The sequence below is a fragment of the Carassius gibelio genome, chromosome B20 (assembly GCF_023724105.1).
Source record: "Carassius gibelio isolate Cgi1373 ecotype wild population from Czech Republic chromosome B20, carGib1.2-hapl.c, whole genome shotgun sequence".
Lineage (NCBI taxonomy): Eukaryota > Metazoa > Chordata > Actinopteri > Cypriniformes > Cyprinidae > Carassius > Carassius gibelio.
This window is the reverse complement of record NC_068415.1, coordinates 21,496,070-21,564,778: the sequence shown is the minus strand read 5'-3', so window position 1 is coordinate 21,564,778 and position 68,709 is coordinate 21,496,070. Positions and strand designations below refer to the sequence as shown.

At 37.4% G+C, this 68,709-nt stretch overlaps 2 protein-coding genes across 2 annotated transcripts in view; both read right to left on the bottom strand.

Annotated features, from left to right (window-relative positions):
• The window catches only part of LOC127983541 (disks large-associated protein 2), an 18,938-nt gene extending 5,481 nt beyond the window's left edge, over window positions 1-13,457 (bottom strand). The window contains 4 exon segments of the mRNA XM_052585732.1: window positions 4,226-4,584; window positions 4,793-4,857; window positions 7,571-7,630; window positions 13,447-13,457. Coding sequence (XP_052441692.1) covers window positions 4,226-4,584; window positions 4,793-4,857; window positions 7,571-7,630; window positions 13,447-13,457 — 495 coding nt within the window.
• A 14,510-nt stretch (window positions 13,458-27,967) lies between these two features.
• On the bottom strand, window positions 27,968-54,954 carry LOC127983716 (disks large-associated protein 2-like). Its single transcript, XM_052585970.1, has 5 exons — window positions 53,811-54,954; window positions 42,411-42,625; window positions 37,957-38,113; window positions 35,603-35,822; window positions 27,968-29,880 (listed from the first exon to the last, which is right to left on the bottom strand). Exons 1-5 carry the CDS (start codon window positions 54,891-54,893, stop codon window positions 29,051-29,053), a joined length of 2,505 nt encoding a protein of 834 aa, XP_052441930.1. The 5' UTR covers window positions 54,894-54,954; the 3' UTR covers window positions 27,968-29,050.
• Between the last annotated feature and the right edge of the window lie 13,755 nt (window positions 54,955-68,709).

Genomic DNA, 68,709 nt, shown 5'->3' with positions numbered 1-68,709 from the left:
TTTTTGTTGAAAGCCGAGAGCTTTCTGACCCTGCATAGACAGCAATGCAACTGAAATGTTCCATGTAAAATAGTCCACGTGACATCAGTGGTTCAACGCTAATTTCTGAAGCTATAAAAATACTTTTTTGTGCGCAAAGAAAACCAAAATAATGAGTTTATTTAGGAATTCTTCTCCAAATCACATCATCTGCCATTATGGAGAGTACCATGATGCAGCAACACATGCATGCATTCTTTACATGCAGAGGTACTCTTATTACCTCTGTACATCTGTATGCGTGTGTGTGTGTATATATAAAGAAAAAAAATACATGTACTGCTTTAGGCTAACTGAGACCTGTCATTTGCACTTACATATTGTTGCTCTCTGTAAGTTTTGATTGCTTCAGTTGTCCTCATTTGTAAGTCGCTTTGGATAAATCTATCTGCTAAATGACTAGGTGTAAATGTAATACAATGTCCTGTGGGTGGCATGAACACATTAGCACAGACCCAGAAGAGAACACAACAGCTTAGAGGCACAAATATGAGACTTCCCTTAAAGAGCTGTCATCTCACAAACACTTATCTGAGGCAATTTATAGCACACTTGCTATAAGGACAGCCCCTAAAGCAGCCTGCTCAAGAGCCCAACGGAGACACAAGATCCTAGTAACCAGTGTTGGGGGTAACAGATTACAAGTAATGCAATCAGATCACTTTTTTATGTAACTAGTAAAATAATCCTTTTTAATTTACAATAAAAGATTTTTTTCAATAAAGTAACACCAGTTTATTATTGCCTGCAATAATAAAATATGTGAAATAACACAAATAATCCCATTTGATCAACCAGTGCCTTAAGTTACTTTTTTTTTTAGGGAGAAATATTGTATTAATATTGTAACACGTTACTTTCTCAAATGCTGTTAGTAACCAGTTATTAATGTTCACAATACTAAACTACTTTAAACTGCAAACATTGGATAAATGGTTTATTGATTAGTATAAGCCTTTTATACATTAAATTGACCTTCCTCTGATTCCTGATTTCCTGATTACATATTATTAGTTTTGGTGGTGACAGCTAGCTTCTTTAGCATCCAGAGTGATGAATCCCTGTGAATTGCAATGTTAACATACAGTAATGCATTTTAAACTAGTTTAAAGTCTTCTGGAGGTTTTTGACTTATTGGTGCTTTTTCTATATTCCACATCTCTCTCAGCTAGTGCTGTAAACATATATTTATTATCTTGGCTAAAATCACTCACTAAAACTCACTAAAATGCATCTATCATTTTCAACTCATTCTCACTCCCATGGGGCCCAATACTTATAGTGTTTATATTCAGATATGGTTAGGTTTAGTGTTAGGGGGTTTTGTTAGATGCTCTTAAATATTCAAATATAAAGGAGAGTCTTCCCAAAAATTAAAAATTACCCTGATGTCATTCTAAGCCCATACAAACCCTAAAACTAAACTGCGTTCTTGTCTTAGGACAACTTTGATGAATGATTTTGATCCACTTCATATGTTGACTACTATAGTTTGATGTGCTCTATACATGTGTGTTCATTTTTATTTTTTATGTGAATAAAAGGCTAAATATTTTTTATATAAGGCAATTTTTTAGAGTCTTGGATTGAACTACTCGATTTTTTACTTTTACAATCTTTTCAAGTGTCAACGTTTTGGTGGAATGGACTTCCAATGGATGGACAGAAATCTCTCTGGAAAATATCTTTCATTTATGCTTTTAAATAAAAGTCTTATATGTTTGGAACAACAGAAGGTTTAGTAAATGATGACAGAATTTTCATCTTTGGGTGAACTATCCTTTTAGGTGTACAGGTGCTCATATAATTAGAAAATCATCAAAAAGATGATTTATTTCACTAATTCCATTCAAAAAGTGAAACTTGTATATTATATATTTTTTTTACACACAGACTGATATATTTCAAATGTTTATTTCTTTTAATTTTGATGTTTATAACTGACAACTAAGGAAAATCTCAAATTCAATATCTCAGATAATTAGAATATTGTGAAAAGGTTTATTGAATACACCTGGTGCCACACTCTAATCAACTAATTAACTCAAAACACCTGCAAAAGCCCTTAAATGGTCTCTCAGTCTAGTTCTGTAGGCTACACAATCATGCGGAAGACTGTTGACTTGACAGTTGTCCAAAAGATGACCATTGACACCTTGCACAAGGAGGGCAAGACAGAAAAGGTCATTGCAAAAGAGGTTGGCTGTTCACAGAGCTCTGTGTCCAAGCACATTAATAGAGAGGTGAAGGGAAGGAAAACATGTGGCAGAAAAAAAAGTGTAGAAGCAATAGTGATAACTGGAGAGGATTGTGAAACAAAACCCATTCAAAAATGTGGGGGAGATTCACAAAGTGGACTGCAGCTGGAGTCAGTGCTTCAAGAACCACTACACACAGACGTATGCAAGACATGGGTTTCAGCTGTCGCATTCCTTGTGTCAAGCCTCTCTTGAACAACAGACAGCGTCAGAAACTCACTTCAAAAAGGACTGGACTGCTGCTGAGTGGACCAAAGTTATGTTCTCTGATGAAAGTAAATTTAGCATTTCCTTTGGATATCAGGGTCCCAGAGTCTGGAGGAAGAGAGGAGAGGAACACAATCCATGTTGCTTGCGGTCCAGTGTAAAGTTTCCACAGTCAGTGATGGTTTGGGGAGCCACGTCATCTGCTGGTGTTGGTCCACTGTGTTTTCTGAGGTCCAAGGTCAACACAGCCGTACACCAGGAAGTTTAAGAGCACTTCATGCTTCCTGCTGTTGACCAACTTTATGGAGATGCAGATTTTTTGCAGATTTTCCAACAGGCACCTGGACACGGCGCCAAAGCTACCAGTACGTGGTTTAAGGACCATGGTATCCCTGTTCTTAATTGGCCAGCAAACTCGCCTGACCTTCAGCCCATAAAAAATCTATGGGGTATTGAAAAGAGGAAGATGCGATATGCCAGACCCAACAATGCAGAAGAGCTGAAGGCCACTATCAGAGCAACCTGGGCTCTCATAACACCTGAGCAGTGCCACAGACTGATCGACTCCATGCCACACCGCATTGCTGCAGTATTTCAGGCAAAAGGAGCCCCAACTAAGTATTGAGTGCTGTACATGCTCATACTTTAAATTTTTATACTTTTTAGTTGGCCAAGATTTCTAAAAATCCTTTCTTTGTATTGATCTTAAGTAATCTTCTAATTTTCTGAGATACTGAATTTGGGATTTTCCTTAGTTGTCAGTTATAAACATCAAAATTAAAAGAAATAAACATTTGGAATATATCAATATGTGTGTAATGATTGAATATAATATACAAGTTTCACTTTTTGAATGGAATTAGTGAAATAAATTAACTTTTTGATAATATTCTAATTATATGACCAGCACCTGTATATAAAGTGGTTACTCTAGCTGCAACCCAACATACCACGATGACAAAAGTATTCCCAACAATAGATTTATGATGATAAAAGTCCTAGAAACTTTGTATCAGGTTATTGACACCAAATGTTTCTCACTGAAAGCAATACAGTACCCTTACCCTTACTAGCCACATCACAATAAAGTGTTGCTCAAACAGTAGAACAAGATGCTGGCAACTTGAAGGTCTTGGATTTGATAGCCAAAATTCGATTGGAATTCAAATTGCTTTGCATAAAAGCGTCTAAATGTGTACGGTGTTTGTGGACAGCATTGTTTGCCTTGGGAGTGAAAACAGGCTGAAATTCCTAGTGGTTCATCAGAACAACAATCACATTTAGAGCCTTGTTTGTATTTGTTAGGCGCAGCAGTGGCAGGTTTAATGGTCGGGTGGTTTGAGCTCCGGATTTAGCAGAATAAGTCATTCCTGCCTTTGTGGATTTGGTTGTTAATGATCCATAGCTTTATAGGTGTAATGTTTTCTACATCACAACAGCTGCGTGCTGTGGTTGACTGTTGGTCCTGTGTAGGAACAAGCCCACAGAGAGAAGCAGCATCATTAATCTTTGTTGTTCAGGGTCAATCTGCAATCTCATCTTCTCCGCCACAGAATCTGGCTATATGAGGAGTCTTTGTGTGCACTTTCTGGGTGGGTGACTCACTGTCTGAATGCTGCCAGCTATTTTTGGATTTGAGGCGAGACACAAAGCCATTGGGTTTACAGGGTTTACAGAGTCGCTTATAATGACACAAACCTAAAGCCTTGAGGGAGGTTTACCTGTATCCCGATGGAAGAGCGCGGAGTCTTGAGGTATTCCTCTGCTTTGGACACCAGGATGGCCTTATCGCAGGTCTGAACGGAGCTGTAGCTCCCCGCAGAAGTGAGACGCTTGGGTGCGGTTTCCATTGCTAGGGTCACTGCTTTTGCGCTATCCAGGCTGTCGGTGGAGGTGTAGATGACCCGGCCGAGGCTATCTGTGGCCCAAAGCCCTCCCCGTGAGGGCCGACCCTCGTGGTAAGCATCCTGCGTCGACTCGGTGCTGCTCTGGGCTGTTACAGAAATCACTGGCTTAGTGGTGGAACGAGGAGGAACAGGTGGAGGGGTCTTCTTGTAGCCAGGCGTATATGTCACTACCGCTATAACGAAACAGATGAACAATACGTTAGATTAAAGAGAGAAAGAAAGAGCAATGGATCAGAGAGAAACTAAACCTTCATCACAGTCATTTAGCAGATGTCTGATCATTGATTTTTTTAGGAACCATTTCCTTTTGCCCAACACTATCGGTTGAAGCATAAACGGTAAGCTATTCACGGAGAGACACTGTTCTGCTAATTACTTTACCTTCCCGGGGAGCACTGCTTTGCTCATTGTTACAGACAATGGGAATCTCACTAACAACACCAGAACTTTCCCAACATCAAAAGACGGATATATGAAGAGAAAACCATTTCTCATGAGTAGGTGATATGGTGCTGTTGTTTTGACCTATTAATTTTTGCAAAAGTTTGCCAATCCTGACATTAAACATAAAAAAGGTTATCCAAACCAGATAATGGCGGAAACGTTAACATAGGTTGGCTATTTATAGATAAACAGAGCAAAGTAGTAACTGGTCTGGCATTGTCACCAACATAAAGACCTGAACCTAATCAAAGCACAGCAAATGTTATGCAAACTATGTCAATCCGTGTTTTACTCTATCACTTTTTACTTTTTGTTTGCAAATGCTTTTCGGTCCGAGGTTTAGTTGTTGTGGCCTCAAGCAACTTCCACTTTATATAGAGTACTAGCCTGACCTTCTTTCCTTTATTTATGGATATAATGTAAACATAAATCAGAAAAGTGTGCAGTTTCCCATTAAATCCATCTTGAGAACTCTAAAATAAGTGAAGTGAAGTGAGTGAAGTGAATGGACATTCAGCCAAGTATGGTGACCCATACTCAGAAATTGTGCTCTGCATTTAACCCATCCGAAATGCACACACACAGAGCAGTGAACACACACACACACACACACTGTGAGCACACACCCGGAGAAGTGGGCAGCCATTTATGCTGCGGCGCCCGGGGAGCAGTTGGGGGTTCAATGCCTTGCTCAAGGGCACCTAAGTCGTGGTATTGAAGGTGGAGACAGAGCTGTTCATGCACTCCCCCCACCCACAATTCCGTCCGGCCCGAGACTAGAACCCACAACCCTTCGATTGGGAGTCCAACCCTCTAACCATTAGGCCACGACTTCCCCTAAAATATACTATAGGATTACTTATAAGTTAAATTATTATTTCAATTTTGTTAATTCTCCCCCCCCAAAAAGTGTGTACACAGTGCAGCTTTAATAACAAGAGAACACCATAACCTACAAGAATTAATCTTTTGAAAATGGAATAATACGTAAAGTGAGCAAATTGGACATTCGAGTGCTTGAAGTGAGCTGGTTCTCTGCACTTCTGTGCTCTTGTGTTCACAGTATCTGTATTATTCATGCGTCCCAGCAGCTCTTATATTCTCTTTTGTTCCTGTTTGACAATGCAGTCTCACTAGACAAAGACGGTTTGTCTTGCAAGCCAATGTTTTGACGATCCACATTAAATCTGATGCATACTGTTTCTTAATCCAGCCAAGAGTAGTTCATTCTGATTGAATTTTAAGGGACGTTCAGAGTGGGGCAAAACACTGTGCATTAAAGTTATTAGGTTGGCAAAGGTTTCTTTTTAACTTGCAACTACCGTATCGTCCATGAATGAAATTCCTGAATATGTTTAAAATATTCAATGTCATAAAAAGACAACTGTTTCCCCTCAGCAAGCAAATGGTTTACACCTAATTTTGATAGGCCATTTTAGTTAGTACTCATAGTTATATCTAATATAGTAGAATATCTAAGGTGGACTTAAAATATTATTACCAGTGTTTTTTTTTTGTTTTGTTTTTTTTAATCATGCAAGGATGCAATGTTACCAACAAGTTTTAAATAATTTGTAATAAATGATGTTATTTAAAACAAATTAAAGTAAAAAACAGGGTTTTAAAAGGGAATATTTTGCAATTACAGTATTTACTTTTTTAGATCTTGAACATATTCCTAAATATTTCAAATTGACTTTGATCTCATGGCTTGATCTCTAAAGCCCCTTTCACACTGCACGTCTGACCCGGCATATTGCCGGAACATTGCCGGGTCGCCTTCTGTGTGAAAGCAACCATGTCCCGGAATTGATTACTGAATTGAACCCGGGTCGGGGACCTAGTAACATTGCGGGGTTCGACCCGGGATGAGTGCTGTGTGAACAAAAGCCAGATCTAATTCCGTGTCGAAGTGATGACACGCGTTATCGTGCGACTCTTTTACCAGCTGTTTTGAAGGAAGATCAACGTTCGCGACGAAAACATATGTGCAATCTGTAATGAAGCAGAGATCAGTTAGTTCCTCACTTTCCCCGCTGACGCCGAGATAGTTCGCTTGCTTCAGTGAAAGTATAACGTGCCTAGCGTTGTCGACTCGTACATTACACGTCACGCGCTGATGTCACGTGTCGTTACGGGATCTTCAAGGGCTGTGTGTGAAAGCACGCACATATCCCGGGTAATCACTGGCAGTGTGAAAGTGAAAAATCTAGCGACCAGGGAACAATTTCAGGAACATTTTACCCCTGTATTTGCCGGAATGGCAGTGTGAAAGGGGCTTAAGAAACATAATCACATTTCTTTGAGACAGACATCCCTTAGCCAATCAGAAGCTTTTGAGGTGCTTTTAACACATTCACTGAGCAGCCCATATATGGAAAGCAGGAAGCAGAGAGTGTGAATCATTCAAGTTTAATGCCATGTACAATTTGATAACAGTTGTCAGTTTGTCTGTTTTGCTTCAGCTGACAGCAGTGCCTCAGCTCTCCTGCTCTGGTCAGTTCTGGCTTGTGCAGAGTGGTGCTAATCCAGCTTGATTCTTTGAAAGCGGTGAAGCTTTGGAAAAATCAAGCAGCCCTGACCTCAAACAGGATAAAAAAAAAGTCAAAAGATGGAAATACAGACCTACTTTGCAGCACCTGCAGGGTGTTTGTATTTGCCAACATGACAAAACACCTCAGTGTGGTTAAATGTAACAGTCTACATATGATGTACCAATCAAAACCACGGGCTGCAAATAGCACACTATTACAAAACTGCTGAATGAGTCACAGACTGAAGGGAAAAATGTGGGAGAGAGACGTGTGATTCATACAGAGGAGTAAAACACTTCCAAAAATAGAAAGTAGGGTTGTATAAGAGAGGAACACAATAATCCATTCATGACCTGTTGTGTTGATGCTAGGCGTCATAATTCATTCTGTCATCAGCATGTCGAACACTTCATCAGCTGTGATTAAATATAAAAACTCCCTGAGCAACAGAATATGACTCATCTCTGCAACTACGCTCAGGAAGCGTGGAAGATTTAAAACTGAATTAGGGGGTTACAATATTTTCTCCTGTCGTGGTTATATGCAGAGACAATCATACGGACACACAAAGCAACACTGAAGCTGATTGATTTTATATCTTGATATGTTTTATATATATTTGTATTCTTTCGAATCTGAATAAGACAGCTGTTGCAGAACTCATACTGTATGTCTGATCTATTCTTCAATGGCAGATGGTTGAGGAATGTTCAGAGAAAAAATAATGCTGAATAATACTCAATGATGACACATTTTGCCATTTAATTAACACGTTATCAGCATAAATCATGCCATGTGTATTTATTAACTGTTAAAAAAAATAAGGAAAAAAAGGAATTCCATCTGTTCTATTTAGATTTTATTTAAAATAAAGGAGAGTGAGAATGATTTTATTTTTCTCATTTCTCTAAGAAGGCAGTGTCTTGTTAGCTTGTAAAAACACATCTTGAATGGCCCAGTTTATTTTTTCTCCGAAAGCCCAGTGTGCCAATGAAGGGCTGCTGAATGATTTGGTGTCTTGGCAACAGTTATCAGGGGGGTATCAAATGCCACACAGGTGCTAAACACAGAAACAAAGATAGTAGGCATGATCAACAGCGTGAATCACTAGTGAAGATTACTAGAATATGTGTTTTCCAAAGAACACAGATATATCTTAATACATTTAATACATAGAGTATAAGTACAATATACAATATTCCTTCTAAAACAGTTATTTAGTGCATGTGGTGCATGATAAAAGACAGTAAAACAGCAGCCCAGCGATATAAGAGCAGATATTCTAATAATGTGTTTATAGAGCCTTATCAGCATTAGTGACACAATTTCCCTAGAAAACGAGCTGAATATCAAGTGTTGTTTTTTGCTTCGTTTTGATGTTTTACCTTGGCTTGCTTTGCTTTACTGTGTTTTGTTATGTTGCTTTGTTTTTTTGTTGTTGCTGTTTTGTTTTTGCTGTTTTGCCTCATCTTTACTGTTTTGTTGTTTCACCTTGCTTTGTTTTGTTAGTTGTTTTGTCTTGTCTTACTTTTGCTTATTTTTTTTTTTTTTGTCTTGACTTACCTTGCTTTGCTTTACTGTGTTTTGCTTTGTTGCTTAGATTTTTTGCCTTTTTTTGCTTTGTTTTCTTCCATTGTTTAGCATTGCTTTGCATTGTTTTTACTTGCTGTCTTGTTGCTTTGCTTTGTTTTTTAGTTTTGTCTTGCCTTGCTCTGCTAATTTTGTTGCACGTTTTCTTGGCGTGCCTTAATTTACTTTGTTTCATTGTTTTGCATTTCATTGTTTTGTTTAGCCTTTTTTGTCTTGCTTTTATTAATGTTTCCTTGGCTTACTTTGTTTTACTGTTCTGTTGCTTTCTTTTCTTGTTTTGCCTTACCTTGCTCTATTTTGTTTCCTTGTTTTGCCTTTCCTTTCCTTGCTTTGTTTCATTGTTTTTCCTGGCCTTTGCTTGTTTTGCTATGCTTTGCTTGATTTTTTGTCTTTTTTGTTTTTGTTTTGGCAGTCCAGACTTCAGATCAACATGCATCTTCACTGTGTTGGAAAGACTATCTTTGACATTTTGTTTTGTATATCATGAGAAAAGGTCATATGAATTTGGAGTGACATGAAAATCTGAGAATGTCTGAATGGGCATGATGCTTCTGAACATGAACAAACTATGTGGTATGGCTTTACCTGGAGTTGGGGTTTCTGTTCGATCCACACTACAGGCAGTAGGGAGACGGAACTGGATCCCTGAAAAAAAGAAAAAAAATTAGTAGAGCTTTGAAAAAAATCTAATTGTTAGACACAGTCACAGTCCCAGTTACATCTCCCAACATTTCATATTCATTAAAATCAATAAGACATTTTAAACAGTGAACAATATTATTCAATCTGACACCAGCTGTTTGGGTCTCCAGATATCTTCACTTGTTCATTGTCTTATTAAGTAATTAAGTAAATGTTTGAAAAAGTCAATTAAGCTTTAATCAGTGGTGTCAGATTGTTAAAAATTAACAAAGATACATACATTTAAAAAGTCACATGTATTTAAAACCACAAACAGGCCAGAACATTTAGTTACAAATAAAGAATTGGTGGTTGGTAGAATATTTAGTCAAAAGAGGTTCTGGCATGTAAGAAAGAACTTATTCCTTATGATTTTCTCACCATAATCTTTAGCTCATGATGCAAGTATTAGTTTAATTCTACCCTTGTGAAAATGAAGTATACTTTATGGAAATAATCTATTTAAATATAAATATTCATATATAAAATCAAGTGCAAACTAAACATACTGTATGTATATAAATATATATATATATATATATATATATATATATATATATATATATATATATATATATTTAATTTCAGACACTTACATAATTATATAATTACTATTTTCTCTGAAACTATAATTAATTATAGTTAATTTGCTCTGCCAAATGTACTGACAAGCATTTATTTTTAAATCAACATTTTCTTAAATTTAGCTAAAATTAGGTAAACACATTAACATACTGTATATGTACTTCTTTAACGCATGATTTTTTATTTTATTTTATATATTTAAAATGTACTTTGAAGTATTACAATGTACACTTTTTGTTAACATTTTATTTTGATGGTTCCTTTTGAACATTTTTTTTACAATAAGTAACAATGCACCTATATGTCAGCTAAATCCTATTATATTATTTTTAAGTGATAGTTCTGTCACAAATTATTCACCCTCATGTCGTTCCAAACCCACAAGACCACAAGTGATACTCTCTAAAATGGCATTATTGTGAGAGTGAGTAATTAATGACAAAATTTTCATTTTTGGGTGAACTATCCCTTTAATATCTGCTTTCTGCTTTAATATCCCTTTAATAACTCTTTATTGTGATGCTCCCCAATAGATATTCCACTGACTATAAGTAAAAGTAACTTTGCAAGTACGTCAGCTTAATCTAACCCTAACCCTACCAGTCTACTAATACTCTACTAACACTCTTGTGAGACTTAGTAGATATGTAGGTGCAACGTTATAGTCAAAATAATGTGTTAAGGGGACCATCAAAATAAAGTGAAACCCACTTTTTAAATGCAAAACCGTCATGAAAATGAACTCTCAAAGTAAATGGCATTTTATTTATTTGATATTATGTTATCTGCACTTAAATATATATATATATATATATATAGATAGATAGATAGATAGATAGATAGATAGATAGATAGATAGATAGATAGATAGATAGATAGATTTAAATAAACATTTTTAAGATAGGAAGTACACTACTAGTACAATTAAGCATGCTTCTTTCCCACAAGGGTGTTGCCTCCCTCAGTATGCCAACTAAAATTATGCTTAAAATCAGTTATAAACTTCATCATATATATTCCACCAATTGTAGTTGTGTTTAAAAGTAAAAAGCTACAGTGTATGGCACTTGGTCATTTGCCACGTTGGTAAGAAAACTATTGAAAACCAAACCATTATAATATACACTTTTATAAACAATTTCATTTTATCACACATTTTAGATTTTCAGTGATATTTTAAAACTAACACAGATTCTGAAAGTAAATAAAATGAACAATTAAGACACTGAAGGCAAAAGAAAAGCATTAATAAATAAACAAAGGCAAAAACTATTTTAAACATTAAAAATTAAAGATGCAACTTAATGCATGGATGAATTTGCAAAGCTCTAAATAAGTTAAATGAAAAATAAGTTTCAAGTGAATCACTAACAAACTTAATGACATTCTTACAATATAAATTTCTGTATGATTTTTGTCTAAAGTCTATAAATTAAAATGTTGCAATCAAAAAAATTCTCAAGTATATCATTTAAATATGACTACATTTACACAAAAACAACAGTCTAAATGAATTACACAATCATTCAAAGGTATTAGATCAGTATCAGATTTCAGTTCCAGTTCTTCCATAACTGGAAAAAGGGTTAAAATTCACCATTGTGCCAGGTCATTGACTGTAGATTCCAGTAAGAGCGTTGCTTGATCCTGAGTGTTTCGTCTGGGTCGTCCTTATCATGTGTGCATGGACTCTGACAGTGTGGAAGGTGATATGCTTAATGACTGTGATGACATGGATGAAGGATGATATGAGACACAGGAACAAAAGTAGGCCTACATCAAGACATTCACACCAAAATATAACGGCCTGACTGAAAATTACTTCATGAAATTTCATTGAATATTCCTTGTCACGGGTTTAAAGTGCACTTGCTTCATGCCCTACTAAGCTAAACGTATCCAACCGTATGCAAAATGTAAACATTCCAAAAATATATTTGCTGGAGTATCACATGACCAAGATATAAATATTGTTATTTTATTTTTAGAATCTGATTTTATGTACAGATATTTTTAGTTAGTCCAGTCAAGTAATGAGTCACACGATGGTTGATAAACTTCCCAATCAATGCGCATTGCATTTGGGGATACAGTACCTAACATGATGTGCTCTGTTAAAAGCTACAGTACATACAGTATTTCAGTGAATGGACAGTATTCAGTCATCTGGATATTTAAGGCATATATAAATTCTGCATACTGTGCAGAGTACATATGCTGTAGTACAAGTAGCAGGCTAATACTCTATATCAGTGGATTTCTATTCCAGCAGCCCCCGCCAGTATATTTTTCATGCAACTCTTATCTATACAGACATTTGTTCTTTTCGACCATAAGTGCCCTGCGAAGTGTACATCACAGGTGATTCAGCCATGATTCCAGTTAGAAGGGCTAAAGGACTGGAAATGAAAAATACTGCCCTACATTGAACAAATTAGATTGCTAAAGGATAGTTCTTGTTCTTAAATTGATTGGATGAGCGATCTTAGTATACATTTTACAGTAATTTTTTTTTTTTCCATCCCACTGTGTCTACCATCTTGGATCATTTATTTCACTGTAGCAATGCAATTTTTTATGCCAAAAAAAATTACATTGACTAATTTTGACTAATTTCTCTCTGTTTCCGATAGACTTGTTCACGTGTTTCAGAGATACTTGTGTGGTGAATCAGACATATGGTGAATGAATTAATGATTGAACAGATGGCTTGAAACACAGGTAGGTAAATGGAGAGAGGGATTCTCCATCTGAACCGTGGAGGTGTAGGGCGACCTCACCTCTTGATGGAGATTTGAGGTTAGAGCCTGATGACCTTTATTCTCAACATACATACATACATACAGTGGCAATGCCCCCATGAATGCAGAGTGGATGTCATCATAGTATAATGCTCCAGTTACTAATGTTACCTTGGTTACCTGAGATAACGGGAACAAGCATTGTGTTTGTGATGCTTGGGTGACACTGTTATCCTCTGAATATTGAAGCCTGATTTGTTCAAGTTTGTGCAGCTGCACAAACATATGCCATTTCAGCTCACCCAAACAGGGTAGAGTTAACTATGTAAATCGACACTGAATGCATTTTCATCAGAATCATTTCCACTGAGGATAGGTAGCATCGACTCGCATGAAGTTGTATAGCATGGAAAGGCATGCATCACTTATTCCATTTATAATGCTTGGGGGAACGATATACCACAATGCCATGCTATAAGTGCAGAACAGAAGCCGTCCTGCGAGCCCAGCTCTAGTGCACTGCCATGAAAGCCCTAAGAAACATAGGCTAACTAGTGAGGTTCAGGCCACCAGTCGGAGCACTAACTTACTTGGGGTGCAAGACAATTAAGCTGACAAGACCCATGCCTGGAAAGCAGGGATGTCCATGTTATAAAACCTGACAAAGCTAGATAGCGACAATCAGCTGGCTGCCTTGAAAATATCCCCAAGTCTGGTGGACCAAGCCCATGAGGAATATATCCTCCTAGTGGAGTGGGCCCTCACTCTAATGGGGCAATCCGAGCCAAATTAGGTGTAAACTGGTCTTAAAGGGTTAGTTCAGCCAAAATTAAAATTGAACCACAAATTACTCACCCTGAAATCATCCTAGGTGTTTTTTTTAGCCTTTTTTTTAGGTTTTTTTCTAGGCTTTTTTTTTTAGGTGTATATTACTTTCTTCTTTCAGATGAATTCAGTTGGAGTTCGTCTGAATAACACTTCTGAATAACACTTTTTTTATGGATGCGCTTTTTTATTAAACTTCTCATGGACAGAGGCAGTGCAACACCCGCTGAGTGGCATCAAACAGCTTGAAAGATCAAAGAGATTTTTTTTTAATAACTCTGACTGGATTTGTATGAAAGAAGAAAGTCATATACATTTAGGATGACTAGTTCAAGGGGGTTAAGTCTCCTGGCTCCTCACTTGACGACCAAGTAATTTCTTCCTACCGACTGGCCAGCCGCAAGGACTTTTGTTGGCTTGCAAGTTTGTTGTGATAGCTGGCACATATTCCTTGAGCATAGAAGGAGTGCAACCCTTATCCAACAGCTCTTGTAAAAGGACAGAATTGTTGCTACCTCATGAGAGGATGAATCTTCGTTCAAAACTGCACACCAGTTGGAGAAGACAGATTGGCCTTTATAGGATAAAGGCACCTTGTAGATGGTGCTCCGACCTCCGCTATAGTGTTGGCTACCTTCACAGATAGCTGCAAAGGTTCCCGTTGAGGGGCCACAAATAAAGAATCTACATCTTGGGTTAGGGATGCCACAAGTAACCCCTCACTTGCAAGAGGAGGTCTTACCTCAGCAGAATTAACAGGGAGCTGTCAATGACAGCTGAATCAGATAGGAGAACCACGACTGTTTTCACCAGAGTGGAGCCCACCAGTATATCTGAGCATCTGGACCATCTGATGACTTGAGAAAGCAGAGAAAATGAGGGAAAGCCATACAGGGAGGCCTTAGGCCATTCCTAAGCCAGCGTGTTCTGTTACTTGGAGAAAAATGTTGGCCAATAAGAGTTTTAAAACAAGTCTTCTGAAGAACCTCCTTTATCCCATACACATACTGCCCTCTGACAGCATGTCCAATCCCTGGTTCAGTCTGCCTGGAATGTGCACCACCCTCAATGAGCACTGGTTGCACTGAGCCCATAGAAGGTGGTGTCTCACCATCTTATAAAGAGACCACAACCTGAATCCAACGACATAGTGCCCTTTTAGAGCTGGCAGGATGGTTTAAGGGTCTAGAAAACTGTCATCATTTCGAGACAGTTGAAGTGTAGCTTTTGCTCTAGGATGGACCAGGAGCTGAAAGCTGGCCTGCACTCGCACAGAGCTCCCCAACCTGAGTTGGAGGCATCTGTCATAACAACATTCCTTCTGGAAGTCAGTCCCAATTGGAAACCTGTCTGATATAGGTGAGGGGCCTTTTAAGGGTCCCCAGCTGAGACACATTGATGGTCCACCTTAAGGCAAAAGTGTCCCAGACACCAGGCATGGGACAGAACACAGGCTTTTAGCCAGTACTGTAAGGAGCCACATATGGAGCAGGCCCAGCGGTATTACAGGGGAAGCCATCAGGCCCAGGGTCCTCTGTGAGCATTCCAGTGAGAGCCATGCCCACATCTGGGTTGAGTCAATAACAGCCCCCAGAAAAGCCACTTGCCTCCTAGGAGACAGACAACTCTTGATTCTGAGCCTAAAAAGCTCCTGGTGGGTAAGAATCATTGACCTGTGAGCACAGAGCTTGTGTTCTGACCAGGCTAAAACCACCAAGGTAATTCATAACGTAGATTCCAGTTTGCCTCTGATTGGAGAGAGTTGTGCCAAGTGCATGGAGCCAGGGACATTCTCTTCAAGAGGAGGGAGCTTCTCATATCCCTTTTGCTCAGCACCATCAATGGAGATCAATGCAGAAGGACTGACTTGAGCAAAGCAGGGGAGACGCTACAACTTGGTTAACTCATCATGAACTTTGGGAAAGAATGGTCCTGGTCTCTGATGGGAGCCTCGCTGCCGGCACCCTGGCAGATATTTCTGGGGCTGACCAATCCAATCCAAGCTGAGCTCTTCAAAGGCCTTTGTCAGGATGAACTTGCTATTCAACCTAGGTCGTACAGGGTACCACATTCGTATAATGGCATTTTGAAACAAACACCACAGAAATTTGTTTGTTTAGAAGAGGAAATTTGCTCTGAGATGTTGCTGGATGGACACAGAGGAGAAGCTCTGAGTGCAACAGTGTCTTTTCTCTGCTAGGGATCTTCTACAGCAATTAGCGGGCTTCTTCATTCTTTGTCTTCAGAGCTGAGTGAGGACATGACCTTCACGCTTGAAGGAGAAAGATTCTGATGAAATGGGAATTAGCACAAATTTATATAAGCAGTTGGCTCCACCCATTTTGGTGGGGTGAACTGCCATATCTTTGTGCAGCTACACAAATGTTAACAAATCAGGCTTCAGTATACTGAGGAAAACTGAGTTTCCAACAAAAGTCATAAAGACAACGTAAGAGACCATTTTAATAGGGAACTTCAATAAGCTAAACTAAAACCACACAACATTCTAGTGAAAACTCAGTAAATCTCACTCATAATTTAGATTACAAATTTATATCAGTACGTTTCAAAATACAGTTACCCGGTCAAAGCTGCTTTCATTTGGTATTGAGGAAACATAAGATTTTAAATGATTACAATCTCACTTTACAACATTTTTATTTAAACATTGTATTGTTTCAATTAAATATTAAATTGTTTAAAAAACGATATTATCCCTTTTTATGTAACATGTTCTTATTGGCTGAACATGTTAAGACTTTATACAAATGTTTAGACTTTCACTTCAGTTATATTAAAACCTTATTAAAAAGTTATTTGGGTTAATTTACGCTATTGATGCTATCATGCACAATCCCCTGTGAATTCAAATTACAAATCAAACACTTTAACACAACAAATCAAGAGTAATAATAATAATAATAATAATAATAATAATAATAAAAATGTGTTTAAAAACAGACAAAGAAATCCTTCTAGGATAAAAAAAAAAAAAAAGAAATTAAGCAAAGTTGAAATTAAGCATTTTAACTTTACATATTTTTTTAAAAAGAAAATGTTTTGCTAGATAATATGAAAGTAGACAAAACAATGATGTGAAATGAAGTGCAACAGGTATATTACAAAGGAGCCCTGTCAGACCTACCGTACATTCTACGCCCCCCAGCTAAGCTACGGGCCCCTAAAAAGAAAAAAGGATAGCTTAGTAAGAAGTAAATTTAAAATAAATAAACAGAAAAAAATAACAAAACAAACAAACAAAAAAATAACAACAACAAATAATTCAACAATATATAACAGAAACACCTAAACACTATCCCTGACTTATGCATTGTGTCACGCGCTCTCTGCAGTGATTATATGTACCTGTCTTTATTTGTAATAAACAAAGAAACAACAAACAAACAAAACAAACACAATTAGGCGAATTCACAAAGAATTTACTACAGGTGCTTTTAGTGTACTAAACTACAGCAAGAAGCTAGAATATAGTATTTAAAAAAAAAAGATACATAAAAACCTTTATTAATTTCTTAAAATGTAATACTTTATATATTATGACATAAATGACTAAATAAAATAACAAAAAAAGATACAAATTTGTATAAATAGAGTAAATAAAATTGGATGTTTAATTTATTGGTCATTACTGTAAGTGATATGCATATGCTATTTATTTATTTATTTATTTATTTATATATATATATAATTGCATACTAACTGATTAAGATATTATAATTTCTTTTTTTTTTTTTTACAAATTTTTATAATTTTTGCAAATCAAGTGTTGGATGTGTCATCATGCATCTAGCAAGCCATTTTTATTCTGTGAAATTCTGCCTAAACATGTAAAATGCACAAATTTAACATTTTTTTTTTTTTTTTTTTTTACAGAAAAAGTAAACACTGAAATTGATAAATTCTCGATTTTGGGTGAACTTGGCAAATAGTTTTTTTTTTTTTTTTTTTTCAGTTTTACTGCAAAAATGCAAAGTTTTAAAGGAATAGCATTTAATTGATGTACTGGAGTTGTGTGGATTATTGTGATGATTTTATCAACTGTTTGGCAGCATTCTGATGGCACCCATTCATTGCAAAGGATCCATTGGTGAGCAAGTGATGTAATGTTAAATTTCTTGAGATCTGTTCAGATTTAAAATAAAATAAAATAATAAATCTACATCTTGGATGACTTCCACATTTTTTTAGGAAGTCTGTAACTAATGCTTTGTCTAGAAATGTTATTATAATTTATATTCTTACATTGATGGGAAACATCTCAGGTTACGCATGTAACCATGGTTCCCCGAAGGGAATGAGACGCATTCAAAAACGCTATGGGAACACCCCCAACATGACCACGCTCTGAATCACATGTGTTATCAGTCCAATGGAAGGGCGAGACGTCATGGGCGGGATGTCATTAACCAGGAAGTTTAAAAGCACGTGTGGTGGAGCTGGTGTCAGCTTCAAGGAATGAAGCAAGCACTGGCAGGGATGCCGGAAGAGAGGCTTCGAGACGCAACATCTCGTTCCGTTCGGGGAACCATGCGTAATCTTTACATGCACAACCTGGTACGTTCCCTTTCAGGAACTCAAGCTGCGTCCGAAAAACGAAATGATAATGAGCTGCCCACGCCGTCAGACTAACAAATCCCTGCCTAGTGTGTACTAGGATGAGAGAAAAGAACAGCCCGGAGTGGCTCGCATGTCAAGGCCATAGAACCTCACGAACATTAGTGGCATGGACCATCCCGCAGCGTTGCAGATGTCCTGCATTGACACACCTGCCAGAAAGGCCTTCGAGGAATGAGATTTGACTCCCATCGGAGAGGGGAGAACAAATGAATCGTAGGCAATGGTAATACATCAACTATCCACCGACTGAGGGTCTACTTTGTAGCAGGAAGACCCCTCTTGGGGGGACCATAGCACAAGAGCAGTTGGTCCACCCTTCACCAAAGGGCAGCTCTGTGGATATACGTGTCCAGTGCTTAAACTGGACGCATACAGTTAAGATTCTGCTGGCTAGGCTCCCTGAAGGGTGGAGAACAGAACAGAAAGCCTACAGTACTATACACTGTGGCATGAAAAAGGAAACATTGGGGACGTACCCTACTCTAGGGTTAAGAAATGTTTTGGCCATCCCGGTATGAGAAGGGGCCACTGAGAGGGCCTGGATATTCCCAACTCTCTTCAGAGAGGAAATAGCTTAATTGTGAAATGTCGATGAGATATCTCTTCAATGGGCTCAAAAGGAGCTTTACAGAGAGCTTCTAACACCACAGCCATATCCCACGGGGGAACCCAGGACCGTACGGGCGTCCTCAGTGCACCGTGGAGGAAACGTGTCACTAGGGGGTGTCTACCCACTGACTGGCCACCAATAGGGGCATGGTAGACCGCAATGGCCACTAACATAATTTTTTAAGGTGGAGTGGATTTACCCTGCAGAGAATTGGACCTGCAGAAACTCCAGAACTGTAACAAACGGGCAGTAAGCTGGATCGAGTTGGCAGTCTCTGTACCATAAAGTGAAACGTTTCCACTCAAGGGCATACAGTTTCCTCATAGAGGTAACTCTGAATTGGAGGATGGTCTCAACAACCTCAGTTGAGAAACTGAAAGCTATGAGCTGTGCCCCCCTCAGAGGCCACACCCAGAGTTTCCACAACTCCGGGCAGGGATAAATTATCATACCCCTTGCCTGTGAGAGGAAATCCCATTGAGAGCAGTCCAGGAGTAAGATCAGGTTTGATAACCATACTCTGCCGAGCCAGAATGGGGCTACTAGCAGTAGACAGACCCGTCACAGCATACTCTCTCCAGAACTCCCAGGAGCAGAGTGATTGGGGGAAAAGTGTACAGATGAAGCCTCGACAAAGTTTGCACCATAGCATCCAGTCCCAGAGAAGTTAGATGAGTCAGAGAGAACCAGAGGGGCCATTGCGATGTCGACTGAGTTGCAAAGAGGTTCACTTGAGCCTGGTCAAAAACTCTCCATATGTGCTTCACCACTTTGGGATGTCTGCTCCTGTGTGACCTTGATCGTGTGTAGCAGGTTTCCCCTTGGGGAGAACACCTTGGTCCTGAGACCACTATTGGGGTCTCATGTACAGCAGGCCAAAAGGTACATTGGACGTGGGTGCCATCAGACCCAGCAGCCTCTGAAACTGCTTGACAGTGAGTAAATGGCCTTCTTTCACTCTCGGTTGAGCAGGGGACAAACGTGCCTGCATCGTGGTCGTATCCCACACAACAGCCAGATAAGTGGTTCTCTGTAATGGAGAAAGCAAACTTTTTTTGGAGTATGTGTCTTTTAGTTCTATTGTGACAAACCAGTCCTCGGACCTGATCAGAAACACATCTTGAACCTCAGTTGCATGAAAATCGCTAAACCCCCATCTTTTTTGGAACTATGAAGTACCAGCTGTAGAAACCAGATTCTCTCTCGTGAAGAGGGACCACCTAGATGATGTCCTTTCTCAACAGAGTGTTCACTTCCTGTTCTATTACCAATGTCTGCTCGGAGCCGACGAAAGTCGGAACGACCCTGCTGAAATGAGAAGGGTCAAACTGAATACAATAGCCTTTTTCTATCATGTGCAGGACTCACTGAGACACATTTGCCAGTAATTTCCACGCTGCTAAATAGTCTACTAAGGGAATCAGTCTCTCGAGACTTACCTCTGGTGTAATAGGGGGAGCTCAATCGGTGCCCTGGAGCGGTGTCTCATATCTGACTGGGTCAGCCACAAATGCCTCTCTGCTGCCATTATTGCTGCCATTGACCACCCGATGGCACGAGCTATCTCTCTGGTGGTGCGGAGGGAGAGATCAGTGGTCCTTCTCAGCTCAGAGATATTCTCAGACAGATGATCTCCTGTCCCTCGTCTAAATCCTTGAGCAGGTCAGCCTGGTATGCCTATAATACCACCATTGTGTGCAGACACGAACCAGCCTGACCAGCCTGACCCAGTGCCGCACATCCCTTAACCACCAGCACTGATGTTGTATATAGCGGCTTGGTGGGCAGCACCGGAGCCTTCATAGACGATGCCACACCAGAGGACAGGTAGCTCCCAAGAATCCATTCCCCCTAGGGCATTGCTCTGTAACCACACTCATTCAATCCCCCCACATTGCCATTGTAATCTGAGACAAGGATGAAGAAGTGGGCTGAGAATGGTCAAACCCACATTCTCCAAACCTCAGCATGGAGATCAGAGGGAAAAGGCAGGCCCGGCGTGGAGGTGGTGGCCTGGTATGCAGAAAACACTCATCTAATTTGCTCTCCTGCAGCTCCGTCTGCATCTCAGTGGGCCACTTGATGTTTAATCTTGCTACTGCATGAGTCACCACCTCCAAAAGCTCCTCATACTGGGGCGAATGAGGAGCATCCTTGAGGCTCTCCACATCGCCCTCCTCAAGGAAGAGAGGAAGAGAGGTGCAGCATCAAGCCCTTTGTTCAGGGGGAAGAAACCACGGAGTGGGCTTCCGATCTCAGGTAGGGGGTGTCGGATCTAGCGTGTAAGGAAGAAGATAGGGAGACTCGCCTGTCTCCATTCCCTCCGCCAGATCTGCTTGTGAACCCTCACATGGCTAGCACCATGGGGAATGCTGGTGAAGGCTCCCTCCTCAAAGAGAGCCTTCTGGGAGTGAAGCTTACACAGAGGAAGCACCTCACAATGCTCTCCCTGGAGAGCCGACTCCACATGCTTCACTCGCAAGCAGACCACTCACAGACTCTGTGTATCCCCGCTTGTAACGTAGCACAGGCAGGGAGGAACACACAATCTGAATCTGCTATCACCCTTATGTTTTGTCTTAGTACTTGCTTAAGACATAGTGGAGTTTATTGTGGTCAAACAACACCAAATAAGACTCACAAGACAGACTGGTAATTTATACACACACAGAGCGCTTGCTGGATGACAGAAAGCTGATGCCGACTCCAGCATACATGCTTTTAAGCTTCCAGGTCGATGACCTCACCCACCCTGTGACGTCTCGACCTTTCATTGGACTAATTATACATGTGATTCAGAGGGTGGTCATGCAAGCGCCATTCCCATAGCGTTTTTGGATGCAGCTCAAGTTCTTAAAGTGGAACATTGTTTTATAGAAAAATCCTGTCCCCTCATAAACTTAAGTTGCATTTTCTAGCAAGCTATAGAACTAAACTTCATCAACAGAACTTAAAATATACAGCAACTAAACTATACAGACAGAATTCACAATTTAAACTTAATTATGATCATAAAAAATTTGCTTCTGCCACAAATTTATTCATACATTAGTTTTCGAGAAGGATTTTACAGATGTATGATTAAAAATGGTAGCATATCATTCAGGCTGGGGTATTGTAAGGGCTTTTCCTTTTATTAATTCTAGAATTCCAAGCTAGAGTTGATGTCCATGTTGATGTCCATGACATATTTGCAAGCGACTTTATGTATGTGGTTTAACAATTGCAAATTAAAGGGTCCGAGAGGTGTATGAATTTCTAATATTCTTTTTATTTGTGTTTGTGAACCCTGCCTATTATGTTAATATGTCTGCTTATAGAAGAAACATACTTTCAAAATGGTTCACTTTTTTTTCTTTTAAATACTTCTTTGAGCACAGCAGTGTAGCTATGATCCCACATGAAATTATGATGTCCAATGATTGATAAACACCTGCACAATCCATGTCATATCTGATAATAATTTCATTTATATATATCTCTGAAAAGAAAGATAGTACATAAGGCATGTTTACACAGAGAAAAAAACTAAATCACAGTTAATTTGGAAAGAGAAGCACATATAACAAGTTTTGAAACATTAAAGGACTTTAAAAAAAAAAAGTCATGATTAACTCAGTCTCAGTTCATTCCAAAAACTCGGTTAAAGGGGAACATGAAAGTAATACAGGTTTGGGATAAGACAAGGGTGAGCAGATGAGGACAGCATTTTCATTTCATTTTTCATTTCAATTGGTCTTAAAATTAAGAGCATTTAATCCTCCTAATCTTGATAGCCGTATTGTTAGAACTCCACTCATTTAAATAATATAGTTTGGACCAAATGTAACATCTGTTAATAGAGGGGAAAAGTGATTTCATGGTAGTTTTGGTATTAAATTATAAGCAAGCTACATTTTTAAGTTCCTTTTTTGATTTTTGGTGATCCCATTAAATCCCATTATCCCAATAAATGATCATCATGGCATCTAAATTTCACAGATACAGAGGACACATTGGCTTATTCGTTTATAACTATACTTTACATAATTGTCTTGACCCACTGTATTGATGATTGTAAAAAAAAAAAAAAACTTTGAAGCTGCTACTTTGAAACAGTATAATTTGCATAACAAACAAATGCAATTGCTTATAACCACAGTATAGCAACAGGAAAAGCCAAAAGGGGGTGTTGGGGGGGTCGAAGGGTTACAATAAATGCCTGAGATTCATGCAAGGTTTGTCAAAAATGATCCAAGGGCTTCATTTAAAATGAAATCGACACATGCCAGTGACAAGTACAGATAAACAAAGGACTTGCATAGAATGAATGAAGATCGTGAGAACATCTGAGATATCTTCAGCACCTTTAAAAAACATCTTTCCATTCCCTGAACATGTCTCTTAGCAAATCAAAAACAAATTCATCAGCTGATTCTGACTCTGAGGGAATAAAAGATTGACTTTGATTGTATGTATCAATGGGTAACATGAGTAATAAGCCTAAACCAATAAATTGTATGTTGAACAACAGTTCCTAGGTCGTTCTTGCACCACAAAAATATAATCCATCATATAATTTCTTTAACATTACATGGTTGCCTTTTATCAGTTTTCTTATGGCTAAAACCCCTTCCTTGGATAAAGCTCATCATGAAATAGCATATCATAGATTTCCACATTATGGACATTTAGAATATAATAACAGAAGATCAATTAATACATTTAAAATCCATACATTTTCCCCAGACTTTCTGCCACTGTTTTTCAATGTGAATCTCATATAGCTGACAGAATAAAAAGATGAGGCAAAATTCTCTATAAACACAAAGCAAGTTAAGAGGCCCAAACAATATATTGTCACTAATTTAAAAGATAGTTCACCCAATTCTGTCATCATTTTTTAGATAGATAGATAAATAGATATAAATATATCCTTTAGCGCTTACAATAAAGTCAAGTAGGTTTGAGACAAAGTAAGGTTGACTAAATAACCGATCAGAAATAATTTTCAGGATTGGGTTCACTATCCCTTTAATGTAGCAAAACAAACAAACAAAAACATCAATTCATTAAGCATTGGTAAAATAACTGTAATATTTGTAGGCTATCATCTCATACTCTCTAATTATTTTAACTGTTAGATCAGTTAAACTATATAAATCAATATCTCCCATGTGTAACAGGACACACATCAGCAAGAGCCCTCCCACAGATTGATGAGTTCATAATTCTACATCACTAGTGCTGACGGTGTCAGTACATTCAAACCGTGCCACTGTGTGCGTTGCAAAAGGAGCAAGGGCAGTTGACAGTGTCTTTAATGCCAAATCACTGGCTAGGCTTAGAGGTCATGGATTTAAGATGGTTTCAGTGGATAGTTGGATGGATGATGTTGTTCATTTTATTTTATTTTTTGAATTGGTATTTTTAAAGCATGAAACTAAAATCAATGATCAAAAATAGTGTATTTCATAATTTACTCAATGTAAATGAAGATATGTCTTACTGCTTGAATATTTGTGAAATTACTTTTGATTTAGTAATTACATTTGTTACCACTCAATGGGAAAATGCCCAAACACAGGCAGATCTCAATAAATACGTTATATGGTAATATTGTATATTAAATTGATCTTTTACACTGTGATAATTGTACTGACATAATGGTGTATGATACTCTAAATTGTTTTATGGTTTTATATATAAAAGAAGTGGTCCTGCAACAACAAATGGAATTTAACAAAAAAACATTCTACCAATGTTTCTTAAAATCACACTAGTTCAGAAGTGGCTTTTATTCCTCTTCTCTTCAGTGGCTTAAAATGAACTTAATTTTTAACGGAAAAATATTGCCTTAAACTTTGGCATGATGATATTTATTTTCAGTAAACAAAATAGTTTCATATAGCCTCTGTTCTAAATAAACTACTTAAACCTAGTACATAAAAATATATTGTGCTCAGGAATGTTCATCTTATATTTTTTCAACATAATGTATATTTTGCTATGCTTACTATATGGAGCATAAATGTAATTTTCAATAATTGTCACAGTGTCTCATTTATCATGGTGGCACATGGAGATTGAATGTCCTGAAAGCAAACCGATAGATAGATAGATAGATAGATAGATAGATAGATAGATAGATAGATAGATAGATAGATAGATAGATAGATAGATAGATAGATAGATAGATAGATAGATTCTGCTTTAATTACATGATTTGATTAGAATATTTGATTTAACTTTTTTCTTTTTTTCGTGTATGCACATTTTGTACATATAGGTTCCACATGCTGTGTGTGTCCTGTGGAGACAAATTCAGATGGTCCATTAAATACAGAACAAGTCACTTAAAATGAAAAATTAAGCAGAATTAGTTTCCAGGGCATTGGAATAGTTGATTAGGACAAATCCTCCCAAAAATAAATAAATCATTAAGTTTGTGATTGTGAGTGCGTGGGAGGCAAGGTAACAGTAATAGAACATTTATGACACAAACTGTGTGGGAATCACTGGAGTGATTCATTTTGTGAAGCTAAGTTGAAAATACAAAACTACAGTAGTGCTGAGCGATAGATTTTCATTACTGTAATTCAGATTGCAGTTGTTGAATGAATGCCTATGTAGAAAAAACGATTTGCATTGGGGGATTTATATTAATAAATTAATATTTAAAATAAATATGACCTTTTTTACATAACATTTACATTATATATTTAATTAACAGAGTGAGGAGGAGCAACAGAGTTCTGCAAAAGCTGTAATAGTGTGCACTAACAAATGCAGTGAAATATTGAAATAAAATGACAGTATTTCCAGTGTACAAGAAGGCTGTGCATGTAATCATGGAACATAAGTTGTAGTGCACTAATTAATATAAAATAATATAAATGCAATATAATCCAAAACTAAATTCATAGTTTCAGATAAGCAGCTAACAATGCGATTTTTTTTTTTAATGCCATTACCTGATTTGATATTTAACACTAAATAACAGTCAGTCTAGTCGTAAAATTAGTCCACAATTTTAGTTAGGACTTATCGGTATTGTAATTGAGAATTGTACACTGTTGAATTGTTTTTCATAAAGGCATTTTTTTAATTTATTTAGAGTACAAAATGTGTATTTACTGAGCAGAGGAAAGTTGTGTTAAACAGGTCATATTCAGGAAATTATGAAATGATTAAAAAATGTTTGTTATGTGGGTCTCCTTGACTTATTACTAACACAATTAAAATGGTTTTAACACATATATACATATCAGATTTATAAAAGGGACATCATATCTCTAGACTGTGATTCAATTACAATCTTAATCAGACATACTTTTAAAGAGCTATGTCATTGGTTATGATTTAGTACAAAGCACAACAAATGTTTACTCCGTTATCTGGTCTAATGTGTTAAAATAGTGATTTAACATCTGTAATGATTAACTACTGATACTTTGCACAGCTGGAACTACATTATTAGGATTATGGGAGTCAAAAAGCAGTTATAGAGGAATCTGAAATTGATAGGGGCACCCATTTTTGTATTTTTAAGTGAAATAAATCGCTTCCTTTTCCATCCTTGATTAAAGCACTTCAATAATAAAAAGATGTACCACTCAGCACTACTTTGTAAATAGTCCACAGATGCTTTTTTATATACGCTAGCTAGTAATTACAACACAGATGCAGAGTTACAGTAAATATGGTAAGGGCGTATGCTTGAGTTAAAATACCATTTGAATTTGTTTAGATTTATTAAAATTTCTTGACTTCTTTAAATCCACATGTGACTCTCCTGGGAAACTGAGAACCAACAGCTCAACATGATTACTGTGCATGATCCATCAAATTCATTTGGCATGAAAAGCGAAAGCGTTCTGTGACAGCTATAGAGCTGTTCGGTTTGCTGTTCAGACTGATATAATGGGTTTCCTTTAAAAGGCTTTTAGAAGAGATGATTTTATTGTCAAATAAGTGAAAATATATTGTTCTACAACATAAATTACAGAGTCATGGTTCAAATGTGATTTTTTAAACTTTGAAAAGTTGCTACATAAGACCCTAAATGGTGATCCATTAAGGACTGTCACGACAAAATGCACCAAAATAGCTCCTTTTGGGTACAACAGCTTGCCACTGGGACAGTAGCCACAAAGGGACACCTTAGTGTCTTTTTTACCCTCTAAATTGTGCACATTAGTACCTTATAGTAATATGTACTTTAATGGTACGGTAAAAAAACGGTAAAGAAGGTAAAAAATTGTCCTTTCGAGGCTACTGTCCCAGTGACAAGCTGTTGTAGCCCTAAAGGAACTGTTTTTTATTTTTTCTCATTTTATTTTCAACAATGCACTTATTGTGTTCATGTTGTGTTGTAAAACTCTTTTGCTGCTGTTATGTACGTGTAGCAGTTACACTGTTATAGCAGTGTAATGACATATGTTATTACATGCAGGTATTTTTGTCAATGTAATTGAAAGTGCTTTGTATAAAATGATAAATTTAGTAAATGTAAGTGCATAGCAGTTAATATAGCATGTACACAGATGATTTTTGTAGTTCTCAAGTAGCAACTTGATAGCAAGCACACAGTCATTTCAAAGTTCACATTAGATTTGACCATTTACTGTATGTTGTAGAACAACAGTTAATATTAATCTTAATATATAAGTTATTATACTCAAATAAAACTTAATTAGGAATGTATAAGAAACCAAATTAGCCTTTCATGTTCGCCAACCGGTCTGTGTATCATTAAATTTTTGATTTAGTATTGAAGGAAATAAATAAAAAATGGAAATGACTCCTTTTTTTTTAACGAAAGTAACAGCTTGAATATTCACATGGGAGGGAATTAAATGTCGCTTTCTGCTAGTAGGTCAGCCAAAGATCAAATTGTGCCATCATCAGTTTTTTCGCAGTATCACGCAGCAGAATAATAGCAGGATTCTTAACGCATTTATTAAGGCTTCATTTCGATTATTTGACATTAAATGCATCATATAAGTCATTTTGGAATAAATCACAGTAGGCCTATATATCATGATAAGAAAAAAAAAAATGATGTTACAGTCTGGAAATATGGTAGGCTATAGCAAATTATTTCGCTGACACCCTATCACTTTAAGAACTGCTGGTCCACATAGAAGAAAGCCCTGTCTAGACTCTGCCCCGGTATGAGTTGTGTTGAGCTATTTATTAGTCTTTTTGTTGAAAAAAGAAATGTAGTTCCAATAAATTTGGTAAGAATCCGTACAACTGCAGCAGTGGAGGACTATTATTCTGCTGCGTGATACTGCGGAAGAACCGATGACGGCACGGTTTGAGCTTCGGCTGACCAATCAGCAAAAAGGGGCCTTAAATTCCCACACATGTGTAGAAATTGAATATTCAAGTTGTTTATTCATTTTTCTACCCCTGAATGAAAAACTAAAATTTAAGTTGAATTCTGTTTTTTTCCACACAAAAAAAAGGCAGCCGTTTTCTAATTTTTCTACTTTCAATATATATAAAAAAACAATTAATTAAAAATATGAACGAATGATACACGGATTGCCTTAAAACAATGCAAAGTAGTATAATGAAAGGATTTGCCGAATTAAAATGTTTTTGATTTATCTGATAAACATTAAAAGTATAAGTAAAAAAAAATGCATCTTTCATCTGTATTCAATAAGCTCTTTTGGTCAGATTGAGCAGTGAGGTAATTCACCTCTGTCACAAAAACTGCTTTAGCCTTGGACAAAACACAACAAATTGCGACATTCCTTACAATGCAAATGACATTCATGAATCATTTCCGTGGTGATGTAAACAGATTTATGATCCAGCACAGCAAATGGTTCCATCTAGAAAAGCTACACTATTCCCCATTATGCCAAAACGACACCTTCTCCTTTTGGAGAAGCTATCATCTTTCTGAAAAGAGAAAAGGGACAAGCTCTTCTCTGGATGCAGGTGTATGGTGTTGATTCTGAAACAAAGTTAATGTCTGTTCCAGTGAGAAGAATGATCAGAAGGATAGAGATAAGTAGGACATTGGTCCACTGGTGTACTTTCTGCACCAGAGTTCAAGGCTGGCACTTCTTTGACCGTCTGCTCGACTGCAGTTCTTCTTCTTCTTGCCAGTGTCCAGTTTGGACCGTCCCAACCGCTTTGACAGTGGTGGGCCGGTGGTGGGCCTATCTGGACTGGTTGGGCTGTTGGTGGCCGTGGTTCCTTCAGGAGTTCCCTCAGTGATCTCGATGCGTGGAGGCTCCATCAGGTCGAAAATGTTGAAGGCAGCCGGTTCTGGCTGACACATTACTGAGGCGTCTGCAGTGTTTTGTCTCACCAGACCATTAGCACCGGTCTGGACGCCAACAGACACCCTCTCGCTGGTGCTGGTGCTGGAACTGGTGCCAGTGGCAGCTTCCCGGCACATGGTCCACATGTTATAGCACTGGGTGAAATTAAAGAAGTTGCTGTTGAAAGTCTTGAGCTCTCCGCAGACATCCCTGCGCAGCTCCGCTAGCTCGTAGCGCATCGCCGATATCTCCTCCTTCCACTGCATGTTGAAGGCAGCCACCATGTTTGCAGACTCCTTGAAAGCCTGAATAGCCTGCGGGACGGGAGGATCTGGTGGGGGCTGGGACGGGGGCGGACATGGGACCCGGTAGGCATGCGAGGAGGAAGGAGGAATGGAGATAGCCGTGACCGTGGAACTGGTGCTGTGTTGGCTACGACCAGCGTTTTCTCTTTCAAACCGCTCGATTTCCTGATAAGCTGAGGAGCTGGCGCCATCATCGTCCTCAATCATATCCTCATTTAGCAACGAGGTGCCCTCCATTGCATCATACCCTTCTGGAAGACAAATTTGAATATGGACATAGGAAAATTCAAAGGGGTGAACAGCTGATGAATTCGGTGAAGCCTCTCACTTTAAATAATGTCAACACTTGAGTCTCTTGTTAGCAGCATGTGAGTAAATGCCCTGTACACACAATTTTCAATTGCACACCGCATTTGTTCCTGGGAGTAAATTCAGGAACAATTCTTTACCCCAGTTTATTATAATAGCACCATAAGAGTATATATTTCTAAGGATACATATTATTACTTTATGGTACTAATAAAGAAGGTACAAATGTGTCATTTTGAGGGTTGCACCCCTGTTGTACACCTAAAGGTACAATTTTCAACATTATTTTCTGATAGTGTATGGAGAGAGACTGAAGAACAAGACTATACTGTACATTAGATGGATGAGAAAGAAACTTTTTCTTTTTGATTTTTTCTTTTTGATTTTCACAGGAAGCAAGCAAATATCTGCTAGGGTTTTTTTATGCAGGGGCGTCGCTAGACCTTTTTTACAGAGGCATGTACCAAGTTATATACCACTCTGTCCAAATAAAATATTACTGATAAATTCTTATGTATTAATGGGATCGATATATATATATATATCACCTTGAAAATCATTTTCACTGATAATATTTCAGGAATCAAGTCATGTGTTTTATGTTTTTTTTTTTCCCAGCTGTTTAGAATCAGTGTTGCGAAATTTGCTAATCTGTTTTAAAGCATCTTGTCAAATTGGTAAAAGTCTGAAATTGTTTGTGATTTAGTTCACTGATGCACTGAATCGTTCCACCCAGGCACACTGAAAACACGTGTACCTACTTACGTTTTGTGCAAAACTCAAATATTTATATATGCGTATGAATCTCTGCAGTTTCCAGTTTTTCTCCAACAAAGTATGATTTACCAGGCCATTGTTTCAATTAAGAAAGCATAATTTCCACATAGTTCTTTTCATAATATTATGTTATGACTTTCAAAACAATTTTAACATGCTATCTAGTAGGTTTAGGCTTGGGTTTGGTGTAGGGTGTATGTTATTGCATTAACTTTATTAGACCATTAACAACGTAATACATTTGCTGCAATTCGTGCCTGTAACAACTAGGGATGTAACGATTCACTCAACTCGTGTTTCGATTCGATTTATGATTTTGATTTCAAGATTCGATTTGATTCATAATATATATATATATTTTTTTACAAAATTAGATTTTAGAGAAATTATAAATGAAATGTGTCCTTTTATTATTGCTTGGACAAAATGTTGCTTGTTTCTATGTGAAATTTAAATATAACACTATAATAATATGCTAATATAGCACTTGCGTATTATTGCTCTTTTTATCTCTTTTTTATCTCAAATAAATAAATCTCTTCATACAAATAAAATTAAGGCTTCGCCTGTTCTCTTTCCATTTAAAATTAGAGGCAAGCAACCACTGCATTTTAATCATGATCCAAACAAAGATGCTGCATATATGCAAGATTTTAATCTAAATTCGATTCTATAATTTCAAAATTTGAAGCAAAAACAGAATGATTTGACTTCAGCTTTGTGAAACTATTCATAAAAAAATATCTGCATGAAACAGAAATGCAGACGAACTGAACGAAACACAGATTCACTCTCTGCCAGCAGGTGGCACTTTAAACGTTTCCTTGGATTCCACTGTAAACAAAGAAGCACCGCACTTATGATTATGAACTTTAATGTGCATTAGAGGCAAGATGTATAAGTAAGAAGTTAGTTACCCTCAGACATATATATAAACTCCTACCCCTAAATGAATCACAATTTGTTCAGCATCTCAACCGATTTGAATCATCATGTATTTGAATCTATTTTCAACCGACTCACGGTTCATCTTTACATTACTAGTAACAACGTAATAAAAGTTGGCTATGGTCATGTATTGAACATGTATTTTAGCGCCACTCACTGGACATTTCACTTTTAAAACTGCTGCAAGACATGCAGTGAGGTACGTACTGTAATATTGGTGTTGCAGAAACGGTGCTACAAGCATGTATTTTAAATGAGCCTGGGTTGGAATCGTTTGCAGATGTTTGTCACACCAAATAATAGTAGGATCAGTGATGTTGCTATGAATTCTGGCCCCTTGTACTCATTTTGGTATGGGCCCCTCTCAACCTCAGGTCCCCTGGTAGCTATGCCTCTGAATGGGACATTTCATAAGACCTGATGAGGTGGATATTTACCTCTGTAGGAACCAAAATTATGGTTGCCAGTTGTCAACAACAAAGCAGATCTTACATGTGCAACTTGTGAATGACATTGTGCTCCAGAGAAAGACTTTTTATCCAATTATATCCAAAAAAGATGAAAGGCTAGAAGTGCCCCTGGTTTAATGAAAGAGTTCATGTTAAAAATTGACGAAATTAAATTTATTGCAGATTGTGTTGTCAGGGTTTCACTCCACTTTACTCACATACGTTTAGCTTTCAGATATGTGTTTACACTGCCTTCTCACTCACGTCAAAGAACATCTCTGTTCAGCCTTTCCATCTCTTCACAGCATAACCAATAAAAACAATATTTCAATGTTATTAACCACCTTTTATCAAATCAGAGCGCTTTGTGGCAAATGTGGAGGCTAATTTTACGTATTGTCTTGTTTTTGTGCAACAGAAAAGATGAAAAGGCAATAAAATGTCACGCAATCATTCAGGCAAGGAGATATGAACCCTATTGAATATGTTAAAAAGCCCATCTATCGAGCTGATTGGACCATGTGGAGATTATAGGGGCGGGATTAAGAAGAAACACGATCCAATAAAGTCCTCTGTGAGGGCTGCACCAGGCAGAGACTGCAATCCCACTGTCCATCACAGCTGAAATCTTCCACACCAGCTCTTACTTCCAACCGCATTTTGCTGGCCATGTTTGTTCTCCAAGGATGCCAAGGTTGGTATAAAAATTTACAGAAATGTTAAAAGTGACCCAACCACTAAAAGAATAAAAGTTATTAGGAATGTCTATGAAGTGATGTCGATTACCACAGAATTTAAACTCATCTCTCAGTTTGTAAAAATAAACAACTAATGCATTTACAGCGATATAATTGCACTTACGAATGATTTCTATGGGGCAAGGCATTGCACCAGTATAAATCCAAAGTATTGCAAAAACATCACCACAACACTTAAACTTTACACGTCAACATGGCACTAGTGTGATAATATCGCTAAAAATCTTAACAATTGTTCTTTTAAACGCTCCAGAATATCTCGCCCCATAGACTTTCATTATATGTGTGCGTCTTTCGTTTTTTTCTTTTGGTTAATTTATATATATATATAACACAATTATTTTCTGTGGTAATCAACAAATACTTTTGAAATGCCTTTTATAGAAAAGCATTGCTACTTTGGCGCCTGAACGCCGGATCTGACCTTTAGTGATGTGTCTTTCAAAGGTCTAATCCTGATTTAGTTGAGAAGGCAGTGCAAAAACACACATATCCATTGAAAGATGTATGCGTGTTGACATTATAATACCTGTGACAGGCATCTCTCCAGCTGCTTTTTCCCATTGGATCTCCTTCCTGTGATGGCCAACGAGGGGCCATGACGCCCACCTTCCCTCTCCACCATCACAGAACACCCAACACCTTACTAAATGATTTTAGCGCCAACTAAATTTAGCTTCATCTACTGGTGAATTTATGGGATATGCTTGATAACATTACTTTGATTGGTCGTTGCTTTTGAATTAACTATAGAACCAGAGAGCATCAATACCAGAGCTCAAGCAATTATCTGAACTTTCTTAAAAGCCTTTAAGGAAAGAAAGCATCTAATTTAGGATCTACACGTACACAAACTATGGTTCTCTTTGTAAATCCAAAGTCGTACAGGACTGCTGAAACAAGAAGTCCTCCAAGGTGAAACATAGTGGACGAAATCCTTTTGAGAAAATGGTTTTGTCCTACAGCCGGTTGACTTGAGCTGACAGGGATTGCATACAGAGCCAAATGTGGTGAAAGCACTTCAGCAGAGTGAGACGGTGGGATTGGAGAGCTCTCCTTTCTCCTTAGAGTCCTCTGTGTATTGTCAGTATGAGTTGTTGACAGCATGAAGGTCCAATCAAATCAAACTCCAGTTTGAACAACAAACACAAAGAAGCCCACATTAAATCAAAGAAACAGAGTTTGACTGGAGTGACCAAACAAATCATACATAACAAATTAACATTTTGGTTTTCAAATGTAAAAAAATAATAAATAAATAAATAAATAAAGTATTTTTAGTGTCATTTGACATCATTTTGTGGTATTTCAATAGGGTTCATAGCTTTACTCCATGTGTACACCGAACACAGCAGGGGTGTTGGGACAGGGTGCGGAGGCGGAGGCGGCATTCTGCTTGCACAAAGAAAACTGTGACACACGATGCACACTTTCTCATGAGTATGTGCTGCACAAAACCTCCACACTTGCTCTGTCAGGGCTTCCTAAACCTATTCAGGTTGTAAAAATTACTCATTAGTTAGGATTAATGTTAAAACTGGATTAAGATAATAGGATTTGTTTTCACCTCCAATTTTTGAATTCATACAGAGATTGATCAATTATAATTCAATTAGCACATTAACAAACCAACCAAAATTTCACCTCAGTGACATAAAAATTGCTCACATGCAATATTACGATGAAACTTTTAAAAACTTGTATTCAATGCGAAAATATTCTACTATTTTCTACTAAATATTCTACTCTATACAATGCAGTATAATAATTAAAATAATAAACCAAGCCCTTAAGTGGTTAACAGACATCTTATTATTAGTAACCTAATATTTTCTATAAAATAAAGAATTTAACCATGAGGAGGGGTTGGCTTATCATCTAATATTCAATAAATGTTATGGCTTAAACACTAAGCATTAATATTAGAATTAAGTAAAAAAAAAAAAAAAATTGTAATAATAATAATTATGAGAGAACTCAAAAACAAGTGCATATTGCTCATTTTGTTGAAAAATAAAAAAATTATTTTCACTATAGTTTTTCCAAGTAAATATGTTGATTTGACTTCTGAATTTCTTTTGACTAATTTAGATATTTTATGCAACACATAATATCAAATAAAACTGATTGTGTAGTTCACAATCATTGCTTTGTGCATTCAGGACTGAAACAGCATTTCAAGTTTACCAAACCAAAATATGTATTTTTTAATTGCTAATCCATTTCAATATTTAGAAGATGGAAAATACACACGTTTTTCCAATTTAAGGACTGTGAACACATCTAAAACTGGCCTTCCTGCCCAACCTTAACATGATTTTCTGTGCTGCGTGAAAACCCTTGCCCATGTTGTGTTGCATGCTCTGGACAGCTGTGCTAGTTCTGCTGATTTGTTTATGCCTAAGTCCCTCTGACCCCCAGTCTAACCTCTCATTACTACTGGACCCAACCAATCAGAAGCCCAGAAAAGGACGCATGACTCGTGCAAAGGGAATTGCAGGCAACCGTCTCTCAACACTCGGGGAGCACAGATGCAATAAAGCAAACACACAACAGACAGGGGCCGACGGAAACGACATTCAAGTCAGTCATCTCTCAAGCACATGGGAATCCCACTGTACATATGTAGGTATGCCAGAGTATGTAGTTCAGCATGTGCTGAATGTATGGCGGGTATGTGCTCTAAGCCTTTTCTCTCTCTCTCTCAGGTGGGATTTGAGGCATACGGTTACCTGTTGTGGATCTGAGAGTTGAAGTGACAGTAGAAGATGTCATTGAAGGCAAGCAGTCATCATCTTGGGAATACCCAGCCTGAATTGCACGCAGGTAACTGTGGCTTCGAGTGCGGAAAGAGCCGGGCAGGTCCAAGGCCTCCACGGCCTGGGATTCTACTTCGCTAAAAACGGACTCGCAAACTGACTCAAACTGGCCATTGACCTCAGTCTCACTCACCTGAGAGACAAAAACAGGAATAGCAGTCCTTAATTTTTCCTCTTCCTTTCTCTTTCTCACTTTGATTCTTCCCCTTTGCACAGTAAATATGAAGGAGTGTTAGCAGGAGGGATATACCACTGGCAATTTCCGACCTTGAGCGTCTCAGTAGATTTATGTCAAAAAGCAACAAGATAAGAGAAAACATTTCAAACTGGATTATAATCTCATAATAGGTAAATGAAGAAAAGCAGATTGTTTGAAGAACTTTCGGAGGGAAAATGACACAAAGAGTCAACAGCAGCAGACAGCAAGAAAACAGAGATTTTCATAAACGGAGCATAAGATGATGGCTAACTTTCCTAAATCACCTACACCATGAAGCTTAAAGATATATAGTCTATGTAATTGTTCAATTACTGATTTGAAGTCTTCCGTAGAACTACAACACAAATCTGAAAACTTTCTCTACCCTAATTAAAACATTTTCCTGTATGCTTGACAGTTTGCATGTTCTATAAATCCTACATAAAACATCTCAACTGTAACCTACTCCATCATTAAAATCCAGTAAAAAAGCCACATACCCAAAGCCCACATGAACTACCACAGCTCAACAGACCTTGACTTCAGCTTTCTGACATCCTGTTTTAACAATGGCTTGTATGAACAGAATTTAACAAAGGTAACATCACATCAAGTTAGTGTCTCTCTGACCAAACATGATAAAACATTCTGTTCTTAAATAAATATATCCACAACTCGGGACAAAGAAACAATTCAGCTTGGGCAACTAGCTCAAAATGTTTTTGGAACACTGTCAAGTCTCTAAACCAGCTTAGTCAAGATGGTCTCCCAGCTATAACCAGGCTGATCAGGTACTGGGGCTCATCGGCCCTGTAAGATGGTATTCTTTGGTGGTCAACCACCCAAATCAAGCTTTGGAAAAAATTATTAATCAGCTAAACATATTACCCACTTGCTTAGCCAAGGCAAGCTACAAATTCTTATCTGGTTGACCAAAATGGCATCATGATTTGTCTTTGGCCTGACCCAGCCTGTAGTTCTTTTGGTCAAAAACCTGTGTCAAGCTGGGTTAATGAGCTCAACTTATTCCCCACTAGCTTAACCACTATGGTCTACCAGCTTTTACCAGGCAGGTACTAGGTCTCACTGGCCCTGTCAGTTGGTTATAGTGGGGACAAACCACCAAAATTAAGTTTTTGAATATAGTTAATGAGCTCAACATATCCCCCACTTGCTTAGCCAAGGCGATCAACCAATTCTAACCCAGCTGACCAAGATGACCTCACAAGTTGTCCTCAGTCCACCCTGCTGGTAGCTTTGTTGGTTAGCCACCCAAATCAAGCTGGCTTTTGTAATGTATTTTAACAGTGTAATATCTCCAGTAGTTTAGCCAAATATGTCAGGTTGACCAAGTTCAACTTCTCAGTCTTTCTCTACCTGACCAGCAGATAGTTACGCTGGTCAATAGTCACCATGATTTTGACAAGTAAGACATGTTCCTGTATCAACATCTTTTGTATACCCATTGATACCCATAATGTATTCCTAAAATCAGTATGAAATGATATCTGATTAACTAAGATGTAAAAGAACCTAATTCCAGTCATAAGCCTAAAACCGATATTTCCAGAAAGGTTAACCCCTTAATTCTGATTTGTTGATTGGAATGTCGATCCAGGATCAACAATGATACTGATCCAGGGACATGTTGTACTTGGTGAAATCACAGTCACCCTGGTCAACCATCTAAACCCCCTAAATTAAACTAGGTTTTGAAACATTTAATCAGCCCAACCTGTCCCTCACTAGCTTAGCATAGGTCATCTATCAACTCCAACAGGGTTGACAAAGATAACCTGGCAGACTGTACAAGACACAAGAAAAAGTATTCAACTGGTCCACCTAAACCAACTTGGACAAACTTGGATCATCTAATTATCCGTCAAAACCCCTTAATTAATCATTGATCATTCGACTTAAGGTAGCATAAAGCCTACTCTCCAAAACAACTCAAGACACAATCTAAGAAAAGAGCAAACTAAAACCTCTGCTTGAAACCACTTACTGTACGTAGATAGTCCTTGGTTGTGTGTCAGTGCCATGTGTTGTTGCGAGTGGTTGAACTCACCTGGCTGACACAGCTTGCCTGACTGAAGGTACTGACTGCACGCATGTAGCTCTGGTTTCTGGAGCGAAACTGTGGAGGGTTGAAGGTGGTTGCTGGGTCCAGAGACACGCTGGGGTGAGGGCGCATATCTCTCGTTGTTTGCAAGTGGTAGCCAGAGCTAAATGGAGGGAACAACCAAGAACTAATGTAGCTAAAGAGTAACCTAATCAATATTAGATTGAAGGGTCACTCTGCAATAACCACCAGTGGTGAACTTTTGGAAAACTCAGAGGATATGATTTAAAATAAAGTGACTTTGTTAACAGCTTTGCCATCATGAACCCAAATGTAAGACATTTTTCAGTATGTAAACTTATAAGCCACATATGAAGACAGATACATACCAAAATGAAGAGACAAGCAAACAATTTTTCCAGAAGTGCAAATGGAAAATCAAACATTATTGGTTGTTTTTGTACAATATTGAGCATCATGCATCTTATTTCTGCAATTTTTCCAAACTGGTTATTGCTAAGAATAATTTGTGGTATGATGGCCTAACAAAGAGCAACTGTTGTGGGAAAAATCATGTGATATGTTAAAGCAAGGCCTCAGTACACACATTATCAGGGCTTCCAGTCACAATCCAAAACCATAGACAGCAACTATCGCTCAGCAGAAATATCAGGAAACCATATGGATAGGAGAGAAAGAGCGAAAGTGAAAAAAGATGGCATTTTTGAAGCCTCTAACACTTCCTCACTGCCAAGACATCTCAAACATTGACAGCGTTCCCTTTATCCTCAGTTCTCTCATCAGCAGCTAATGTGTGAGTTCTCAACTACTTTCACATAAACATGACAAGAAAAAGAATAACCTTGGTTCTTTATCCTTAAAACTGAAGTGTGTGATTTCTGAAACATAATAATAAAAATAATGACTGTTTTCAAACACGTTTTCCTCTGTCTGCCATTAATTGGCAAATAGATACTGTACCATTGATACCCAAACTAACACCACTGACTGAGCCAATGTTGCTGTGTGTGGCTCTATGGGATGCTCAAACATACTTTTTTTGACAAACAGTCATTGCAAATTAAGGCATTTAGAACATTGTATACTTCACTTTTAAAATGTACATAATCTCAAACTATGTCTCACTATTCTTTATCACAACACACAGCAGCCAAGACTTGTGTCTCTCATTTACATTTTTAATGAAATATTAACCTACTGTAGAGTCAAAATCAGTGTACTTATTGCACAAGTTATTCTGAGATATCAAAAGTACTCATGAAGGTTGTATTTTAATAATGTGTATTGAATAGACAGCACGGTAATGTAATAAAACAGAAGCTGTGATTTAAGTCTGTGATTATCTGTAATAATAGACATTAATTCCCTAGTTGTTAGCTAATTAATAAGACTGAAATTACTGAAAACAAGAAAGTAGCACACTGCTGGTGCTTAACTTTCATTTACCAAAATGATTAAAAGTCTATAAAATGTCAATAGTTAATCTTAGGGTTAGTGTGGCCTGTGACCTGGAAAGTTACTAAGATCCCCTTTTCCTGTGGCCTTTGAACAAAATACCAGGTTTTTCTATGACTGCCATAAATTACGTACTATATTTGTTACAAAAACTATCGAACTAACTAAATATCAAGGGTATCAGTTCATCCCCAAAATTTGGTCGTTTTGCCATTTCCTTCTTACTTTCATCATATAGACCAATAATTTATTTAAAACTTCTGTTATACAGAATAAAAAAGTCAATAAAAAGTCATACATGTTTAAAACAACACGAGAGAGAGAAAGAAAAAAACACTGAACTATTTATTAAATGAAAAGTTATTCCTATTACCTACTGTACATAAAATATTAGTTTACTCTAAGTTTATCCAAACGGCATAATTTTAAGTTAAAAAAGATACAGCATAGAATTGTGGGTAAGTTAGAACGGATAATTGACATGGGAACTGATTCCTTTCCTTGCGAATAAAGTGCTCTCTATGAACACAAATGTAGAAAGGAATGTATTTTACTGTGTCATCAGCAGCTATATGAACCCAGCTCACGGGTTTCTGAGTGAGCAGGATTTGTAGGCACCAAAGTCACACATAAAGCAACTATTTTGGGAAATACACAGTTTGATGGTGTCTCTGGAGCAACCTTGTGCCTCATGTTGTTATCCATTTTCAGAAATGTCGCCTCACACCCAAACAGATGCCCTTCTTAACATCAGTTTGACAGCAAATAAAAACGACTGCCTGGTCAGTGTCTCTACTAAATCCAAACTTTACGCTGTAGGCTACTGGGAAAGTTACTTGAAGTAGTCAATTGCCGATAACTTTTTCTAGATTACTTAATGACCATACTTAATCTGTCAGTACATTTCACATTTTACGTATTTTAGGCGCTCTGGCCACAATATCAAGTTACTTTTTTGTTATTTTTATTATTATTATTATTATTTGATTGCAAGTACTGCCAACCTTAGTCTGTTAATACAGCAATTATACAGGCATAAAATAAAATAAAATAAAATAAAATAAAATAAAATAAAATAAAATAAAATAAAATAATCATTTCAAGGTTCTCTGACATTAAATGTAGTTTCATTATACCATCATTCTGGCTGAATATGTAAAATATAAAGAGTATCCAACTCACCACATTACACTGTAAAAAAAAATAATAATTGTATTTCTTTATGCTTTAAGCTTTATTTCTGTCTTTATGTGGTCACTGCACAATTCTCATCACTTCAAAACTTAAAATGTAATACAATGTGTTACTTTGCTCTTTCTTTAAAATTAACAGTCAATCTTACTATTCCTTTTTTTATTTATTTTATTGTCAGAGTTTATGAAACCAGGGAGACAACATTGATATGACATTGACTAAAATACAATCAATAAACTCTGATTTGATCGTGTTGTCCTTAATGTTCTTATGTGGATTGCAACATTGAAATATTTAAGCTCTGTAATATTGGAGACGCTCCTAGCATCAAAATCCAATATTCTTCTGCAGACTACAGAAAATTGTATACCAGCAACTGCATTAAGACAAGAGTTGATGAAAGTTAAGCCCTGAGATGTCATAATTATTGTTTTTAGTGATGTCTCTTAACATCTCATAGTGCACTTATTATAGGCACACTCTTTAGGCCAATGTGGGTTAATCATCTTTCAGGAAGGGCTCCATGGAGATCTAAACACAGAAAGAAATATTGTGTGGAAATTATTTATATTGATTCCTTAATGTTCTACTGTAGTGTATGCATGTACAGTTTGGATATTGCTCTTGTACATGCCTTTTAGAAATATTAATTTATTGAATGTGTGACGTGTGCTTCCAGGCCCAAAAGTGCCAATAGTTAAAGCCACACTCAAATATGCTGATGACAACACAGTAATCGGGTGTTAAAAGAAGAAAAATGTATAAAGGTGTATATTCATTCATATAAATTCACTAAATATTTTATTTCATATTCCAGATCACCCAGAGCCAGAACCCAGAGTTTTACCTATTTCTCAGTTACAAACATCATAAATAATATATCATTCAGATAAGAAGAACTAACCTCACACACAATCCCACCACAGTGAATGAAAAATCCTATATAGAGCAAGGGTGAAAAGATGAAGGTATAATATAACTGAAAAGTTTAAACCATGATCCGTTTTAAGAATTGTTTGATAAATATAAATTATTTTAAATTATTTTAAATAGATCTGATGTCAGATCTGGACAGTTTCAGTGGAAAAATAGAATTCCAGAACTTTGGGAAATTTTAGATGAAACAGATTTGTGAGTTACTTCATCAGGACATGTTCTATTGATGCAGCTAGACTATTTCTGAGGAAATTAAACAATATACCGGTACATCCTTAAAGGGACAGTTCACCAAAAAAAAAAGAAAAGAAAATTTTATTGCACCCCGTTATGTCCACCCAAACCTGGAAGTTTATTCTTCTGCAAGTTGTTTTGTAACACTTTTATGATCAATACAATGAAAGTTAATGGAGCATAAAACCACTCTGGACCACACTGAATTTCATTGCAAGGAAATTTTTTTTTTTTTTTGTCAAGTGTCTTGTATGTGAAAGAAAGTCATACAGGGTTGGAATTAAACTATAGCTATAAAGTAATTTCTCTTTTACACAATTTACGACCATAAATTATGTTTTTACACCCCTGTGGCCAGGCCTCATAAGATGTTGACTGCACTGAATATGGTCTAAAGCACACAAGATAAGAAGACTATTAAGACAACGTACAGTACACAATTTCTCTGCACATTAATTTTGTCCTCAGCGATGTTGTGAGCCACTCAAACACCACAGCATCTACACTGATCAAACCAGCTGATTCTAATGAGGGTTTCTGCAGACGCCCTGGAAACAGCTCAAGCAGGAGGATACACAACGGCCAGAGATTGAGAACAATAAAGATCTATTGAGACTTACCTTTGGGTGTCTATATGTGGCCTCTGCATGGCTGATTTAAGGACAAGGGCATCGGACCGCACGGTCTTCTGAGGCGACGTCTTGGGGCTGGTATCAGACTCACCACTATCATCGTCTCCCATGGCTTTGACGTAACTACTGCTACGCATCCGGCGACACGGGATCTCCTCGTCCTTCTCAATCCCTGGATAACCCCCCCACTCATCCTGAGGCACCTGCAGGGATACAAACACACAGGATCAAAGCCTGTCCTCACACACGGAGTGAGAGAATACTGCACCTTTCATCACACATCATGTCAAGCTGTTCGTTAAACCTGCCAAATGCAGCTTAACTTTCCGCCAATATATCCATCACCATTAGCCAGGAATTCCAGGAAGTCCCTGTGGCTTTATTATTAGCAAGTATAAAAATGTAAATAAACATATAAACAGATTTTTTATTGAACTTATTGTTTTTAACTTCTTTCAATATTGTATTGAACTTCTTAATTAATTTTTTAAAATTTAATTAAATGTAACAATATTTCCCCCCCCAAAAAACTAAGATGATACAGTTATAAATAAACAAATTTAAATAAAATAAACATGTTTAAAAAAATATGTAACAATAAATCGATAAAAAAAAAAAGAAGCTATAGAAAGGTTGTCAAATGGATAAAAAAAGCGATTAAGCAATTTTAAAGCAATTACATTTAAAATAAAAGTAATCTTTTTTTTGTTTAACTAAAATTAAACAAAACTAAATAAAAAAAATAAAAATCAAAACTGGCAAAACTTTACTCATGTATAATGGATTATAAAGGTATTTATAATGTATGTTTTAATGCATTATACAGTATCTTTTCATCAATGAAAGTTCACAAAATATTAAATGCATTATAATATTTGCAAACTTCATTATTATTAATTTACTTTACCCATTTTCCTCTAGATTTGTTTGCTTGTCATGTTATAAAGCATCATTCTAAAAGCATAGCAATGAATATATAAATTATAATTATTATTGTAATACATATATAAGTCAAACATATAAGTATTATTCATGTGGTTACAATTGTTCACGAGATCATACAATCCTTAATAAGTTACATTAATACACTTTTTCATATCAGAATATTTAAAGGGTTCAAATAAAGTGTTACCAAGAAACACTAAATTAAAATAAAAATTGAACTACTTTTCAAATTAAACACACATTTATAGATAGACAGACAAACAGACAGACAGACAGACACAGACACAGACAGACACAGATAGAGAGACATAGACAGACAGACACAGACAGACAGACACACACAGACACAGACAGACAGAGACACACACACACACACACACACACACACACACACACACACACACAGACAGACACAGACACGGACAGACAGAGACACACACACACACACACAGACAAACAGACAAACAGACAGACAGACACAGACAGAGACACACACACACACACACACACACAGACAGACACACACAGACACACAGACACACAGACAGACAGACACAGACAGACAGACAGATAGATAAATAGATTGATCGATAGATAGATGAACAGCTGAGTCAGAGATCCACAGAAAACCTGGATTCCATTCAAGCTTTTCTTTCAGTCTCTTGATAGTAATTATGTAGAGTCATTTACTTATTTCTTTAACTAACATGTCAATACATCACAACCTACATATTTAAAAAGAAATGATATGTTTGTCAGGTCAGTAAATGGACCGGGATTTAGCATGGGTGTATTCTGCAGGCTCAAAGAGAATATAAAGTGATATAAATGACTAGCGGAAGCTACTCTCAGATACTCTGAAGCTCTATTAGAGCGGTAATCGTTTCTCAGGGCGATGTCAGTAAGAGAACATTTGCTTGTGATGAATCTCGGCTTTCAGAAGCCAATTATTTTATACAGGGATGCTGGAGTTGCTATGTAATTGTATTAATTTTAGCAGTAGCACATACACACTGCGGAAGGCTGTCACTCGTTGTCTAAGTGCTGAATCCATTTCTGTTTACACAAAGTGGTTCTTTGTGAGTAACTCATTAAACCATGGAATTAAAAAGCAACAGCGTTTTACAAGATATGGCTAAAAATATCTAACACTAAACACGTTTAATTGTTGGCATTCATGTTTGTCATTTACAGTCATGGGATGCTGAAGCTAGAGTTGTCAATGTTTGACTCAATTATTTGATACAAAATCAATATATTCAAGTGTGAACTGAATGCAGCATTTTCAGATGTGCAATTAAACAAAACTGTATTTTAAATTGATATTAGCTTATATTAACTTTAGAGTGCTTTCTTTTCTCATTAAGTACATCTTCGTATGTAATAATGTCATAATTACTTCTGTCTTTGAAATTTGGTTCAAATATTCTGCAGAATGCAGCTCATGGCTCTTTCTAAATGTCATATTCTGTCCGTAGACAGCTCCCTCGCAGAACACGGCTATAATAAAACCACTGTGCTCAAGCTTATTGGCAGAAAATCTGCAGTGAGAAAAAATGGGTCAGGCAACCTAAAGACCTCTTAACCTTAAAAATCTTCTCACATCTGAACACAGCATTTGTTAACACCTCCAGTTTTGTTTTCAAGGGATAACGGTAGAAATGTGTGTAGGATGTAGCCATAGCAACCACACATGAATAAGTATGAACACTGCATGCATATGCAACAGTGCAGCTAAGACTTCAAATGAGAAATAGACATTGTTTATACTGGACAATTTATTAAGAAGGAAGCATTTCCGAGAGCTCCATAAAATGTCATTCAACAAACTATTTATGCAAACATGTATCCAAGTAAACACCTCGCAGTTAAGACATCAGACACAACAGTATGCATTCTACTATTGTTTGTATTTCTGAGCAACATGATGTAGATTAAAATAAACTGCAAACAAGATGACACAATGAGTATAATTAAACATGCATCTCAAATAAATGAAAAACAGCTCATATGTATTACAAAACAGGCTTCTGATTGGTCAGAAGAGGTTTCCAGCCATGCTAAAACATGCAATAACCCATGCATAGGGTTGACCACCCAGCTCCCGGACACATATGCATGTTTATGGTTCTCTGATGTTGTAGAAAATGGCAATAAAATACAAGAAGAACTCGAAGTTAAACTGTGTCACAACAAATTATTCTTGACAATGTCAGATATCTTTGAGAATGAAATAGGTTGAATAGATATTAGCATTTAAGTACAAAATTAGATAATACCAATTTAGGTCAACCAATTACTAAGCAATGCTTTGTTCAATCTGTAGTGTAAAAAGGCAGCATTAGCAATCAAATAAAAAAACTAACAAAAACAAAAAACACTTAAGCAAAACATGGTCAGGTCAAAGTGTCCAATCATTTCTGGTCCTACATTTTTACTGGTATGTATGTATATATGTATAAAATAAAGTTTACTTTATTTTTCTATCTTCACTTACATAAAATAACTATAGTGTCCTGCGCCCACTAGTAAAACGATATAAACAATTTAGATTAATATAAAAAAAGATTTGAATGTATATATATATGTGTGTGTGTGTGTGTGTGTGTGTGTGTGTGTGTGTGGGCATGTTTTTGTGACATATCAGGACACAACTCTGTATAATGACATGGGTATGACACAGGTATTACAAGGAGAGGGTGACTTATGAGGACATAACCCATGTCCCCATTTTTCAAAACGCTTATAAATCATACAGAAAGAGTTTTTTTGAGAAAGTAAAAATGCACAAAGTTTCCTGTGAGGGTTAGGGTTAAGGGTAGGGTTGGTGAATGGCGATAGAATATACAGTTTGTACAGTATAAAAACCATTACATCTATGGGATGTCCCCACTTTTCACAAAAACAAACATGTGTGTGTGTGTGTGTGTGTGTGTGTGTTGGACATATATATGCTTTAGTCTTAAGTTGCTGGGGTACTGTATATCTTTTGCAATAGCCAAAAAGACATTGTATGGGTCAAAAAATGTTTTCCTTTGAGTTTTCTTTTGTGCCAAAAAACATTAGGATATTAAGTCAAGATCATGTTCCATGAAGATATTTTGTACATTTCCTATCATAAATATATCAAAACTTAATTTCTGATTAGTAATATGCATTCCTAGGAATTCATTTGTACAACGTTTTTCTCAATATTTAGATTTTTTTGCAACCTCAGATTACAGATTTTCAAATAGTTGCATCTCGGTCAAATATTGTCCAATCCTAATAAACTTTTAAACTATACAAACATTTTTTTTTAAAAATTGACATTTAGGACTGCTTTTTTTGGTCCAGGGACACATATTAAAATTAATATGTATGCATTTAGCAGACACTTTTATGCAAAGCGACTTACAGTGCATTCAGGCTATCAATTTTTACCTATCATGTGTTCCCCGGGAATCGAACCCCCAACATTACGCTTGCTTGCTTGCTAACGCAATGCTCTAGTGCTCTTTGACCCTACAGAGACAGCAATGTTATTACCATATTCAAGGCACAGACAGGTTCATGTCCTTAATTTTATGAAACTACAAGAATACTTTTTTGTGCACAAAGGCAACAAAAATAAAGACTTTATTCAACAATTTAATTTCTCCTGGTCATTATCTGCCAGAATCAGGTTCCCGTTGACCCTCCAGAGTCGAGTCAGGTTCTCGTTGACCCTCCAGAGTCGAGTCAGGTGCTCAGTGACCCTCCTGAGTCAGGGCTAGTCACCGTTGACCTTCCAGAGTCAGGGCTAGTCACCGTTGACCTTCCGGAGTCAGGACTAGTCACCGTTGACCTTCCGGAGTCAGGGCTAGTCACCGTTGACCTTCCGGAGTCAGGGCTAGTCACCGTTGACCTTCCGGAGTCAGGACTAGTCACCGTTGACCTTCCGGAGTCAGGGCTAGTCACCGTTGACCTTCCGGAGTCAGGGCTAGTCACCGTTGACCTTCCAGAGTCAGGGCTAGTTACCGTTGACCTTCCGTAGTTAGGACTAGTTACCGTTGACTTTCCGGAGTCAGGGCTAGTCACCGTTGACCTTCCAGAGTCAGGGCTAGTCACCGTTGACACTCCGGAGCCAAGTCAAGTCACCGGTGAAATTCATGGACAAGGGCAAGTCACCAATGATCTTCATGGGCAAGGTCAAGTCACCAGTGTTCTTCATGGGCCAGGTCAAGTCACCGACTATCTTCATGGGCAAAGGCAAGTCACCATTGATCTTCATGAACAAATGCAAGTCACCATTGATCTTCATGAACAAATGCAAGTCACCATTGATCTTCATGAACAAATGCAAGTCACCACTGATCTTCATGAACAAATGCAAGTCACCGATGATCTTCATGAAAAAAGGCAAGTCACCAATGATCTTCATGAGCAGAGTCAAATCAGCATTGATCTTTTGGAATCCAGTCTAAACACCATGGGATTACCAGAGTCTCTCCAAGTCTCTGTGGAGCTAACAGAGCCTCTCCACGCCTCGTCTGAACTTCCAGAGCCTCGTTACGTCTCAGCCGAACTCTCTGAGCGCTTGACTAATCCTGTCGTGGCCATGGAGGCTACCCTTAACTTGTTCATGTTCTCTGTTGCAGACTTGCCTAACCAGACCTGCTCTCCTATTAATTCGATCCCACCGTGGTGGTCTTTTGCGCCGCCCTGGTGGGCTTCTGTCTCGACCGCATGGATGTGGTGGTCTTCTGCTCTGCCCTGGTTGGCTTCACGTTATGCCCTTTCTGGACTTGTGTTTTGTTGTTGTTTTGTTGTTTCTCTTCTGTCTGTTTCCATCTATGGACCTGGCCCTTGTCTCTGGTAAAGGGTAAAGCCTCCTGGGCTCCTCTTGTCTCTGTTTCCCCATTTTCCCTGGCCCTCCGTCCCTCCCCCTGGTCCTCCACCGCTCCACCTCCCTCCTGGTCTCTTTGTTCTTTGGTCTCTTCTTGGGTTCGGGTGGAGCATCTGGTAGCTGCTCCGTGGAGGAGGGGGTAATGTCACGCTGTCTGGTCACTGTTTCCCTGGGTGTCCACTAGAGGGCTCACTTCCCCTTAGGCACCTCACCGTTGGCACTACAATTCCCACTAGCCTTGTCTCTTCATCACAGTAATTGCACTCCTGCTAATTACACCAGGTGTCTTTTCCTGTTGTCTGGATGGAATATTTTCCTTCCGTTTGCATCCGTTACCCAATCTTCTCGTCTTCATTGGGTCTCCGCATCGTCACTGGTCCTATAGAATAATTTACAGTAAAATTTTGTCTACTGTATTTCTGCGAGAAATTACTTTTAAAAGAAAAAGTAAGCAAAGAGCATTTCATCAGACTGGATAATGGCGGATAGATACAGCTACATCCTTTAAAGCGCATTTTAATTTCCATAAAAAAAAGTATGTGAAAAAGTAAATCGAATTTTCCATAATGGATGGAATAAACAATTCATCAATTTGGACAAATTAAAGATAGTATGACTGTTCCAACACAGCGCTACAGAATTAACATGTGAACAATATGAGGGTCAAATGATTTTAGGTTGAAAAATAAAAAACTTTTATGTCTAATTTTACAACTACAGCCCTAGAGGCCCAAATGCAGGCCTAAATCAACTGTTAACAGAAGAATTAAATGTACTTAAATAATATTATAGGCTTCATATTTCTGCTCTCAAATTGAAAATTGGGCCAATTCACTTTTATTATGAGTGTTCTTAAAAACAAGAGCTCTATCAAAGGTTTGAACAGATATGTAAATATATAAACAATTTTTGTGGTAATCAACATAATGCCACAAATGCGGTCGACTGAACCCAGAATGTTCCTCTAAACAGAGTCAGACTGATTCAACTAGAAGTTCAGTGTTCTCTGTGTCCTGACTGGATTCTGAAGCACATCACTGTGATAAAATCAAAGACAATGTCTAGACAGCGTCATGAGAAAAGCACCAATTCATCTCTTCAGCAGAGCGTGACAGGCAACAGTTCCTTGTTCTACCTCAAATTGTTTTAGAATATCTCTTTTCAGAAGTCTATGCTTCATTTCACTCTCAATAGTGTCATATCATACTTTTTATACTACTCTGTATTTTTTTAGATCAATTTATAATATTCGTTTTTTTTTGTTTGTTTTTTTTTTTCATTATAACTTCCCGCCCTGTCCTACTGGTCACTTTTTTGGACAACGATGTTTTGATGCATTTATCTGTGTGATGTCTGTGTGTGAAGCTCACAGTCATTTTTGCAGTTTAGTTCCAATAACCTAGGGAGGAAGTTCTGGGAATTACAGTATATTATCATAATACATCAAGCTTTTTCATTTAAAAAAAATGAACGAAAATTGGATTCCTCATGAAATGAGACTTTTAAGCTCTTAAAAAGTCAGCATAAAATATTACACTTTTAACACTGAACTAAAAAAGAAAGGGAATGTATTGAATTAGTCATAAGCCACAGGGTTGCCATGCCTTGTGAAAAATAAGTACAGTTTAACATGTGTTTAAAAAGAGTACTTTTTAGGGAAATAACACTTTTAAAATTATATACTTAAGTACGAACTGAATGTTTTTGAACACTTAATTGCATGTTATTTACAATTAAATAACAATGTATAGTTAAAATGTATATTAAATGTCAATGAGTGCTTTTCTGACCTACTTAAGAAGGACTTCAGGACATCTTTATATGTAATTGCATATGTAATTGTTACTTCTGCTGTCTTTTATGGTGAATTAAAATATATTTTGATGTAATTTATATTGAAACTTGTATGTCATGAATTTAAATTTTCTTGTTATTACACATTTGTAATTGCAATTTGGTAAAATAATATATATATTTCAGTGCTGTAGTTTTAGGTTAGTAAACCATTCAAGATAAGTGATATTATTACAAAGTGCAATTTTAAAAGAATACTTAAGTCAATAAATACATAAATAAAGCATGGTCACTGAATTTTACTCTTTAAAAGGATAGTTCACAAAAAAAAGTTTAAGTTGTTCTAAAGAGTTTCTTTGAGTTATGAGTGTCTTTTTCTTTTTTAGCACAATAGAGTTAATTTTAGGGTGAACTATCCCTTTAAGTGGCCTTTTATTTCATTAATATAATATCAACTGCAAGTACATCTTTTATATACATTTTAAGACTGAAGCACACTATGTGCTCTTGTTTAATTTCGTTATTTCAAGTTTGTCACAATTTTCTCTACAGAAACCACTTTGATGAGTCAATCAGCAGAATCTCCCATTTCAAAGCATAAAAGCTATTTGCTATTCCTCAGCATTTCTCTGTATATCACACAAATCAACCTTAAATCTACGGTAAAACAGGAATATCTATAAATGGACATTCATATCATTAATTTTCCTATCTTCTTCCATAGAGTGTTAGTCGGGTTTCAGTACATTATTCTAACACAAGGAGGCACTACAGACAACACACCCATAAAGTGTAAATATCATTTATTATTCACGGACAGTGAGGAAGTGCAGCTGGAGATATAACTCCACTCAAGAGCAGGATTAGAGGAATCTTAATGAGATGAACCCATCAGATGTTGAAACGATGACTGCAGAACACTTTTAGACATTTCCAAAATGTGAGATTGCATGCTATCATCGCGAGTTCAGTCCTTTTGTTTACTCTATATGCTGGGAGATAGAAATGTCTCCAGGGGTTAGAGTTGATAAAGGAGTTAAGATCTTCAAATACTGCAAAATAAAGTTTCAAATGAATGAGTGCCACTTCACAGAGCTGTACCGACATTGTGAAAGCTAGCTGATTAATCAGGGGGTTGTTTAGCCAAAGACATCTTAACTCCTCTTTGGCGTTACCAAAATCAGACTCAATTTTGGTAGTTAATAACAAGGCTGTGCTGCTCCACCGGCAAACCAGCATGAAAATTCATGCCAAACTGGTCTTTTCAGTACAGCTGAGAGGAAGGCCTTGATAATCTTGAGCTTCAAAACAGATCTGAATAATGTGCAAACTGTGCTCAGATTTGCCAAAATAACAAAATATGCAAAACAATTAAATCAATCAGTATGCTTCCAAGATCAAACCACACTCAAATATATTAAGGCCTGATTTTAAGATGCATGAATTTAAATCGCCTTCCCATCCACACTCTAAAGAAAGAATCAGACCTTTTACCAACTTAAATAAATCACGATATATTAATAAAAGTTATTTTATAGTGTAACAAAGTTCTAGTAACTTAATGAAACCGTCTTGATAACTTTGAAAACTGGGCAGTGGATTTCTAGTTTCAGGATTGATTTATTAGTTTATCTGATTATGTGATTTATATTTGTCAGTCATATATAAATGAAACAGGTAAGAATTTTGTGATACTGATTAACTAGATGTGTTTTAAAAACACAATATCACATGCTTACATTAAGTATGGCATTTATTTCATAGCTTATACATTTACTTGCACTTGTCCAGAATTGTCTATTCACATACATCCTACAAGGCTAGACAATGGGAAAGAGGGATTTTAGAAGAAACATTTCTGAGACAGCTCGCCTGGACATTTCTTACTCATCAGCTTAATTTAAATTCCCACGAAGCCTAACCTTTCCAGGTTTTCATATCAAACTGTTACAAACCATGCATGTAAGACACATCTATCTTGTATCACACTGGAACACAGCGGACTTATAATGAAATCAAATTTGAAGTTCACGGTTATTCCTGAATGGTTAATTAGTCAGTGTATCCAGTTTCGTGTCACTTACAGCTCAGCCAGGCTGTCATTTCTCTTGAGCACTGACAGTCTCTAATAAGGTCAGCAAGAAGACAGGCTTCATTTTTTTCCTATGCAAACATGACAATGCTGTATGTGCTGATGATCTGTACAAAGTATAGCTCCTCAGAACAAGGAGACCACTTCTACTTATGCCATAATTAACCTTCAAGAAGGAAGATGTCAGTTAGATGCCAGGAACATATTAGTTGAATAATTGTGTAGCAGTCAGGATGACTTGTGCTTCATGCCATAATTCAGAATGAGAATCAGAGGCAGTATACACCAACGCACAATGTGTGAAATAACATATACCACAATGCAATGCACTCAAACTCTCCTTAAATTCCAGAATGAAAATAAATGAAATCAGTGGTGTACTAATATGGATATTTTTGACTGTTAAGACATTCTGGCATTCTTTGCACTGTCAAAGATAAAGCTCTTGCACTGTCAAAATAAAAGTCCCTCTTCTGGCACTTACCGACAAAACAGAAAAACTTATAAGCCAATGCAATTAATTATTTCCTCTGGCATTGTTGAACAAAAGAAAAACTTATGAAATGTATGTCATAGCATTTATTTGATGAAAAATACTTCAAACACCTTGCCATCTATCAAATAAAAGTTCACTACACTACATCACGGATCCTGTTTGTATTGATCCCTCCTTCTTAGGCATCAATGGTTCCCACAGGGCCTTAAACAATAACACTAGATAATCAGTTACTGGATTCAATTGCATTTTGCCCCACACACATCGTTTCAGTAAAAGAAAGTGGACGAAACAGACAGTTTCTCCTTAGAGACACTCAAAACCAGCAGTTTCTCATCTAAGGGGCCAGTATAAATTAAACATTCATGTGTTTCTTATTCAAAGACTGCTTTTATTATAAGAACATTCCCCATAAAATAAGTAACCTGGGTTAAAGTGCTTCAACATCAGAAATCTCCAGTTCATGAATCACCCCTTGGGTTTAAACAGTCTGCATGTCAATGGTCTTGAACTGGTCTGACCATTGGTAACAAACCACAGTGCTCAATAGAGTTACCTTCAAATAACATGTGTCATTAAACAAAATATGTTGTTATTCAGGCAATTTGCCATAAACATAGTGAATTTAACTAACTTGCCTGGATTCTCATCGAATAAATAAAAATGACTACAAAAGAAGACACTAATAAAATAAGATTATACACTAAAAACCACTTATACCCTTTGCAACAATGTTAATATGCAATAAAAATACATGTAATTACACTTCAGTAGCATTTAGTTACTTGCATTAGCATGCATTGGGTTTATGGGTAGCTGCACCTTGGTCCAGAATCCAGTATTTGGGGGAAGATTTATTCAGAATTAAAATCAAGACCTTGGCATCAATTGCACCATGCTCTACTGTTTGAGCTACAGGAAGGATATCACAAAACTATTTTCATTACATATTAATAAAATACATATTACATATTATCTACCCCAAAATCAAACAGATATATGTATGTTGAACACCTGCAATAGAATTACTAATTTCCTCCATGAAGACACTGTCATATAAAAGGAAACCATTAAATCGACTGTTCATCTTTCCCATCATATAACTACTGGTTTATTTCTGAAAGGCATTTGGGGCACCATCATATCATATTCTCAAGGATTGAAGTGGATATGTTAAAGAAAGCCATGACTGACCTGTAGGTAGTGTGAGGCCCGGAATGATGGTTTAAGGTCCTGATGCATCATGGGCTTCTCTAGGTTTAGCGAGGACTTTCGGTAGGCCTCTTTGGCCTGGCTTACGGTGAGCGTTGACCAGGAACTCCTCTTCATAAACTTCCCCTCAGGTGCCATGGACAAGCCCTCGCAGGCCGAACACTTGACGTCATTGTTGCTTTTGGAGGTTTTGAGAGAGTGGTCTCCAAAGTGAGTGTGCATGGATTCTGGGAAACTGTGGCCAACATGCTCATAATGGTGGCGGCTCAAGGCGCTGGCCGTGCGGTAGGTGCTATCGCTGTCTAGGTTGTCATCCGAGCTCCACCAGCCCCCCGTCCCTGACCGGTGCCTGCGCTCTTTGCTTTTACTGCGCTTGCTGCCGTGCTTGGATGAGTGATGATTGCCGTGGTGGTGGTGATGGCTTCCCCCCCCTCCACTGTCACCTTTGGTGCCATTCATCTTGGACGATCCCTCCAGTGAGTGGGACTTGGTGAAGAGCTTCTGGACGGAGTGCACCAGGTGTCGGATGCGACCCGGGCTCTCACTGCGCTGCTCCCCACCAGTGGCGGGAGATGTGCGTTGGTACTGGAGTGTGTGGAAGCCATCACGATGAAGTGGAAGCTGTTTTTCGAACTGGTCGAGCAGGTTTGCGGGGATGCGGTTGCTCTTGCTGCTGACGTGGTGAGAGGCAGATGTTGCAGCAGCGATGGCGGCGGATGTGGCTGAGGTGGTGATGGCTGCACAGTCTTCCCGGGCAGCTGTGTCGTAGTACTGCGAACTGTAGTGCATTCTGGGAAAGGTGCTGCTGGAGATGTGGTCGGCGGGGGCAGTGGAAGTTAGCGCCACGGGTGACATGATCATGCAGTCGGAGTGAATGGAGCTGCGGGGGGAAAGACGGTGATGGTAGTCCATGGCGCAGGTTTCCGTGGGGCTGAGCAGGTAGGAGTGGCGCAGATCAGACACGTGCATGCCATGCAGGTCATGGAGATGCTCGCACTCTGCCAGTCCACACGGGGGCAGTGTGGGAATCTGGTGCGGTGCGCGACCACCTGATAAGCCCTTCATGTTCCTGGGTGGAGCGAGGCTACTATCCTCATTGAAATCTCGGGATGGCGACCAGGGGGAACACTGCTGGTCTGAAATAAAGAGAAGGACATTAAAGGTGAGCAGTTTTACTAGATTAGTCTCAACATTAATTATATCATGACAACTCTCGAAAGATTTCAGCATGGTAATGGATATGACAATAGATCTGCTATGCTTCTGTTGGTTATTGCTGTTGTTGTAACGCAAGTACAGGAACTTGCTACTTGTTAATGGAAAATTAACAACAACAAAAAACTTTCCCCATAACTGTATCGTAAAAAGGTTCATTACTCAAAGCTTTACAAAACAAAACAGTGGAAAAAAGCTGCCTTTGCGTCCCAGACGAGCCAGTCATTTTTGGACTGTTTCAGATAACAAACTAGTTTGTGCTATGAACACCTGTATAAAGCAAAGGGAAATATGAAGTCTATATACATAAGTCTTCATGTCAGTCATAGTATTACACAATATGAATAAATAAAAAAATAAATGAAAGCAAGGCTGTAGGCATATGATAAAATAATCGAAGATTATCATAGAATGGTCAGTTAAAATGACTGTGAACCAGGAATTAATACAAAATGAACATGCACAAAACTACACATGCAAATATATATTCAAATTATGATTTATTCATTTGAAAGACGTGAGTGATATTTGAAACTGAGTGAGTGGTTCGCGTTATTGAAATCAGGATTCAAAGCAGTCATATGGTTGTGTGCAAAAACAAAGCTCCGGACGTCAAAGATACAAGCTTCGAAGCCTCTATGTTGAACATCGCTTCGCTACTTGCTACTGCCAGTGTATACGGGACTGTGAGTATTTAAGACATACAGTACTGCTGCTGCAAAAGTAGCATATATAATAACCTGTTGCAGATCTATACAGGTGGAGCTGAGGAAGGTAAAGGATTCAGAGGAACTTCTATGTGGTCATTAAAATGTAAATCAGTAAGCTTACTGGCTGCGAATGCAACATGAACCAATCTGCTTGTGCCAAGCAGTTTAACGCTGAGAATACCATCAGCCTGCATCATCTAGCGTTTCATGAAATAACTTTTTCATGACAGCATTTATCTTGCACAAAAAAAGTGCATTTCATTTCAGTTCATTACTTTACACTGTAACAACTGATCACAGGAAACGCGAGATCCAAAAGCAGTGTGTTTAATGGGGTAATCCAAATACAAAATCCAAAACAGGCTAGAGGTCAATAACAGGGAAGCTGTCCAAAAACAAGAAACAAGAAAAAACAAGGGAACGCGAGAAAACCGGGTGACAGAAAACAAGGACTCCATGAAAACATAATGAGACAGGCTGGTATATATGGGCAGGTGATAACGAAGAGAGTGGAGACAATACAGGTGTGCAATTAACAGTGATGAAGGGACAAGGCTTTGTGGGAAATGTAGTGCCTGCAGTGGGGTGACTATGGGGAAGTGAGTCCAATAGTGGACACACAGGGAAAGCCAAACCAGACACTGTGACATACACAAGGTGATTAAAATAAGAATTTTGTTACACTCAAGTCATTCCAAACATGTATAGTTTGCTTTTTGATATTGGAAAGAAAATAAAATTCGCTTCAGCGAATGCGAACAATGTGATTTGAACCTTTCATAAACTCTGGTTGCTAGATGAATTCAAGCTTCTGCTACTAATTCAAAAACTTAAAAAAAAGGATTATGAAAAGCTGTTTATGTAAGAAGGACATAGATTTTCAATGAATCAGTTGAATGCAGTAGCTAGATTTAAATGAATGTTAACATGACATCAGGAAAAAGAGGTACGTCCCCATTACATTCATATTGTACTACATTCATTTCTAATATATATTGTACAGGGATGTTCAAACCTGTTTCTGGTTTGTTCAGCTGGTTTCACACCACAAATGTGAGAAGTGCATTTTTTTTCAGTGTCAAATGAAAGTGTATGTGAATGGTGTATTATACAAAAAAAAACTAAAAAAAAAAAGAAAAAAAAAAAAACTTTTAAACCACACATTCTATATCGAAGTATGAATGAACTACATGGTCGGAGCTGTTTTCTTGGTTGTGTTTGTTGTTTACAATTTACATGCAAATCCACATGTTAAGGTGAATCCCCCTTTTAACAAACGTTCATGACTATCAAGTATATAAATGACCAGTTTCTAAAAACAAGTGCTTAGGTGTCTTTGTAAAGGAATATGCAGCTTTGAAGCCGCTGCTGAGATGCTGTATAAACACTTCCAGAGTGAATATTCTTGCGTGTCTGCGGCTGCAGTGACATTGTAGTTACGCTGATATCAAGTTGACACAAAGCACATGCAAAGCTCAAGCTTGCGGTGTGAAACAGGCCTTGAGTAGAGTTTTGCTGCAATCCTAATAAAACACACCTGAATCTGCTAATCAAGTTCATCAGAATTACTATGAACTCCAAGCAAGTGTGCTAGAAATGGTTGGAGTTCAAATTTGTAGGATGTTGGCCATCCAGAATCAGGATTGGACACCCCTGATAAAGAATATATTTTATTACTTGCTCAAAGAAGTACCTACTCTGCATTCGGACATAGACAGTCACTTGTTTGGTTTCTAATCAGTTAAGTGAATCATTCAATGACTCACTCAGTCAGACAATTTCTCAATGAATCAGAATTTTTGAAAGAATCAATGGTTCAATGATTCAGCCATATGTCACCTTTTTTTTTTTTTACAAAATGGATGAATAAATAGTTCAATGACTCATTTAGCTCCAGACTGAATTAGTGTTTTGAACGAATCACCATCACTGATGCACAAGCTGACAGTCTGTCTCCAGACATGCGTAGTGATAAAAAACAGTGAAATGTAAATCACCATTGTATATCAGCACTCCTGGTACACTGCTCAACCAATCAAAGGATCAGAACTGTTTCATGTTATTATTCTAAGTCTATGTATTAAGTCCATTAATTATTACATTTTTAATAATTTGACATTGAAATCAAACCTACCGTATTGTAGTTGGATCTACTTCATTGTTTTGTCATACTCAAAATGTGAAAGTGTACAAATATTTCCAAGTCCTCAAAGGTGAGAAAGTGAGTTTGTGTGGGTCTGGGATAAAAAGGTAATGTTTCCCTTTATTAAACTAGCAGCTAACAAGTGATTCAAGTTGTCACCCTAAGGCCTTTCTTAGTCTTAAGTGCATCTGTCTAAACAAGCCACAGAGAAGCAGAAAGAAAGTTGCTACTGCACACTACATGCATTTATCTCCCATGCTGAGGTACCCCACCACCTAAAATATCAGCCATACAACCAGCTGATCAGGGATGCGTTTCCCAAAAGCATCGTTAGCCAACTATGGTCGCAAGTTCCGTCGTTTCCAACACAGTTCAGTGGTTCTGTGTTTCCCGAAAACCATAGTTCAAACGAACATTCGCAAACAGCATCGCAAACTTGCGTGGTTGGAACTACAGATCTTGAGCTGCGGTTGGAAGCATAGTTTCATGTTAGCAAGGGATATGGGCTTAAATAAATATGATCTTGGGCACAATAAGCAAGCCAACATGCAGTACAATCTATATATTCCATTCTATCTAAAGATAAATGACAGGGAACAAAATAATAGTAATTAGTCATCAGGTGCCATGTTCAGTATATCAGCATCTTAGAGATGTTATTCCTCCACCACATGCGTGTGACGTCATTAACAACGGCCTTATGTTGTAGAACTAATATGGTTCAAATGACGGAGACATCATGCAAGTTTCATAGCTTAAAACAACCTCCTCATTATAGAAAATGCATTTATTTAATCAAGCTTGTTTTGGATGTAAGGTGCAATATGGCATGTCCCGGGCATAAGCATTTGCATAAACACTTGACGAATCGACAAATAGTCATCATCTCACCATAGGCCCCACCCACTGGCGTTTAGCTGCTTAACGGCTTGACCCAGCTAACACAAGACTTGATTACGCTGAATAGAGTGTCGGGTCATGTCAAAAACAAATAGAAATTGCAATCAATGCTGTTATCTTGTCTACAGATACACGTTCGCTTTCTGTCACAGTACACATGCTTAAATCAGTCGTCAAGAGGACAAAGGGATGAAAAAAATGTTTGCTTTGAGCCATTTGGTTTAAACAGCTAATCTTTTTACAAATATTGGAAGGATCTCACTGTAAGAAACAAGTGGATAGTTTTCTTTTCTTTTTTTTAAACAGTGTCATGGTGTTGAAAGATGAAGTGGTACTAGATCTGACTGCAGCTGCATCACAAACTGTAAGTACTGTAAATGATATCACAATGCTTTATCTGGAAATTACTTATTTTCATGTTGTCAAAGCACTCACCCTCAATAGCGAGGATGCACTGATACTGTTTAATATGCAATAACATAAGTCAGTGACTCTTTAAAAGACTAGGTACAACCCTTTTGGACCATGCACCATCCATTTTTTTTCATTGTTAATCCAGCATTAGTGAATTTGGACACCCCCTAAGTGCACTTGCGCCATTTGCTAAGAATGTTAAAATAGGGTCCTGTAAGTGCACATTCGTTGCAAATATCAAAGTCTTAAATGTCTAGAAATGACAAAAGTATTTTATTTGCAATATGATTTAAGCGCTCTTACAAGTCTCTTAAAGGACTTTGCTAAAAAGAACATTATTTGGTGTATTTGGTGTAATGCAATGTGTTTATGTGGTTTAAAGGTCCCGTTCTTTGTGATCCCATGTTTTAAACTTTAGTTAGTGTGTAATGTTGTCGTTAGAGTATAAATAATATCTGTAAAATTCTATAGCTCAAAGTTCAATGCCAAGCGAGATATTTTATTTAACAGAATTCGCCTATCAAACGACCAGTTTGGACTACAGCCCTCTAGTCCGTAATGACGTCACGTGCTTGTTAAGGTGATTAGCTGACAGGCTCCAGCTGGGCTAGACTGATTGATTATCTGATCGTGCTCCTCCCAAACCTTGTTAATAAAACATAATTCGTTGCATCCAGTGGGGACATAATTACTGTATAATGACTTATACTATCTTTTTACGTGTTGCATATCACGCTGCATAAACATAAAACCATGTCTGCATTTCTGATCTGAGAAATTACAAATAACAAGCTCTACTCTGCACTGCTCAAAACTTGCGTTTGAATCCTCATTGGTAAATTCTTTAAATATGTAAACATACTTAACAAACTGTGACTCAGAAGCACCAACTTCCAAAGTTGGAATTGCCCCACTTTATAGAAACAACCTTTGTGCACAGAAGCATTGTAGGCTACTGGTTCAGGAAACAGTAAAATAAGCTGCACACATCTGAATATTTGGGTTGAACTGTTCTGGAACAGTGCTGTAAATACAACTTAACCACTGATTTCTCATTGTGTCCTCTTTTGGAAGGCCAAAACAAAGTAGTTTCACTTGAACAATGAAACACAGAGCATCTCCACGACATGGCGGCAGCAGCAACAACGAGAGTTAAAGTTACACATTCTTTCTATGCGTGAACATTTGGGCGGCATTATGCAAATCTTCCCACATCCTGACGTAGACATGTGGGGACGTGTTAGAATGAGCCATTTAAGGAGGGCATGGTTGACCTTTATAAAAAATATCCCTTTTTTATTTTGAGACTTTAGTCTTTGCTACTTTACAGATCTTCTTTATGCACAGCTTGAAAAACTCAGAAGAGAAAGTAACAATTTAAATCGCATCATACGACCCCTTTAACTAGGAAAGTTGTTTAGTAGGTTCCCTGTAGGTTTGGGAATGTGCATTTTCTTCTGTTGCCATCACCCAATAAGAACTTGGTGTATTTGTCCTGCAGATTTACAATGATTAGTCACATGTATCCATTCCTAAGTGCCCATGAGCAAAGATGCCTAATTACCAAACATGTACTTCTGGGACTAGATGCACCATCCAGGCCACTGATACTGAAATGAATGGGAATGCTTATGGGAATGCTTATAGTTATCTTATAAGAACTTCTCACTCCATACTAACGTCAAACCATGTCTAAATATATCACAAAAAAGTTAATAATATTTAACTGTCTTTCAGATAGACTCTCTTGTTCTTACTAATGGGATCCTGCAGGAAACCTCTCTCTCTCTCTTTCTTTGCAATACACTATATTTTATAAGCCTTGATTGTGAGTTAAACTAATGTTGACAGAAAAAGGAATCTTCTTTCAATTCTTTCAAAAGAATTGTGGCCACACGAGAAAAAAGGGTTTGCATATTTATGATGTAACATTTGGAAAACCTTAATACTTTGTACCAACATAAAAATAAAATACTCTCATTTGTTACATAGTCTTATTGTTAAAGGGGTCATGAACTGCCCTTTTTATTATTTTGTACTGTTCTCTGATGTCCACTTATAATGTAATCAGGATTTTTATGTAAAAAACATCATAATTGAGAAGTAATAGGCTCTTTTTTTAACCTCCCTCATCTGAATGCTCTGTTTGAATAGTCGTGACGGATTGTAGACTTGCAAGTAAACGCCCACTGCTACGTTTGGCTAACAGTTGTGTATATTTGACAGCGTAAACCCTTTATAGATGGGCGCTGCTGTGATTTAGGTTAAAAATGTATAAACTCTCAATAAACACCTTGATTTCACTGCATTAATGCATTAGTGACCACCAACATTTTCAGTGGCGCTGGTTCCGGAAGTATTTTTCCAATTCATTTTATCCAAAGCAAACAAAAAGCATCAAATACTTTTTAGAACTACAAATTTGCTTTAGACAAATAATAAAGCAATATTAAAATGCATTTATTTCTTTTTCGGTGTGTAAGAGATCGAGCCAGTCTAACGTAGCATCATCCAAACCATGTGTTCTCATCATCTGAGATAACAGCTTAATATCAGTAAATGGCATATTAAAGGAAAGATGCTAACGTGCCAGAGGAGAAATCAGAGCGGGAAACACCTTTAGCGCTAAATCTCCTCTTACATAATGCCCGTGGCCCATAATCCATTGCAGTACATCAAAGAGAATGAGATATAACACAAGAGTTGTCATGGTAACCACTGCTGAGAACTCTGACCATGAAAAGCAGATGTGAGAGTTTGTTACACACGGATGACAGTAATTCACAACAGGAGCCGTCACTGGATTTCAACCAAGAATTATTACAGTTTATACATCTGTACGCTTCAGATCTGAATACCTGACGTCTGGGTGATAAAGAGCCCATAAGTGCAAGGACTTCAGGGTACAGTAAATGGATCTTGCTGTAAAATGATTATTGAGCCTCCAAGTCAAAGCAGCCCACTGGAATACACAGAATGAAGCCAGGGACGTTTACATATGCAACATTCCCAACATTTCCTCTGCGGTTTCGCAATTTTCACAACACAATCTCTACTGAAAATGATAAAGAACATGTGGGTGCCTTGGCAACTAAATGAGTCAAAGAGAGATAACCATGTGGGTTTTACATTTAGCATCTTCCTGACACACAATTACGCACAGTGACACATTTAGGGTCAGTACCAGAGCAACCAGAGATATGTTGAATCGTGTGATTCTAGGAAACAAACAGGTATTTGTCAATGAAGTCACAGAATCTGGCATTTAAGAAGAATTGTGTTTAGTACACTGACACTAATACAGTCCTCTAGGTACAGGTCTCTCTTTCTATGAATTATGTCTGTATTAAACAAGATTATACAATGCTATACACAATGCTGGGAAGGTTACTTTGGAAATATAATGGGTTACAGATTACAAGTTACCCAATTTAAAATGTAATAAGTATTGTAACTATTTCTATTTCTCATGAATGTTTTCAAATGTTAATACTTTTGAAACAGTTAAAGCAGGCAGGGTTATCCTTACAGTACTTAACGCTGATTGCTGTCAGACTTTCAAAATCCTTCGTCACTTGAATTAAGCTTATAATTATTTATTTTTAAAGCACGGCCACCACAAATCAGACTTTTGCTTGGAGACTGTTCTCAGTTTAAATACAGTTTAAAATCATATTAGCTATTATACTGTTTTCGAAATCAAACCTTTGCATAGGAAACACTGGCATCTAACAATGCCTCGGAAGAAATGATTGATCATAATTTGGGAAAGAAATCAACCAAATTTGTATGTGTGTGAAGATATTCAGATGTAACCCACTTTGTAATCGTGAATTACTCACTAGTTAGTTTTCTCACATTTAATTTGCAAATCCATTATATAACTCTGTTTCAAAATATATAATGTATGTGTGTGTGTATTTTATATATACATAAGAAATAAACAGTACACATACATATATTTTGTAAACAAAAACTAAATTATCTAAATTAAGTTTATCTACTTATCAACTTTAATTATCTAAATTAATACATTTTTAAAACTCCATTGGGATTTTCATTCTATATATATATATTCTTTCTGGTTTTGCTGAGCTCTAATTTATCCTTATCCTTTATTTTTGTGCCTTAATTTTTATGCAGTAAATTACAAACCTCTAAAAGAGTCATACGGTCTTTAAATTGAGTTGTGGACAATGGAATTAGAAAGACTAAGAACCACTGTTCTCAAAAATTCAATTTTCTCTGATAAAGTTACAGAAATCAGATGATTATAACACTTATTTTTTAACAAAGTTTCCAAATGTTTTAAAATTAAGTTCACCTCTCACATAAGCTAACTATCAAAAATGTACTACTCCGGCTCTTTATTTCAATCCTCTTAATTTTCTTGAAATTGCTCAAAAAGGATCACGTTATAACTAATAAAGTGCATGAGCCTGAACACTCAGAAAAATACTCTTTTTATAATGCTTCCTTACAGAGGTTACGGAGTTCAAAAGGCACTAAATAACATGAATGACCAGGACGACGGAATGAATTGACGGAGGAGACAGAAAATGAACTGCATTTACTTAAGGAAAGCTGCATTTCTCCAATGCCAGTTGCATAACTCGCCATTATCGAGTCTTTCCACCTCCACACAAACAAAAGTTCACTAAAGATGAGAGCAGAGTAACAGGCATCAATCCACAGCCATGTGAGTCGCGCAGCTAAAAATATCGCAGAAGGGAGGGGTTCGGCTTCCTGTAAGGGGTAACCGAGGTCCCTCGAAATCACCTGCCATTAGTGTAAATATTGGTGTTGCTCTGTACTATTGGCAAACCGCTAATGGAGTAAGTGCAGGAGAGCTCGCCTCTAACCTTCAACAAGATAGACAAGAGGTTTCAGGCACTAAGCTCCTCTTCACCGTAATGACGGTAATCTTACCGAACACCTAAAAGAGAAAAGACAGCTGGCTTTCCCTTACATTCAGACAAATCAACGTCTGAGAGAGAATTAAGTCAGTTCTTTGTGTTTGCTCCCAGTAAACTGTTACATAAAGCTGAAGGAAGCGAATGCCAGAGAAAAGAGTTGAGCTGGATGCCTGAGCAGGAGCTCACCTCTGATTCAGTCTCCCACTCACACCCACTGCTGCCCTCGCACACACAGGACGGGGACGCCCCACCCAAAAAACAGCTCCTCACTTCATAACAGACACAGAGGAGAGCAAAGAAAAATCACCAAAATGATGGGACGGTGAACACTCATAAACTCGTCAGATTATAAGCGTTGGCTCTCAGTAAGAACATATTTGAAAAAATTGCTCAACTGTCCAAATGTGTGGTCATTATTAAATGTAAAAATTTTAATTACATTTATCAGATGCTTTTATCCAAAGCGACTTACAGTGCATTCAAGCTATCAGTTTTTAACCTTTCATGTGTTCCCGGGGAATCGAACCCACAACCTTGCGCTTGATATGGAAATGCTCTACCAACTGAGCTACATGAACACTATCATTGGGGAGTTCAGGATAACAGCTGCAGACACTGGGCTTAATGAACCTTTCAATACGTGGACATTTTACACACCGATAAGTAAACAAGAAGAATGAACACACTGCTTTAATAAAAACCTGAGATAAATGTTAACCGAAGATGTTTCTGTCTTTTCTTGCAAGGTTCACTCAGTCCATCGGATTAGTAATACTGAGATTATTTAAAGGACATTGTTTCTATGGGAACTATATCGTCTTTTTTTTTCTTCTTCTAAACTGACACCTAGTTTCTCTTCAAAGAGGTCGAGAACATCATCATCTGTGAATCACACGTCAAAAATACCATGCATAACGATATTTTGATATTAGATAACACAAAAAAACACACTATCAATTTAAATTGGTAGTGAGCTAAGGATCTGGAGCCATATCTACCTTTAGAATTAAAAATAATAATAATGTAACAGAGTTTTTATTAGTATTATATGTATCCGAGTGCATTGGCTTCTCAAACAATAAAAAAGGTCTAGTCCAATACTGAGCACTTCTCTCATGCTGGATGAAGTTCAGTGAGAAAGCAGGACAGTCCCAGTAATATAATAACACTCAGATCCCAGCAGCATTATTTTGCGGTTCACACATATGGCACGCTGTGAAAAAATCACAATGTCTAGTCAAAAAAATGCTCTCCGTTGTCCTCTGTTTAGAGGTCATCCTATGAAACCGGTGCCTTTTCCTGTAAGTAAGGGTGACCTTTGAAGTACATTTTTAAAGATTTCAATGTGCTCAAGTGTTGATAAACTTCACTGTGTATGTGAAGCTAAATTAATACATTGTATTTATTGATTCGTGCAGGTAATTTGTACACATTGTACACTTTAGTCCCACGTTAATAGTAATTATTTCCTCCATCGCACAACGCCAGTCTTGATTCGTGGGTTTTAGCCCAATGATATGTTGACAAAGAAATGAACCAAAGTGAAAAATTCAGTGTGTGCTCTCCTTAACATTCAACACATAAATCACTAAAACACTTTATTTTGATAGTCCACCTTAGACATTCTACTAACTATAAGTAACTTTGCAGTGTCAACTAATTCTCATTAATTTACAAATACATGTCTACTAGCTTTCAGAGTAGACTGTCCGGTCAGGATTAGGGTTACTAGAATAAGTTGACACATACTTGTGTCTCATAGTCAGTATGTTGTATGACCCATCAAGATTAAGGGCTCTATTATACAACCGGCAAAATAGTGCGCAAGGCACAGCTTAAGTGTTTTTTCTAGTTTCAGCCTGACGCAGTTTTCATTTTACCATCCTGCACCACGTTTAAATAGCAAATGCCTCTGCGCCCATTTGTGCACCTATGAGCCTGCTGGTCTAAAAAAGAGGTGTGTTCAGGCACACTGATGGCGCATTGCTATTTTGAGGAACTGAAAATAGACTGCGCCATAGACCAACTCAAACCTGGTCTAAAGTCTGCCGCAGTATTTTTGCTTTGTTATTTAAAGAGCGCGTTAGTAATATGGCGGGAGCACAATGTGTGTACACTTTGCTTATTACACACACAGGGACACACAAGCAGCACACAGACATTATTTAAAAATGAAAGATTACATTCCGCCATGTAAATAGCGCAAAAAGAGCAAAAAGAGCGCAACGGGTTTATAAAGGGAATGGGAGATGAGACTCTGATTGGTTTATTGCACATTACGCCCAAAAACACCTATTATTCGTTAAGAGTATAGGGAAAACCCATTAAGACCAGAGTGTTTTCCCGTCGTTAAACCAGCAAAAGTGGATTCAGACACGCCTTGAGTACACCTGTGTCTTGCGCTTTAGACCATCCGCTTAGAATAGATCATTAAAATAAGGCCCAAAGTGTTACCAAACAGTGGCACTCCAACCTCATGAGGGTATACGCATCTTTGAGAGTCACTTGAAGTATACGAGAATTAACTCGATTTCTTAAGTTAGTTTAATATAATTTAAGTTGAAATAACTCAGTGCTATGATTTTTGAAGTGAGGAAACATAGCGACATATTGCAGACGAACAAAAGCTTTAAAATACTTCCAGATGAAAACACAGACATCTTATCATGTACTGTGAGTGAGCGTTTAGTGGCAAGTGATAGGAGATTAACAATAAGGGATGGGTTTCCCAAAAGCATCGTTAGCCAACTATGGTCAAAGGTCCGTCGTTACCAACATAATTCAACATTTCAGTGTTACCCGAAACCATAGTTCAATCGAACATTTGCAAACAGTGTCGCAAACTTAGCTCTCGACCTGTGGTTACACGCACAATTTCTTGTTAGTAAGACATATGAGCTTAAATAGAAGTGTTTAAATTGTGCTGTTGGGCACAACAAGCAAGCAAACATGCAGTACAAGCTATAAAAGGATTTTAATCTATATATTTGTGTGCGTTCTCAATAAATGCAGAGTGCACATCTGCATAAACGGGAACCCCAGAGTATGACATCAGAGTGAATCTGGGAGGAATTAAACATCAAATAAAACAAAATGACATGGAACAAAAAATTGTTCGTAGTTGACAGCAGAAATCTCTCTCTATCTCTCTTTTTCTATGATTTTTTTTTCTTGTATCCATTCAAGAAATAATCATTACAGATATCGGTATCACCCTAAACGGTCCCTTTTTCTGAATCTGTCCTATGTAGCTTTGAAAAGTATGATTCATTCTAGTGAATCAGTTCATCTGGATGGCTCTTGTAAATGAACAGATTATAATAAGCGTATCTAAGTGGCATTTCAGGTCTTTTTGAACTGTAAAACATGCTGAAAAGAGAAAGTACACTGCCCTGTCATTCAATTAAAACAGCTTTGCACCTGCATGAATGGGTCAAACTGGTGGTCATGAAAGGACTAATTGCAGAGAAAACTGCTCATACATCAGCACTTTCAGCCATGTACGATTAAAAACACTTTGAAAGGCTCATACAGTAGCAAATGGTGCTTTTAACACAAAGGTCATGGGTTTTGAACCCAATGTAAGGAATGTGTGAACTCATAATATGTCGACTACACCTTGAATAAATGGTATGTGCCTTTAAAACATTTGCCAAATGCATAAATGAGTTGAATCGATGGTGTTTAGCAAGCAATCAGCTCAGATTAAAGGTGCACACATTTGAATGATAACTGCAGTATATTTCCTAAGTAACGGTCTGAAAAGGTGACTGAATAATAGTAGTATAACATACTAATAAAAATACTTATTCTTATACTTATTAAGCAGTGTAAATAAAAAATTAAGATATTATTTTGACTTGATTTTATCTATAATTGTATACAAAATAAATTACATTTTATTTATTATTGACTGATTGTACTACTGTGAAATATGCACTAAAATGCAATGTTGGGGAAATGTACTTTTACAAAAAATGCATTACAATATTGTGTTATACTCCATAAAAAAAGTAACTGATTACATTACTTAGTTACGTTTTAGGAGATTTTTTTTTATGCAATACTTCACTTTTGTGTTACTTTTCCTCATCTGGGCTGTGTTTGCTTTTTTTTTTTAGATATCAAATTTTCTATTTTTGGCCAATGTAAAAAGCCCTCTCACATCTTCCGCCATTACAAACCGTCTTTTGGTGTTAAAATAGTACTGTCAGGATTTACTAAAGATGTGCAGTAAAGAATTGCCGCAGTTATTTTTACGTTTGTAGGAGTTTCCCTTTCAGACGCAAAATTTATGGGAGGAGAGTAGGCTATTAAAATAAATCATGCTACACAGTTTACTAATGTTTAAGTTTGTCAAATTACTCCTATTTGCGTTATTATTTAGCGTCCAAAAAAAAGCATGTCTTAAAGCAGGTGGTAATTTGCGTTGCTTTTGGTAGTTTGGTAGATTGCGCTGGTCATTATGTAAATGAGATGTTTCATTTGTGTTCTTTAATTTGCGCATTGTCAGTAAATCCAGCGCTATCTGACGACCAATTCATATTCGTATCCATATTCAGATTCTAATTTGTACGACCTCA

Coding starts and splice junctions, on each gene's coding strand:
- LOC127983716 (XM_052585970.1), bottom strand. CDS start 54,893: ATGAAGGGCTTATCAGGTGGTCGCGCACCGCACCAGATTCCCACACTG. Junction 38,114..42,410: donor CCACATATAGACACCCAAAG/GTAAGTCTCAAT, acceptor CCCTCCATTTAG/CTCTGGCTACCACTTGCAAA. Junction 29,881..35,602: donor AACTCTCAGATCCACAACAG/GTAACCGTATGC, acceptor TTTGTCTTCCAG/AAGGGTATGATGCAATGGAG.